At 38.9% G+C, this 61,648-nt stretch overlaps 4 protein-coding genes and 1 non-coding gene across 8 annotated transcripts; 3 read left to right on the forward strand and 2 right to left on the reverse strand.

Annotated features, from left to right (window-relative positions):
• Positions 1-3,175: 3,175 nt before the first annotated feature.
• On the forward strand, positions 3,176-16,068 carry LOC131664304 (putative aminopeptidase-2). The gene is made up of 31 exons (XM_058935277.1): positions 3,176-3,337; positions 3,425-3,723; positions 3,801-3,956; positions 4,032-4,503; positions 5,089-5,336; positions 6,131-6,471; positions 6,528-6,802; positions 6,875-7,059; positions 7,175-7,342; positions 7,416-7,568; positions 7,649-8,278; positions 8,441-8,593; positions 9,250-9,724; positions 10,096-10,334; positions 10,409-10,773; positions 10,842-11,122; positions 11,196-11,383; positions 11,462-11,635; positions 11,702-11,848; positions 11,973-12,051; positions 12,149-12,675; positions 12,753-12,911; positions 13,113-13,400; positions 13,480-13,663; positions 13,750-13,906; positions 13,990-14,255; positions 14,378-15,021; positions 15,162-15,332; positions 15,410-15,556; positions 15,633-15,711; positions 15,784-16,068. Exons 1-31 carry the CDS (start codon positions 3,176-3,178, stop codon positions 16,000-16,002), a joined length of 8,031 nt encoding a protein of 2,676 aa, XP_058791260.1. The 3' UTR covers positions 16,003-16,068.
• A 66-nt stretch (positions 16,069-16,134) lies between these two features.
• LOC131664268 (aminopeptidase N) lies at positions 16,135-38,912 on the reverse strand. Its single transcript, XM_058935230.1, has 14 exons — positions 38,032-38,912; positions 37,568-37,619; positions 22,479-22,854; positions 21,752-22,053; positions 21,523-21,684; positions 21,146-21,445; positions 20,888-21,071; positions 20,274-20,512; positions 20,008-20,191; positions 19,713-19,911; positions 19,365-19,642; positions 18,356-18,867; positions 18,196-18,277; positions 16,135-18,128 (listed from the first exon to the last, which is right to left on the reverse strand). The coding sequence occupies exons 1-14, from the start codon at positions 38,048-38,050 to the stop codon at positions 17,979-17,981; spliced, it is 3,039 nt and encodes a 1,012-aa protein (XP_058791213.1). The 5' UTR covers positions 38,051-38,912; the 3' UTR covers positions 16,135-17,978.
• On the forward strand, positions 27,254-36,134 carry LOC131664269 (organic cation transporter protein). 3 transcript variants are annotated; one of them, XM_058935231.1, is made up of 3 exons: positions 27,254-27,391; positions 32,541-32,757; positions 33,301-36,134. In XM_058935231.1, exon 3 carries the CDS (start codon positions 33,322-33,324, stop codon positions 34,933-34,935), a length of 1,614 nt encoding a protein of 537 aa, XP_058791214.1. In that variant the 5' UTR covers positions 27,254-27,391; positions 32,541-32,757; positions 33,301-33,321; the 3' UTR covers positions 34,936-36,134. The 3 variants fall into 3 exon arrangements, with proteins under 3 accessions (XP_058791214.1, XP_058791216.1, XP_058791217.1); XM_058935233.1 differs by lacking the exon at positions 27,254-27,391 and adding an exon at positions 28,991-29,772; XM_058935234.1 differs by lacking the exon at positions 27,254-27,391 and adding an exon at positions 31,167-31,275.
• Positions 38,913-39,997: 1,085 nt separating the features above from the next.
• LOC131664239 (V-type proton ATPase 116 kDa subunit a1) lies at positions 39,998-55,065 on the reverse strand. Of its 2 annotated transcripts, none has more exons than XM_058935179.1 (14): positions 54,832-55,065; positions 44,340-44,499; positions 44,073-44,252; positions 43,830-43,958; positions 43,646-43,752; positions 43,242-43,368; positions 43,003-43,179; positions 42,720-42,932; positions 42,440-42,653; positions 41,945-42,371; positions 41,753-41,880; positions 41,449-41,675; positions 40,968-41,374; positions 39,998-40,877 (listed from the first exon to the last, which is right to left on the reverse strand). In XM_058935179.1, exons 2-14 carry the CDS (start codon positions 44,454-44,456, stop codon positions 40,775-40,777), a joined length of 2,556 nt encoding a protein of 851 aa, XP_058791162.1. In that variant the 5' UTR covers positions 44,457-44,499; positions 54,832-55,065; the 3' UTR covers positions 39,998-40,774. The 2 variants fall into 2 exon arrangements, with proteins under 2 accessions (XP_058791162.1, XP_058791163.1); XM_058935180.1 differs by having other exon boundaries at positions 43,646-43,722; positions 54,832-55,064.
• Positions 49,098-49,232, forward strand: LOC131664391 (U4atac minor spliceosomal RNA). Its single transcript, XR_009301935.1, has one exon. It is a non-coding gene; the product is annotated as a U4atac minor spliceosomal RNA (small nuclear RNA).
• Positions 55,066-61,648: the final 6,583 nt, after the last annotated feature.

Below are 61,648 nucleotides of genomic sequence, written 5' to 3' on the forward strand. Positions count from 1 at the left end.
GAGCAACTGCGTTGGAATTAGAAAAAATCAATTAGTTTATTTGTAAACGATAATTTCTGAAAAAAAATAGTTAGTCAATGGTTTTTTTTTGGATTTAATGTAAAATATTGAAAAACTTTTGAGTTTTCTAATTTTTCATAAATTTTTGAACATATTACATAAATGATAAAATTGAGCGTTCCAAAGTTGAACACTGAGCTCGCAGTGTATTCTTTATCAATAATACTATTTTGTTTTAGTTGTAGACAGCGATAACCTACTATTAGTATCGTATTACACTCAAACCACCATATGTTAAGATTTTATGATTAAAAAAAATAAATTATAATGCTAAGTTTTGAGACACTGACATTCAAACATTTAAGTCAGATCTTCGAAATAATTAGTTATCAATAATTATAACACTTCGTTATCTTATGCGCGGTTCAATTTCATTTGAAATGAAAATCAGATGTGGCAAAGAATTTACGAAGGAAATCACGTAAAATATGAAAATGAAATTGTGATCGTAGACACTCCTTCTCAAAAGGTGGTATTTATATCATATATTGAAAAATAAATCGATATAATTGTTGTACTATGTAGTTAAAGTAATATCTAATGCTTATAAATCAATAGAAATTGGCTATTTCATTACTTCGCTCGAAAGAATATATATAGTTATATATATATATATATATATATATATATATATATATATATATATATATATATATATATATATATATATATATACGTATCTACTTTTAAAAATTCTAAAGAACATAACTGTTACAATAGAAGTTAACCGTTAAGCGTTTATGAGAAAAACCGTAAATAATTGTTGACCTCAATTTATTACGTACAAGAAACTTGGCAAGAGAAGAACAAATAGTTATGCGAGGAAATGTTATCGTAAAAAGGCGATCAAATATTTGCTAACAATAACCACATTTTTTATGTACAAGGCTTGAATATACACTTGTATAAGCTAATAGTATCTTTGCTTTTTTCGGCAAATATATATTCGTTGTTAAGAATTTTTATCACTTATTATTAATATGTATACTAAAGAACGCACTGTTTCTTAAAAAAAAATTTTTTAGATTATAATCAGAAATGATATTCACAAACGTAGATAGAAATCAGAAAATCAGTTTCGTAAAGCTTTTAGAAATCGTAGATACTGACATTACACAATGTTTCCTTGCATTCGTTGCGACTTTCGATGTCCAAAACCAAGGTAGTATGTCAAGGAGGATGAATAGTTTCTCGCTGAATAACAGTTAATTATCTGGAAATGAATGTTGTACGTGTAATTTTAGTACACTTGTATAAAAATAAAAATAATGAAGGTTCTTTAATATTCAGTTTAATAATTGATTATTAAAATTTTTTTCTCATATTCTTTAATTTTATTTCCATTGCAGACAAGCTACATAAAATAAAAATAATTATTCAACTGATATAGGAATAAAAGTCCTAGATATTTTTACGCACAGTTTATTCGCGCTATTGGGGTCACACCTTTACATAATTGCAAAAATAAATACAATGAGTACAATCCTTTACTAATGATAGATAATATTTTTGTATTCTATATAAACATTCTATATAAATACAAAAATGATACCTTTTATTGTTCCACAACTTTTATTAATTTTAATAATTAAGAAATGAGTATATCATTAGGAAAAAAAAGGTTTTTCTTTTTCATTTCATTTTACGTACAAGAAAATAATTCAAAATTCATCGATATTTTTAACTAAATATTAAGAAATACAAAGGTATGTCATCGTTATTTAACTCAGATTGCTTATAGCCGCTTCCATTGTTTACGAATGATTATTATTATTCATCGATAAAATTTGCTTAGGAACTTTATCACATAGATAAGCCGTTTAATATAACGGTGAAATTTATTTTCATTTCTCATATTTATAAAATGTATTAATACAAACAGATTTATTTTTAATGACAATTATAATTTTGTATAATTGTCTGTTATCAATATTATTCTTCATAAATATATTCATCCGACAAAAAAACTTCCATTCGTTTACAAAAATAAAATTTCCTCATTGTTTTTTATTATGTGTTCTGGCCAATATTCAAATTAAATATATCATTCCAACTTTACAAACCTATACATAATATAACTTAGTCACGGTAAAGGTTGAAAGCAGGTTGATTTATCAAAAAAATACTGATAAACGTCGTGTTATCAGCACTTAAAAGCACGATAAGTTAAAAACGAACACATAAGAAGAGGATGTCTAGTATGGCGAGGCTTTTAGAGAGGAAAGGACAGAAATAACGATAACGGCTATAAAGGCGTACGGATGTAGAAATATACGTGAGAGCGGTAGAGTTGCATTTTTTCGAGTGGAAATCGGTATATTGGCTAGACTGACCGATCGGCGTCAGAGTTTCTCGCTCCTCCGACAAGGGCAGAGAACTCCTCAGACAGACTTGCTAGTGGAAGCGTGATAACATAGAGACAATCCATAGCTACACAGTTTAAGTGTCGTTCGGTAACAATGAAGAACGTTTAATCTGTTTCTATTGCATTACAACACTCATGGGTAAGTGGTACTTGTATACTTTTAAATAATTTCTTTCTGAAACATCTGAAGTTATATTAATGAAATTTTTTAATTTTACTTGATTGTAATACGATCGTTGTGGCGTGATCCATTATGGTTCAAAAACTTATTTTTTTAACCCAAGTAATATTTAAATGGTTTTTATAGCCACTTTTCTCATTTGATATGTCAGTTCAAACAAATAGACTCTTTGATTTTTGTTTGTGAATAATTATATTCTCTTTCATTCCGAAATTCGCATCTAGGGCAAAAATCGCTTGTTTTGCTTTAACAGTAAACTTATTAAATTCTATATAACTTTATTATTCATACCGTTGGAAACTATTGTTCAAAAACGTTTTTTTTTAATCTAGATATTCATCATACACGGACTCATGTATTATATCCACATTGTTCAATGTTCATTTCACTATCCGTTAAGTATTTCATTTGAATTTTTTTTTTTTTTTTTCATCATAAAAATTTTCAACTTGCATGATATAAATACTTATTACTGATTTCTTTCTTTAATAATTCAAATTTCATTCTTATTCTACCTACGTTAAAATACATATATTTATTTGATTAAAATAAGAATATTTACGTGAGTGATGTCTTTTGATTTATCAGGAATATTTAGAATGGATAGCAAACCAAATATATTTTTAACCTTATACGTGCTGGCAACATTCGCATTAATAGCCAGCGCTGCAAGTCATCCAACCAGTTTTGATAATTTTCAAGAAAATGAACATAGTAATAATGCCGATTCGGTTCATCAAGATTCAAGCCAGTATCGGTTACCAAAGTCGATTAAGCCATATACTTATAATATCAAAATATTTGACATAAATTTTAAGATTTCCAAATTCAACGGTAACTGTAATATTATAGCTATGGTGGAAGAGGATGTCCAAAAAATTGTTTTAAATGCCGGTGATATTAATGTGAACGTAACTTCTATACGGGCAGATGGTGTTGAAATTGGTTTTACAAATTTCTATATAAATAATAAAACAGAGACCCTCGTAATCTCTTTAATAGAGAGTTTAAAGGCTGAGAGTTCTATCGAAATCTCATTAAGTTTCGATGGAAAATTACGTGATGACATGGTAGGTTTTTACAAAAGTTCTTATTATGACGAAAAAGGCAACCAAAGGTAAGATAGTCTGAAAATAAAAATTATTAAAATTACAATAAGAGTATAAATTAACAAATTGTCAAATATAATTTAAGATGGCTGGCTTCCACTCAATTCGAGTCAACACATGCAAGACATGCTTTTCCTTGCTTCGACGAGCCGGAATTCAAAGCTAAATTCATAATAAATATTCAAGTGCCTGAAGGTTACAGTTGCCTGAGTAATATGGATTTCCAATTTGATAACAAGACGTGAGTTTAAATAACTATGCTGCATGATATAAATAAATTTATCTAAAGTCACGAAATGTATTATTACTTTCGCAGAAATGAGTATGCATTTAAAAAAACCCCAAAAATGTCAACGTATCTCGTAGCTTTCGTGATTTCTGATTTTAAAGCTTATTCAACTAATGACGATAATGTAAAAATGTGGGCTCGACCAAATGCTATTTCACAAACCGTCTATAGCCAAAAAATTGGCGTCAAAACTCTTCAAGCATTCAGCGAATTATTTAATGTAAGTTATTGGAAGTACATGCCTAAAATGGATATGGTAGCGGTGCCAGACTTTTCAGCTGGCGCCATGGAAAATTGGGGTTTAATTACCTATCGTGAGACAGCTGGTCTTTATGACGAGAAACACTCATCTGATATAACCAAGCAAAGTGTCGCCTCAGTCATTGTTCATGAATGTACTCACATGTGGTTCGGTAATCTCGTCACACCCGAATGGTGGACTTACCTTTGGCTGAGCGAAGCTTTCGCCAGGTACTATCAGTATATGGGAACCGACATGGTATGTATCCGTGAAATGCTTTATCACAACCGCCGCGACTGCATTATTATTATGAATTATGACATTTCAACAATCACAAACCTTTTACTTATTGTTATAAATTTTGATTAAAATACAAGAACAATAAACAACATTATATTTTATTAACGTTGAACATTACACTATTTATAGGAACTATTACTTATTGACTTATTTTTCTAAACATAGTAAATATCATTACATTAATTTACGAACTTTGGAGTATTCAATAAATCTACAAACGTAAAATGAAAAACAAAAATACGTAAGAAAACATTTTTTATGTACTTTTACCCAAATATTACTACAAACTGGCAAACTCAAAATTAAGCAATTAAAAAAAATGTTTAGACTCGGATAAAAACGTGCGTTCAAAAACGAACTTTCTACACGTCGTATAAAAAAATACTATACAATACATATTCGGAAAGGATTCTTGTCTCGTGTATCTTTTCACCCTCGCTTCATTCAGGACATAAACCTCTCACACGAGACAAGAATCTACTTTCCCGCACTAGTTAGATAATGTATTATTTGCATAAATTTGAATACCTACAATTTTAATAGATAGAGAAAAACTGGAAAATGAGCGAACAATTCATAGTAGAGCAATTCCAAACAGCTATGGTTGCTGATTCTGCAGAAGATTCTAAGCCAATAACCAGACAGGACAGTGATATGATTACACCAATACAAATCGGTACTGCAGGTGGTATTATCACTTATAATAAGGGGGCAAGTATTGTACGTATGATGGAGAAAACATTTGGAACAAAGAAATTCAACGAGGCTCTTAAGGATTACATTCGAGAACGGTATGTAAAAATAACTTTATTCGATTGATAAAGTATTAAATATGAGTACCGATGTACATTAGTTATTTATGTGTCTTGGGCGAGCCAAGCGCCAGTATAGTACAGGGAAGATGTTTATAACGTGGGGTAGTATAAGACCAAGGCAGCGAGCAAAGCAAGCGTCGAGAATTTAAATCCTGCGCTGTATGAACATCTTTCGCGTAACATATTGACGCTTGAAAAATTTTATAATCTTGGCGAAGACGTATAAAGATGGCACTCAATCGACAAATGGGTGCTATACGATGCAATTGAACTCAGATTTAATAGATTTTTATTGATTTTACGTAACATAATCACAAATATTGTTACATGAATGTGTTTATATTTTATACATTTTTAAACACTTAAATTAATTTCTGGTTAATTGTAATATTATGACAAGGAGAATAAAGCAGTACAACGCAAGATCCACAAAATGTCACTGTTTCTGAAGCGGTATAGACTCGTAAAATGCAGTATGCAATTTTGGCATTTCGAACCGTACTATATCCTTTTTACTAACATGTGTGATCTGCGTGATAGGCTGTATATTAAGAACAGTTCGGCTGCCGTATAGCTGCGTTCGACTGCGTACAGCCTAATACCCATCTCTATCACTACCTCCTGGTTGTATAAAAGTCTACACAGCTCAGGAAGCAGTGAAGGGGATTTTTCTATAGTCGAAGTACTCCTTACGCATATACCACCTCTATCAACTAAGCTCGCTAATTATACTGTTTTTAATGATTGAATTATAAAATTAAAATCGACAGTCAATCAAAATCAGCCACACCTAATGATTTATGGCAAGCTCTTGAAAAACATGTCAACTATAGTGTGGCAGCAAGAATGAATACTTGGACAAAACAGGCTGGTTATCCGTATATTACAGTGACGATTGAGTCAGATAGGATAAAATTCAGACAAAATCGATTCCTTCTGAGTGAAAATAATTCTGTACAAGAGTACTTGTGGTCGGTGCCAATAACAATATCATCATCGAGCAGCCCAACTAATTCTACAGAACCAGTTTTCTGGCTATCAAAACAAGAAGACAATTATACGAGGGACAATACAAACGATGAATGGCTCATAATCAACGTGCAATCTGCGGGTATGTATGACAATAACATACAAATTTTTGAGTGTATGTATCGGTTTGTTTCACAGGCTTTTACCGTGTCAATTATGGTAATTATTGGAGCAAAATAAACAAACTTTTGACAAGTGATAATTACAACAAAATTCTTGTGGAAAATCGTGCGGCGATTGTCGATGATTTATTTAATCTCGCTAGAGCTCAGATTATCAATTATGAATTAGTTTTTGAAGGTATTGAATATCTCAAGAGAGAAAAGCAGTATTTGCCCTTTAAGTCTGCCTTCACTAATCTTGATTATTTAATGAGAGTGACTGCTGGGAGCGATGATTACGATGTTTTGAAAGTACTACTCATTTCTTTCTTCACCACTACTATTTTAGAACATCGTTGTTTATATCGTATGCATTTCTTTCAGAACTACATTATGTTTCTGATTAAGAATATTTACAATGAATTAACATTCGACGATAAACAAAATGATGATCAATTGACGATTTTACTGCGACAAGAGCTTAATACCAGGGCTTGTAATTTTGATGAATCATCGTGTATCAAAATCTCTCGGGACTACTTTGACGAGTGGAAAAATAAATTGAAGCCGTACGTCAACATCAGATATCTTTGACTTAAATATTAATTCCCACTTAATCCATAGTAAATAAAATTTTGTGTGTTTGTATAAAAACGTAATTTTTTAAATCTTTTCTCCAAACAGAGTACCAAAAAACCAACGATATGTAGTTTATTGCACTTCTATTAGACACGGAACGGACAAAGATTGGGACTTTTTGTATAACGAGTACAAAAAAACTAACGTTTCAGCTGAGGGAGTAATTATTCTGAGTGCACTTGGATGTTCCCAAGATCCTATAATACTGAAAAAGTAGAAATATAAGTAATTTATTAATAGTGTATGAAATTTTTATTGTTAATTTAAATGTCAATACAATTTTCAGATACCTTCTCGAAGCTTTATCGGGCTTTGAAACAAGCCGCATTCGTAAGCAAGACATTTCGAGTGTGTTCAGAGGCGTTTATACGGCGAGTCTGAAAAACGCCGAATTCATGATTGATTTTGCCAATGATAATTATAAGGCTCTTCATGATTAGTAAGTCTCCCTAACAATAAGTAGCTATTAATCTAACAGTAGTTGTTATCGTATTTATTAACGTGAAAAATAACTTGCAGCTACAAAAATTATGACATGGTCGGTAGTCTCATTAAAGATGCACTTGAAAGATATCCGATCAAGAAACTGTTAAGAAAAGTTGAACAAATCGTCGAAATCAATAACTCACATATAAAACCAAATGTCGAGTCTATCATGAAAAGTTTGAAATTTGTTGAACAAGAAATAAACTTGTTCAGTAAGCATTTACCTCCTGCAATTGACTTGATCAAACAATCTGACCCGTCGATTGAAAACACAGATGCTTACCGTTTACCTGGCAATGTCATCCCAAGTAGTTATGATATTTATCTTCACCCACACATCTCACCGGAGAAGAAATTTATGTTTAATGGAAAAGTTAAGATTGTTGCTAAAGTACAGAGGTCTACAAAAAATATAACTTTACACGCGGACCAACTTAGCAATTTTAACATAACATTATCAAATATCACAGACAAAAAAAATCCTATAGTTCTAAAATTCTCTAACATATTACCAAGAGAGAAGTACAATTTCATTGACATCGTTATGGAAAATCTCATTATAGCAGAAACTCCAATCTCTATTGAGATCACATATACAGGAATCCTAAATACGGAAATGCGAGGATTCTATAGAAGCTCGTACAAAACAGTAAACGGAATAAGGTAAGTTGGTTAGAATAGAGAGACAAATAAACAAAATTACTTGCGAAATATACTTTGTCAAAAATTGAAACTCGCACGTGAGAAGTCCGCTCAAGAACACAGCAATTATACTTTTTAAAACTCAGTGCAATTTCATCGGGTCTAATTTCTTCTCGTTCCTAGATGGCTAGCTGCAACGCAAATGGAGCCAACAAGCGCAAGAAGAGTTTTTCCCTGCTTTGATGAACCCGCTCTTAAGGCCACCTTCTCTATTAGTGTTCAGGCACCAAAAAATTACAGCGTCATTAGTAACACTGAACTTACAACCAAAGAAGAGTAAATAAATTCTCACTTTACATTTAGCTTTTACTTAATTTTTTTTCTTCGTATAGAGGCCATTAAAAATCGTAATAAATCATTATTTGTAGTTTGAAATCAATTAGATAGCTGAAATACACAATCGTAAAATCTCGGTCAGACCATTGTTTTGGAAGTCACCTTCGATTTTGCTTATCGATTCGATTTTTACAATAATTTTTGATAAGCCTATTCAAGTGGATGGCAATCAGATAAACTGAAAAGATACGACCGGAAATGACACATATAAGCGACCTTTAAAAGTTACGGAAAGTACAAAAGAACAATCGATAAGATAAAATTGGTAATTTTTTTTATCTCTTACGATGGTTCTATTTTGAAATACACATTTCCGTGCTATAAATTTACCAAATAAAATTGCAACTATATTTTTTCTGCGCTTGCAATCGAAGGTTGACGAACATAAATGCAAACAGTGAAACACACGTGACAGACTAATTTGTTTATTTTCTGATTTACTAATTTAATTGTTTTAATAGGTAAAATATGAATAAAAAGGCTAATCGGCCAAACTATAATTATACGAGATTGAAAATTATGTATATTTAATTAATTCGATTGAAATATTAAAAGTAGTTGAATTTTCTACATCTGATAACTGATTTATATTTTAGCGGCCTTTACAAATTTAAGACTACACCTCCAATGTCAACGTACCTTGTGGCTGTAATAGTAAGCGATTTTAAGAAAAAAAGTTTTAATGATTCACATCACAAATACAGCGTCTACGCGAATCCTTTGGTATACAATCAGATAAATTACGCATTAAAAGTGATGGTGCCAATGACACAGTGGTTCGAAAAAAAACTCGGTCATAACTATTCGCTGAGCAAAATGGACATGATTGCATTACCCGACTTCAGTTCGGGTGCAATGGAGAACTGGGGTTTACTGACCTACCGCGAGACGAATTTGCTTTCCGATCCAGTTAGAATGTCAAGTCTTGCGAACATACAGTCAATTCGCAACGTCATCGCCCATGAGATCACGCACCAATGGTTCGGCGATCTCGTTAGTCCACACTGGTGGGACTACCTTTGGCTCAACGAGGGATTCGCACGATACTTCCAATGTCATGCCTACACAGAGGTATCTGTTCTATATACACATAGCCGCATGCACGCCTTGTAGTTAATCTCGCGCTTCACGCGTCTATGAGTCTCCCGGGAATTGACGATCATACTAACGCGATTTCCACTGGTTGGCTGATTTTTGATGTTTCGCTCTAGTACGCTATGACTATTTTAGATTGTCACCTTTAGTTTTTATTTTCGCCAATGAATTATCAATCATCTTCTTTTATTTTATTTATATTATTTTTATTAACGTGAATATTATTACATTATTTATTTAAAATGAATGCTCTGATTTTTCTTTGATAAAAACATGATTATACTAATAGAGTCACGATGAAATATAATCAAATGATATTAATTTTTCTGATGAAACTTGTTTCACAGAAAGAAGCCGACTGGAAATTGGAAACGCAATTTGTAGTAGATCATCTGCAAACGTCGTTTTCTACAGATGGCAAGGCAAACACACACCCAATCACCCATAAAGTTTACAGTCCTACTGATATTAGAGCAATATTCGACAGCATATCGTACGCCAAAGCCGCTAGTATTATCAGAATGTTGGAGAAGCTAACTGGATCCAAAATATTTTACAATGCATTAAATAAATATCTCGAAGCACGGTAGGATTAAAAAATGCTATGATTTATTGATCTATTTTCGCAATCTAAAAGCAAATATTTTAATTTCTTTGCAGTAAATTTGATGCAGCTAAACCAGAAGATCTATTCAAAGCTTTCCAAACTGAAATTAACAACAGTCAAATGATGACCAAATTTAACGTAACAGAATTGATGAATAGTTGGACTCTACAATCAGGTTTCCCAGTTTTGAATGTGAATTTCGAGAATGATGAAATGGCTACGATAACCCAAACTAGATTTTATTTGAACTCAAAAAAAGAAGACAATAGTACTTGGGTGATTCCATTGTCGTGGACAACTGAAAGTAATCCTAACTTTGAAGATACAAAGAAAGTTACTTTCTTACAAGACCAAACTAATACTGTAAAGATCAAAAAATCCAAAAATGAGTGGGTCATCCTCAATTTACAGCAAATGGGTGAGTATTCAAAAACGTTACAATTTTAGAAGGTAAATTGAACACAAAAATGTATTTACGATTCTCAGGTTATTTCAGGGTAAATTATGACGAAAATATGTGGAACCTTATAATCGAGGCACTTAAATCATCAAAATACACAAAGATCCATGAAGTTAATAGAGCAAATATTGTCGACGACCTTTTGCATCTTGGTCGAGCAGGCTACATTTCTTATGACCTCGTGTTTTCTGGTTTGAGTTATCTTACAAGTGAAACTGAGTATGCACCTTGGAAGACAACTTTCACAGGCTTGACCTATCTTACTCATCGTTTTGCTGGCCATATGGATATCTACAATGTGTATAGGGTTTGTATGCCAAGCTCATTCTTTAAACATCTAATGTGCAGTTATTCTTACAAATTTTCTCTTTTAAATGCAGGACTTCTTGCTGCAACTTCTCGAGCCCATTGTCAAACGACTTACGTTTGAAGATAAATACAATGATAGATCCACTGATATTTTATTAAGACATCATGCACTTAGTTGGCTTTGTAATTTCAATCATGAAAGGTGCATCGAAAAAGCTCTTGCGAGTTTCAAAAAGGAAAAAATGTCATCCGATCTCGAGTGAGCAAACTTTCTGTGCAACGTTTTCAAAATTGAAAATTCGTTTATTGCGCTTTCATTTATTTTTGCATCATCTAGGAGTGCTGTAGAACCAAATAAACGTTCTTACGTCTACTGCACTGCCATCAAAAAGGGAACTACAGAAGACTGGAACTACCTATGGAAGAAATTCGTCAATTCGAATTATGCTATTGAAAAGATGTCAGCTCTTGGTGCTCTCGCATGTTCTCAGGATACACAACTTTTAAATATGTATTGTTAACTTATTTATTGCTTTATAATTAAGAAACTGAGTAACGAATTATGCGTATTTTCTAGATTAATGGATGAGACAATAAAACAAAATTCAGAAATAAGACTTCAAGACGCAAAGACGGTCTTCTCAAATATTGTCAATAGTGGTCTCGTTGGAGTGGAAACTGTTATGGATTATATACAAAATAACTATAAAAAAATGAAAGATTAGTACGTTTCTTTAATTATTTAAATGAATTCTATATAATACCAACAGTTTGTTTTAAAGCTTAACATGATTTACTATGACTATTTTTACGATAGATTTTTCAAATATAATTTACCATATTTATAGCTTTGGCGATGATAGTATAGCCAAATCGACTCTCACGACAATATCCAAACGAGTTTCAACGGATCAACTTTTTAAAAAGGTACTTTATCTTATAATGTCAATTTCTGTAAGCAAAAGCTTGAATAAATGTATTAATCGCACTGAAGACCTCATTATTTTAAACTTTTTGTTGTTAGTTTGAAGAACTAGTGCAAAATAGTACACTTACAATGCCTGAATTATCAAACTCTTTACAATCATCTTTGAAACGCGCCAAGGAGGAAAAAAATTGGTTCTACGAAAATACTCCCAAAATATTCAAATGGTTGGACACTAACAGTATCAAGAATCAAGAAAAGGTTGACTATCGCTTACTTACTTCTGCCAAGCCTAAGGAGTATAATATTTTCTTGAATACTTATTTCGAAGAAAATAATTTTACTTTTGATGGAGAAGTCAACATCGACATCGAACTTGACGCTCCAACATTGCGCGTTATGCTTCATTCTCATGATTTGAATATTAAAAATATTAGTGCAGCTTCGGAAACAAAAAACTATAACGTTGCATACGAATTACATCCTTCTTCGCAAAAACTTATAATATACTTTAATGAGTCGCTGAATACAGCAGTCACACTCAACATTAAATACGAGGGAGTATTACGAGATGATATGAGAGGATTTTATAGGAGTTCTTATATTGATGAAAAAAACCAAACCAAGTAAATTATCATCAGCCTAATGAATTGTTGTTAAGTAAAAATCGATGAGATCTGAAATAACCGGCTATATTTTTCAGATGGCTAGCAAGCACTCACTTCGAGCCAACGTATGCGCGTCGAGCATTCCCTTGCTTTGATGAGCCTTCCTTCAAAGCTTATTTCACTTTACAAATTTCGATTCCTAAAGGATATTATGTACTCAGTAATGTGGGTTTAGAATCGTCAGTACCAGTAATGTTAGTATTTCATCTGAAAAATAATGAAATAATAAATTACTACTAGACCGGAAAAGTGTGGGTAAGTCTATAGCATGTGAGAATTGAATACTGAGGCGAAGCCGAAATTAGCAAATACATGCTACGGACTTGGCAATACTTTTCTGACATAGATACCTAATGAACTATTTACCTGAATTTGATTTTAACCAACTGCTGTAGGGGAGGTTGGACTAAAAATATCTTCAAAAAGAGTTTAAAAATGTCACCATATCTTTTGGCGTTCATTGTCTCTGAATATGTTGAAACCAATAAATCTGGCAGAGTATCGGTATGGACACGACCGCAATTAAAAAAATATATGGAATATGCACCTCCTGTTGGTGAAGCAGCTCTTAAATTTTTGGAAAATTTCACGAAAATTGATTATCCTCTCGATAAAATGAATTTAGTATCCATTCCAGACTTCGACATGGGTGCTATGGAAAACTGGGGTCTTGTCACTTTCAGGTATGAAATGCCATACGTAAATATTACTAACAATGCATTATAAAGATAATTACAACATGTATCGCGACCTTAATTTTAGAGAGTACGGTCTTACATACAGTCAAGACTTGACACCAGCGACGTACAAACAATACGTCAACATCGTAATATCGCATGAACTAGTACACCAATGGTTTGGTAATTTGATTACCTGCGAATGGTGGGACTATACCTGGCTTAACGAGGGATTTGCCGAATACCTTGCATATCTAATCAGTAGCGTGGTAAGATTATTCAGAAAACATTAGTGGAAATTATGATTCTGGCTATATAATGTAAACTCAATTAATTTTCACTGATCCTTTTGAAGAGTGAACATGAATGGAAATTTTCGGAGCAATTCGTAATCAAAGAGCTGCACGTAGGTTTAGAATTCGACTCGGGCGAGTCTTCTCATCCCATGAATAACGACGTATCAACTCCTTCAGAGGCACAAGATGGTTTTGACAAAATTGCCTATCAAAAATGTAAGATGCTTATTTTACAATTGATGTATTCTTGAGGGTTTTTATTAATATTTTATTAATAATAAAAACCCTGATAATTGCAGCTGCCAGCGTTTTGCGGATGTTACATCATAGCTTTGGGGAAAAAGTTTTTGTCGATGCGATTCATTCTTATCTTGACGCGAGAAAGTACGATGTAGCACGACCAGAACATTTTTATAAAGCAATAGAAGATCGTATGGCCAACGAGACGAAGAAACCTGGTGATTTGTCAGTTGATATAACTACTGTTATAACTAGCTGGACTGAGCATGCGGGTTACCCAGTTGTCAATGCCAATCGTACAAAAGACAAAGTAACACTAACTCAGGTTTGTAACAATTTGAAATTACAATATTTCTATTGTTAAATTAAACTTTGTGGTGTAAATAATGTAAAAGCTATTAGACTATACTATATTTTTTAATTTATATTTTTCTTTTATCGTTGTAGGAGAGATTTCTAATATCACCTATAGATAAACTAAAAAAGAATCAAACCTACTGGGTGCCAATCACTTACACGACCGAATCCGAGCAGAATTTCATTAATACCGAACCAAAGTTATGGCTCGCCAATGAATCGAAAGAAATCACTGTACCATCGAAAGACAATTGGTTTCTTATCAATGTTCAAGAAATCGGATTTTACCGAGTAAACTACAATTTAGAAAATTGGCAGGCGCTGATTAATCTACTCAACAGCGATAACTTTAAAACAATCATCGAGATGAATCGAGCCCAAATAATCGATGATTTATTTAATCTCGCCAGAACAAATTACATCAAATACGAAGTTGCTTTTGATGCAAGTAAATACTTAGCAAGGGAAATGGAGTACTTACCTTGGTCTGCGTACTTCACTGCTACATCTTACATTAGCCAACGACTCGAAGGCAACTCGAACATAAAAGAGCTTTACAGGAAGCACGTCTTGGCTATAATTGACAACGTCTATAAAAAACTTGGATTCAAGGATGACATGGCTAAAGACAATCACCTTAAACAGCTAAACAGAGAGCTTATTACGAGTTGGGCATGCAAGTATGGCCACGAAGATTGTGTAAAAAAAGCTAAAAACTATTACAGCGAAAAAAGGTAATCAGATTAATTTAAAAACCATTTGATAAATATTCATTTTAACACGATTTTAATGTATAAATAGATAGATTAAACTTGAATTAATTAATATTTTCACATGTGGTTAACATTTATAAACTTACTATTTCAACCAATAGCACTGTTACACCAAACGTCGCAACTGCCGTTTACTGTACAGTTGTGGAGCATGGAGATAATACACTGTGGAATGATATGTGGAACAAATATGTAAATGCACTTCTGGCAACAGATTACCTCGCTATTTTGAAAGGTCTTGGTTGCTCTAAAGATGCTAATGTTCTTGAAAAGTATGTATTACCTACAAGAAATAATTAATGATTCCTTGTGAACTAGTGTATACTTAAAAAATCTTATTTTTTAATAGATATTTGGAACTTATTGTGGAGCCAAAATCAAAAATTCGTAGACAAGATGCAGCAACTGCTTTTTCGTCAGTCTATACAGCTAGTTCAATTGGATTAAATACTACCATTAAATTTTTCGTTAATAATCTTGATAAGTTATATAAATTGTACGTATAAAAAATAATTTAAAGAATATGAAAAAAATTCGTTTTTAGTATTAAGAAAATTTTATATTAATCATAGTTACGGAGACTGGCATGATGTGGGTTCACTTCTTACGAGTTTAGCTGGACGAATTTCCAGCCAGGAACACTTAAAAATCGTAAGAATTATTTGCTACGTATAAAAATTACCATTGAATATTATTAAACATATTATGTCGTCTTCATTGCAGCTTGATGAATTATCGATGGATCCAAAAGCCACAGATATCAAGACGTCAGTAACATCAGCCATTAGGGTAGCGCGGAAGAATTTCGCATGGTTGAATAACAATGAAATTTACATTAGAAATTGGCTTGAAGGAAACTACGTGAAACCGAATAGTGCGTATACTCAAGGTGCAGTTCTCACATCCATATCTATTATACAAATAATTATATTTTTTGTTTGAAAATTTAAATTTTCTATAAATTATAATAGAAATCTTTATATAAAGTATCTAAATATTATTTTTAATTCTAAGAAGGTTTGTTCAAAATAAATTAATATTTTTTATGAATCAACGTAATTTTATTAATTTCCATTGATGTTTTCACTGCCGTCATTATTACTAATATCATTCATTTACGTGTTTCAGTTTAAACCAAGAGTGTTAATAATAAGAGCCTGATTAGATCAGTATTGTACTCGCACTTACGATTGGCTTGAGAAATGTTTGACCACGCTTGTCTCGTGATGAAAAGAAATCACAAACACTGACATCTGCTTATCATTTCATATATGTTTGCTTTTACGTGATATTCGTCTATTTCCATACAAAGTGTAGCATTTATGTAATTACTTACAATTTTATGATTTTATGTTTTAATACAAACGTATTTAATCATCTCATTCTAGGATAAAAGGTGAGAATATTGTCTTTCGAATTTTGTTCAACCAACAATAAATATATCATCTCATTTTTATGTACTCGTATTACTCTGTGTGCTATACCTTCACCAACATGCTTTAAAAAAAAGCTGATACATGGAACATTAATAATAAAATATTTTTATAACTTTTAATTATATAGTCATGCTAATTTACTACTCAAAGTTTTAAGCTACAAAAGAGTTATTCTTTGAATCAGCTTCACATTTTAAAAATGTCATTCATTCTTAAACATCTTACGATATATTCATGTTACTAATTCTTTTTAATCATTTTTACGATTTGTACACCAAAGCACAGAATAATTATTTCATATTGTCTCTTTAATAGTTATTTGTTTTTAGTTTTCTTACGAATATTTACTATGAGTACATTAATGAAGATTGATGTGCACAACGACAGCAATAATGATCAATTATTAATCCGACTGCCTGATCGTAATGAGGCATGAATGAAAATAAAAATAGTTAGCAAAAATATTTTTTTATTCTGAGGTTTCAACGATTTTAAATAAATTTCAACGGCGTAATTAAGCTTCATCGCATTTTATTTTGCGTCAATATTTTCATAAAAATATTGAAAAATAAGCTTGATTACCCTATCATACTTTCTATCTATCAAATTTCAAACATTTTTTATGTAAAACTGTTTTTAATAGCAACATGATAAATTTCAAAATTAATATTATATAGTATATTATATTTACATTCAGACATTGAACTACCCCATTAAAGCACTTTTCAATTATTCTGTTAAATGAAAGTGGCATCGATATTTGCACGTACAATACTTTTTTTATGATTATAGACACCTAGTTTATTTTTTTCACGACTAATTATAATTGTACTTCTGTTATAGTGTATTCTCATAAGAAATTATACATATTTGTATGTTATATATCTTATTATCCATTCATTGAATTTATTTATCATAGAAAACATCAACAAAATAGTTATATATATAGATATATAATATCAAATATGATTGAAAGCATAGTTTTCTCGTGACTGATGACATAATAATCATCTACATTTTAAAAATGATTGAAGTTATTTTTTTATCTGCATCTGTTGCATTTCTTATGAATTTTGTGATGCACATCATTCAAAAATGTTATAAACTCTGCACATTCAACAAAAAAAGAAAATTCTGATTAAGTTGCAAATACTGTATCGTATCATTGAAAAATAATACAATTCAGTTACCTCAACTACGTGAATATTAATACACTATATATATGAAAATAATAATTTGCACGTTTTATAATGCTCGACACACGGACAATTTCTTAAAAGTTTTATAGGTTTATCTGTCTACTTCCCGCCAACAAGAACGATATATACGTGTATTCAAAGTTACATCTTAACACATTGACTGAGAATTGACAATAAGTATAATTAACTAAAGGAATCGCAATTACTCCAACATCAACAGTCAATGTCACACGGTGCAAAAACATTATTTCGCCTAGTGTCTAACAAAAATGTCATTGGCATTTTACGTGACGTTTTTGTTAAGCCAGTCTTGGATGTTCGCCAGATTACGCTCTAACCAGCGAATATTAGCTTCAGTTTGCTCAACTGCTTGCTCGATGGCTCTCGTAGCGCTACCGAGTTCCTCTTTGTGCTCATTGGCAAACTCCAACAACTGTAAACAATAAAGAGAACGTTAATGATTTTTTTTAATACAAGGTTTTATCGTTATAAATACTCACGTCTTTAAGCTCGTACTTAGTGTTGATACGCTTGGTCGATGACTTGACAATGCTAGTGATAGATATTAGCGAGGTTCCAAAACTAAAATGGCGAAATATAATGTCAAGTAAATTTTTTTCTACAAACAATTTAAAAAAGTACATTGAGAAGAGCACTCACTAGTTTTTTAATTGGTCCCACTTATTGCGGAAGAAGTTAAAAGCCAGGGGTTGGCCGATGATGTTGCTCGAGACCGTGGCGAAAACCCTGGGAACATCCTGCTTCCTGATACCTGATTTTTCCATGAGCGCCCAGTCAAGATATCTGCTAAGCAGCCAAGTTTCTCTGGTACATCCGAGAGCACTAAGCAGCAAATCTTTCTCGGAGCCAACGTTGCTCTCGAGATAACGCTGCCAGGTGAACTCCCATTCAGCTGGACCACCAACACGGATGGCGGTACAATAAACCACGCTCTTGAGATTCGGTGAGATCGGATTATTGAGGTTCGGTTGAGACTCATTTCGCCAAGCGGCGAAATGGCCAACCGCGTTTCGCACGCAATCTTCGTGGCCGAACAAGCAAGCCCACGTTAACACATCGATACGTGTGAGTACTGTCAACTGAGGATCGTCCAGTCTGTCCTTGAAGCCGACTTTTTGATACACGTTGTCCAACAGTTTTAACACGTACACCTGACAACGTTATACAAGTTTTATTTGAATTTCTTCACGCATTGTGCTAAAAGTAATGCACTATTTATACAATTTCCTTGTTAAAGGCACATTGAAATTGAAAAAACGTGTGATTGTGACTTCATATTTCACTGTGCAGTGAAGCTTTGAATAAATAATCGCATTGTAACCAAATTATTTAACAAGTGTCGGAAAAAAAATCACGTTACGTATGACTCAATCACCATGAAAATAATTTTCTGCGAAATGACAGTCAAAACTGACTCATACAATTTACTCGACACAATCGTCCGCGTCACAAACAGATTAGACTGTTCGCGTCGAGGCGTCGTGTCGACTTGTCGACGTGCCCATCACATTTCCCCATTAAGGCTTATGACGTGACAATTGTCTGTGATGATCGAGCGACAAAGCTTCCAAGCTCCTGCGCTCTTTCAATTCGAAAGCCATAAAAAGCGCTGATTGACCGACACGAACGTATATATGTAGATTATTACCCTGAACTTGTCGTAGCCCTGGAATTTGACGAGCATATTGTCAAGGAAATTCATGGCGGTGAGGGCAGCCTTCCATGGTAAGTATTCGCTTTCTTGTTCGAGATACGAGGTCACGTCCAAAGCCGTGGCATAATCCAAGCGGCCGGCGCGTGCTAAATTCAATGCGTCGTCGATTAGCTGAGCCCGATTTATCGTTGAAATATCGGCGCTGTTTGGACCCTTCAATTGCTGCGTTATCAACTTCCAGTTCTTTTGATCGTAGTTGACACGGTAGTACCCTGCGTTCACGAAATTATCAAGTCAGCATTCATTTAAAAATATCAGTATCTTTACGAGGAAAATAAATACCCGTTTCCATAACATTGAAAATAAGCCAATCTCGTGGCGTGGCACCAAGCTTTTTCATTTGCACGGATTTTTCAGCCTTCATCCACACGGCAGGTTTAGTAGAATTGAAGTCGCGCTTATTAGCCACAGTGTAAGTTAAGGGTATCCACCAGATCGGCTCTTTGTCCTCGTTGCTCTGATTTCGCAGCATGAATCGCTCCTGTTGAATATTCATAGGAAAATGTATAACGAGAGAATTCGCTATTGCCACATACGGGCGTCAATAGAAATCGACTGATTAAATTCATGGTGCTACCTGAGTTACAAGCGCGGCGTCATTGTCATAATCGCGCGTGACTGTGACAACAGGGAAGCCCGTTTGTAGGGTCCAAGTATCCATGATTTGTTTGATTGTCACGTCCTGGCCGAGAACCTTGTCCTCGTGCGCCTGTTTCGTCAACGCGTCCCACAGATCGTCTTGCTCGGCGCTGTGATACGCTCTGCAATATTTTTTTATCCGTATAATAGAATTTCTTCTCTGCTTTTGTAGCATTTTCAGGAAGAAGAAGAAGAAGCATTTACTTTCCGTTGAGGTAGTTGGTCAGACCGCGCTTGAAGGTATTCGTCGTAAGGAAGTGGTCCATCATTCGGATAACCGAGGCGCCTTTGGCATACGAGATACGATCGAAAATCTCATTGATCTCGTCCGGATGGCCGACCTCCACAGAAATTGGATGCGATGATTCCAGGGCGTCCAAACCAAAAACGTTTTGTAATTCGTGCACTACGAATTGCTCTAGTGCTTTCCATGTTGGCTCCACCTACGACATTTACAATCTCTAATTTCAGTCCTTTTTATCACCTTCGCATTCCTCTACTCACTGTTAATAAAAAAAAAAACGCTCTCGGTTATTTCAGCAATAATTTGAAAACATTTACTTTTTATTGACTGTTTTGCCCGTGACTCAGCGAAGTTATTATTCGTTAAACGAAAACATTCCAAGCGCGTGTTATTTATTATCATTCGAAAACTCGACAAACTGTCTTATCTAGTTTTTATTTACTCAAAGAGGAAAGTTTTCCGTCTTTCTCAGCAACATTTCGCATGGTAATATGGCAAAAGAAAATTGTTAAAATTAATATTTCTCAATAGAATTCTTATCGAGAAAGCTTGGCGTATAATAGAAATAACTCACCGCATTAATTCCGATATTTTCGACATAGCTGGCAAAGCCCTCGTTAAGCCACAGATCAGTCCACCAGCTTGGGGTCACTAAATTTCCAAACCACTGATGCGCAAGCTCGTGAGACACGACAGTCGCCACTCGCTGCTTGTTGTTGCTCGTTGAAACACCCTCCTGGTATAACATCGCAGTCTCCCTGTACGTGACAAGAAAATATACCACGTGGAAGGTTTTATTTTTTTCTTCGCTAAAAATAACCAACTGCTATACCTGTAGGTGATGAGACCCCAATTTTCCATAGCGCCAGCTGAAAAGTCAGGCAAAGCAACCATGTCGATTTTCGGAAGCGGAAACTTTATCTGGAAGAACTCCTCGAAGTAGTTGAGTATCTGTGGTCCGATGCGCAAACTGTATTCCGCTTGCTGAATGGCCTCTTTACGCGCCCAAACTTTTACGTTACCCTGCGCTGAGCTCGCGTCCTCAAAGTCCGACACTATAAACGCCACGAGGTAAGTCGACATCGGAACTGAACGCTCGAAGTGATCCCACACGTACGTTGGTAAACCTTCTCTGATGATTTCAATTACACAGAGGCTCGAGTGATTAAGGTGGCCGAATATTCGTGCAAAGTATCGATGCAAACTCACACTGGTTCCAGTTGCCGTTGTTCCTTCGGCATATTAGAGATGGCAGTCATGTTATTCGGACGAGCAATGCTGATTTGGAATCTGGCTTTGAGCGCGGGCTCGTCGAAACAAGGAAAAGCTCGTCGGGCGTCCGTTGGCTGGAACTGCGTTGTGGCGATCCATCTATAGAGATTTCACGTAAGCGTCAATCGTTTATCTCTCCGAGGTCTCAAAGTTCACGCAGGCATACCTCGTCTGATTGTTCGCCACGTAGGAACTTCGGTAGAAACCTTGCAGGTAGTCGTTCAATTTACCGACGAATTTGATGTACAATAAATATTGTTGGCCCGCTTTCAAGGTATCGCTCGTGTTAATAACGTGGAATTGACGAGTCGTGTCGTTCGACTGACGCTGTACTCTTACCACCTTGGCTTTGCCTTCCGATGGACCAGGGTACTCGCGTATAATCGTTGAATCCTCATCGATCGTCATGTCCACTGCGTGAAGCATGATTTTTCTCGTATCTTCGGTTACGTTCATAACGATTTTCACCTTCCGAGAAAAAGAGATAAAGCAGGTTTGTAATGTGACACCAATCACGGCTTCTATCTTGCTATTCATTACGCATTTGATGCTTGATCTTACAAATTGGAATCAAATGAAATGCACGAATGAAAATACCTTAATATTTGTACATTTTCTTATCAGAAGAATATTCTAATGAACAGTTGCGGTCAAATGTCGTATTTTTCCACTTATATTAGCATTTTTTCGAAATTGATTTTTATTATTGCATTAGAATGATAAAAAACGACTTTTAATTTTTAGATATCTTTCGAGAACTACGGTTCTAACTTATTTAAAACAAGATTATTTTTCCGCGAGCAATAAGCTTTTGCATGACATAAGTTATTTTGAGAATTCAAAAACAAGCCGGAATTGGAACCTGAGTAAACTAAAATCCAACAATGACTTACCTCTCCATTGAACGTGAAATTGCCAGGCCAAATAAACGGCACGAGTCGGATCTCGTAGCTATCTGGCAATACGGACTTAGGCAGCCTAACATCCAATTTGTCACTCTTGCTTTTTGCTTTAAAGTTACGCCCGGAACGGAACATCGCCGTGACATCATCGCCGACGCGGAACTGCGTATCATTCTGATCGACGCAGGGTGCAAAATGGTAGACGAGCAATCCTGTAAGGACAAGTGCGCCGAGGAAGCAAAGCGCGAGGCCGAGGCCACCGCAGCGCGTTATGGTACAGCCACGTTTGCGACCGAAACTGGTGGTGCGATCGTCGATGCCCATCGTGCCCATTTCTTTCATCATTCTCTCGTCCTCCTCGCGATATCTGCAAACAATTGCCGCGGGTGAAAGTTAGCAAGTGACCCAATGAATATGCATAATTATTAATTAGCCTCGCGTATGTCATCCTCGTCACCTGCCGACGGCACCTGTAGGTGTGTGTACGAATTGGATGGAGACATCGATTGCTCGTCTCAAGGCAACTAAGCAGCGACGATCGGAGTATTAGAGCATTTTACGCTGTTTGTTTTATTGCTATTTGAGTCGAAATGTTGGCATTTAGCGAAATATTCCTTTCAATGAGTTTTTGAAAGCCAATTTGTAATATACATCGAAGTAGTAAAAAACAAATCTTCGAGCTCAAGGATGTAGCGCTGTGATGATTACTCTGTCGTTTGGAAATGCCACAAGAACATAAAATTCGAAAAGGATATAACAAAAGCGCGCGTAACCATCGACGTTACATTACTTTCTACGTGGAAGTAAGAACTAGTTTTGAGGAAGCAAAGCCGTTTGACAACTTTCCGGCCACTAACAGTGAACACACACAAACACACGCGCGTACGTTTTGTAGATGTGAACTAGGTAAAAAGCGCGCGGATTTAACGAGATCCCGATTGGTTTGTAACTCCAAAATTGGATGATCCGTAACTTTCGCTACGAGTTGTCACTTCTATAAACGCGAATACACTAGAGCGAAACTCGATACTTCACTTGACATTTTATATGCATATTAAAAACGTGAAAACTTCTACTTATGTATTCCAATCGTGTCAACTAAGCAAGCAGAAGGTCACGGAATATTTATTTCCTTTTTATTTTTCAATGGGAAATAGACCTGGTAAAAAGGTCTATTGATAGTTTAAATGAATGTGGTGTTTACGTGCGAAGGTACAATAACATAGGATGTGAGTACTTAGAATGGAATTAGAATGGGTTACTGAAATGACACTCCCTCCGTACGAATTACACGCGAATTTACACGACTGCTCTTGAATAATTTTATTGTACATTATCTTTTGGTGATGTGCAGAGTGCAGCAGTAATCGATAAGACGGGAAAGTTGAAAATATTCGAAATTAGCTCAACGTTTAATTAATTTAGCAAATGGGTCTCGCACATGACTATGTAAAATCAGCTATATCCGAGCGTTGTTTATATTATTAACAATTCCATCGAAATTCGAAGCATTTGTAATTAAACTTGATGGGTTACCGAAGAATTATTCAAATTTATGAATCTTTTGACTGCACATTTTTTTAAGGGATATAATAAAAAAACAGTTTCACAACTCGAACGAAGCAGCGAGAATAATAAAGGAAAATCCAAATTAAAAGTAAATAGAACAAACCAATGTTTACAATGCGAGGCCAGTTCGAACACAAAATCCACAGGCAGGCGTAGACTGAGACACCTTGTCGGTATGCGAGAGTCAACTGACAATCCTTTCAGTCGGTACTCCGCTGATAGCCTCGCTACTCTCTCACAGCGCTCCTCTCTCTCTCTCTCACTCTCTCTCTCTCTCTCTCTCTCTCTCTCTCTCTCTCACTCTCTCTCTCTCTCTCTCTCTCTCTCTCTCTCTCTCTCTCTCCCTCGCTCGCTCACAGCTCAGCCATTGCGCGCATACCTGCGAGAGATCGCTCATCCCTACCCACAGGATTGATTGTCACATTAACCTTTTCCAACCGCTCGCAGAGGTAAACGCACTCGCGCGCAGGAGACGATCGTTACGTAATTTTGGCTTCTCACTTCTTCTCGCGCGCGTGGGAAAGAGATTATTATTCAAACGTGTTTCAAGGCAGTGCGTTACGATGTTCACGCGGTGTCGAGCGGAGGGAAAGAGAAAAAGTTCACCGATGAATATCGATGCGCGCGCTGCGCCGCGTTGGAATAGAAACGCCTGTACTCTGTCAAGAGCAGCGCGCACCGATTTCGACCGAAGGTCGATCGCGGCGCAAGGAGCCAAAGCGCCGTCCATCAAGTTCATTGCCTTGCAGCGCAACCGTTCCCTTCAACGCTTTCGCGCGCGAATTATTTCCGCGAAAAGAACGGGGAGGGATGGTCGTTCGCTTTGCGGACGCTGCCTCCGCGATTTTTAAAATTGCGCGAGCGGCCCGCGGCCGCCCTCCTTTTCCTTCACCTCGAGGGTGTTACATGCAAACGCGCAAATTGCCGATCGTGTGCGTGCATGATAAACACGCCCGGGCGTGAGCTTATAATCCGCTTTGCTACGCTTAATCCCGTTTTGCGAATGCAAATTGCTTGCCTAGTTATTAGCCTATGTACGCGTCGCGCACGTATGTTAACGTGCACTCGCGACGAGATATACGCGCATATTTTGGAAAAGTAGCCCGGAAATTATCAGACGATTGTAGTTGACTGAGCGAAATTGATGATCGCACCCATGTTAAACGTACCTTCGTGAACATTTGAACGCATAGTGGAATACTTTATGAAACGATTGGTCAACCGGTTAAGTAAACAAAAATACAGCGTCGCGTTCAGCGCCTATATATAAAGCAACGATTTACTTATTTAGCTGAGCGAAAAATAAATAAAAAGATTTACAGTCTAACTCGCCACAGTTAAAACGCAGCAGCGTAAAATGACTAACAGACTTAACCAGCTATCTTAGGAAAATTTATGGCGTGTTTTAACACTGCTCCTACTTCGGCTTCCCTATTACGTTATCTGTAAGCCTCATCTCTCTCTCTCTCTCTCTCTCTCTCTCTCTCTCTCTCTCTCTCTCTTCTGCTGATGCCGGCTTCTATTTTAATCAATCAATTTTAAAATGTATCTCATTTGTAATTTTACGATACGTAACTGTTCATTTGTCCATCGGAACAGCTATCTACACCTGATGTCACATCTTTTTGAATTCACAAAAATAACTTTAACTTAGTACACATACGCGAAAAGTATACAAGTATCGTATTATTATAAATTTAAAACTATAATAATTAAACTAAGACTATGCAAATTCTTGAGCTTCCTATAAGTTACAGTAAAGAATTCTCAAGTACCTCTCTAGACTAAAGGGCAAAGGCACATATTCGGAGCGATTTGCCAGTTATTAAAGCGTATTAATTAAGGCACCTTCATTAAAATCAGGATAAATGCTTACCCCACGCGCCATGAATGTTTTTTCGAGAGGAAGGCACATGCACGTTTACCCTAGACATGACCGAAGCTAATTAAGACTAATTTAGGACAAGGCAAGTCTTATCATGCCCTAATTTATCCTTTATATTTTTCTTTTTCTCATAATTTATCGTTCTTTCGTGTATCTAAATTGCCGAGAAAGATTTTTTTGGCGAAAATATCATGGAGGTAATGTTTGGCGTGTGGCTTTTTTACGTTCAATCGGATAAAATACAACGAGGCTAGAATTTCTTTTTTATTTCGGTGTGTAAATTCCAACGCGCGCGCAATAAAATTCCAGCAATATTTTTTTTTCCATTCACGACGCTCCCTATACACTTTTGTCGTTACTGTTGAGCAATAAAATAACAATGCGAATCGTTACGTGAGCTTTCAAATCAAACTATACAGTTACGACATGTCAAATCCTCGCGTGCTATTTGGATGACAATGCGAATAAAATGCGTACACACTTGTGCGACCGACGTTTAGAATTCCACACGCGGTTTTTCCACTGTTATTGTTGTATATCGTGGTGGTATGCATTTCTTGAAATGGTAAACGACTTCACCAGGATAGAAATAACTTACGATGAGTCGCAGCTGTCTAGTCGCGTCTCGTGAATATACGTTCGCGTTTGTTTTTTTTACGCGAGAATTATTAGCTTTGACAAGGGTGTGCGAATAAATTCAAGAGATACGTATCACACTGTATTTGTTTTGCAAAGCGATAAGCTTATCGCCAAAAGTTTCATCATACATCCACAGAAAACGACCCAAAGACTTTCACAATAAAAGTCAAATTGATGGAGCGCAAATTTCAAATTTTTCAGTGACTCTGGCCTTTCCTATTGAATTTTATGTAAAAATTCGTTAGTATAGTTTACTTAGTTGCATCAACGGTTTTTCCAATTTCATTTTTCTCTTTAACTTTTTTTCAAAGTGAATTCCTGAATTCAATTTCACTTCATAAAAATATAAAACATTTAACGCTCCGTTATTTCCTTTCAACGGCAAACGCTATTCCACTCGTCGGCGCGAGATCCAAAATGTACAGCGAGCGATGGAAACAGCTCTGTTACATTGGCCGAGGAAAGCTGAAATGCAGAGAAAAAAGATCACCGGCAAGTAAGCAACAACCTCCGTTATCGACCGCACAGCAAAGGCGCTGCTGGAATGTTGAAAAGCTCTGAGCGGCACAAAACAGATGTCGTCCGCGCAAGCGAGATGCGCGCGTGTATGCGGCCCGAGTAAGACAGGCAATCCACTTAAGCATATTGGATCAGAGACCGACAGAGCAGCGGGCGAAGGCAATGAAGACTGACGGAGCTTGGCGCCGAATCAGTCGTTTCGCGCTCTCGCCTCCTCTGCCGTTAATAATTCACTCATCGACACACAGCTCGTCATGAAAGCTCCTGCACCACCGACGCCGACCATCGTCAAGTAACTTCATTGTAACGTAGACGCCTGCGTAGTCTCTTTTTCGTGCTAACCCCTAGGCAAAAGCTTGTATTTTCCTAATCAGGACGAGTAGATACCTTGACATGTTTTCCTGTCGTCTGCTCCGTAGTTACGAGTGTATACTTCAATGTCTTCTATAATCAGGCACAAAGTATACGCTCGTAAATTTAATTTAAGTTTGCGCTGACTTAGTCGTAGAATGAACTACAGAGCGCTGTCGTAGCGATATAAAAGAATTCGCGTATCAGTTCTACTCCGATTTCGACTCGTGACAGATTATTCACCCGCGATAAGGTTAATCGTTGCGTGGACGCTCGCAAAGCAGAAGCTCAGTGGCTTCATCCAGTTTTTACTCGAGAGTAAGGCTCGCGTCTCTCGACTTTCGACAGATCGATTATAAAGCAATTTGCGAGGAGAGGCCAAGGTAAGAGCGTAATATATCGATTGCTCCAGAAGCTACGGACGCGCGCTACGTAATGGGCTTTACGAAGATGATCTCGTTAAAAGTCGCTGCGACCGAATGCCCGCGGTGCGTGGGTAGCTCTCGCTGCCTTAGCTGCTTTTCCCGAGCGATATCGGCCCGACACATTTTCCCCGCGCTTAATGAGCCGCAAGCGTGTGCAAGTCCAATCGCGTGCGGCCGAGGGCTGTTTCGCGTTGCACTTTGCGCATTGTTCGCAGCGCACGATCCAGTTTGCCGCGCGTTCGTACCTAACTGATTCGCCGTAACGTTTCGATAATCTTACTTTCCATTCGGCGATTTTATGGTAACACTGCAAATCGTTAACACAGACGTTGATGACTTTGGTAATTACGTTAATGACTTCCGACACGGTATTAACGTAACGCCGTCTTTTCAAATGTTTTCATTGACACCATCATCTTTTCGTCCGATCTTTTTCTCGTGACGAAACAAAAGTGATAATTTTTTTTAATTTTAAAGTTCTTCTCCTTTACGTAAATTAATCCTCCAAAAATGTTAATACTTCATCGTTATCTCAATTCTTCAGCGTTTCGTACATTCCGTGAAATCTTCAGGTTCGCGATACAGATCGCAATTGATATTCCGATTTTCGCGGCATTGGAACGCACGGAGGGAAAAAAAAGTGCGCCGGTAAAGATATACAGCCTTAACTGAAGTGAAAGACGCGTACAGTCGCTAGATAAGATAGTGTTCGGTATTTTACTCTATGTTATTAAAAATAAATAAGATGTTTAAAGAAGAGAAAATGTGAAAAGGTGTGTGCAATAAATAAACGATCGCTTCCGATTAAATAACACAACTGCGGCTTTAATGAAATAATATAAGATAAATAAGTAGCACTTATCCGGCATAAAAATCCCAGTCATAAGTGGAGAAAAGCCGTTTAAGTACTACTCTTGTAATAATTTATAATAGATAGAGAGAAAGAGCTAAGACGCGGGATGCTGTTAGAGGCTCGCTGAGCCTGTACATACATGTACGTGGTAAATGGCCATTTAAAAAAAACTCTCGCTTACCCGTGGACATCAACTCTGGTATGCTAGGAAGGAAGATGCAGTCCCAAACACACACATACACGGACGCGTCACAGCCTCGACATTTCAGGTACACTAAACTGCGGCAACGCCTAGGTCGCCCTCTGCTGACGTAATCAGCCCCGTTACTATAATGCCACTGGTTCGCAAACATCTCGACTCCTGGACAGGGTGCGCAACCACACTCAATCGCACAATACAGGTGCAGAAGAGGCAAAGTGCTTGTCTAGCTTGGCGTTCCGACTTTGGCAATTGTTTGATTAATACGGCCTGATGATCGGTGCAAAAGTGTGCCATTGCTGTACTATTTTCGAAACTCGTAGATAACGATTGCCAAGAGCGAGTTTCCGATACTTTTCATTGTCGCATTTTCTGACGAGGCTGTCAAAAGTAATACTGCTAAAACCCAAGCTAGTGAGCTCGCTCTTCCTCTGCATAACGCTGTATTATTTTACACTGGTTGGCAAGGCCTTCGGAAAGGTAAAGACGTTCGCCGAATATCGCTCGAAACGGCAGCAGCAGCTTACAAACGCAAGTTCAATGTCCCAGTAGTATAATTCTCTTGCCTCTTTGCCCGTGCGAATGCACACAAAGTTGAAGAGTCGAGAGGGAGAGAGAGAGGGAGAGTCGAGTGTGATGTGGCGGCAGCAGCAGCGCTCTATGACTCTTTTTCTCTTTTTTTGCAAAAATGAAACGGGAACGCCGTGTGCGACTTCGGTCGCGTCTTTCGGGGCGCCACCGGAGCAGTGCAGTCTGAGAATCGGTGCGCGCACGTGCTCTCCGATACGCTACATCCCCGATCTCGGCTGATCTCTCTACGCCACTCGCTTCGTTGGCCGATCTCCGTGAGTTGTTGCATCTGGATATTAGTTCTCCTAGCATTTTGCGAGCGCGCCTGACGACTCCCGAAATACGTGAGGGCTAAATAAAAATCAATACCACGCGCTGCAGCTCGCCGCTTAAACCAGTCTCTCTCTCTCTCTTTCTGCGAGAGGAGGAAACGGCGCGAGCACAACCTACAAATTAAAAATAGGATTTTCAACGAAGTCTGCGCGCATTTGTAGATATACGTACGACTGTCGATTGATAAGCCACTGAACGAACATTTTTTTTGTTACGCCAGAAACACGGGCACGTACATTGGCATAGATAGTGTGTTCGACGAAGCGCGTGCAAAGCTAAATTTTCTGATATCGCAGATGTGTGATCGAAGGTAAAGCGCATAAAAATAGTAAAGCTCGCAACTCGCTGGTACAATTCGACTTGGCGGACGGATGCGTTTTTGCAAGTGAGAGAGCGAGAGAGATGCGCGCGACAGATAAATACGTGTAAGGAAAGACGATGCGCGCGGCGTGGGCGAGTCCTGAGGGTCAAACGCACGATAAGCGCGACGTCTATTTCTTGGCACCCAAGTACGCGCGCGGATACAGACGACAATACGAAAATTGACGATGTTAACGTCCAGCAATTAGTGGGTTTCCTGGGTGCATCTGCGGCAATTGCTCGTGCAGTACAGTTGGCGAAAACGATATTTTCTTTTGCCAGTTCCATTCTTGAGTCAATTTTCTAAGCGTTAGTCTTTTGTGAATTCGGTAAAAGTCATTTTCCGTGGAAAACAAACCGAACAAAATCTTATTTCAGTTTTTAGCGAAATACACTAAAACAAAACTTGCTATTTAATTTCACGCACGTTTATAACAAAATTAAATAATCTTATAAATAGTTTCTTCAAATCTGATTGTTCCGACTGAAATGAATGCCAACTCAGCAATTTTCGCTAATACGGAGTATTTAACTTATATACACGTATTCAATACTCGACTTATTATCATCATATTTTTAAATATTCGTTGATTATATGATCTTATTAGTATTCATTTTTTTCATGCAATAAGAGAAACAGTGATTTTAGAAGAGCTGGTCCTCGATAGATTTGCCCACAATATATATTTTTAAACGCTTGAGCTTGGAATATCTGCGTGAAAGAATGCATTAAGAAAAAAAACCCGTATAATACATTGTATACTAAGTTTCTTGTCGTTGACAAGCAGACTTTCACTAGCTATAAAAGCTGAAGCGTAATACAGTGTGTCGAGCGAGCAAAAAAGTCCATTGCAAATGATCCATCATCATCCTTGGACAATCGAGAGAAAAAAAATAGGCCGAAGTGCAGCAATGCGTTAATTGCGCGCGCGCAATTACACTCTGTGTGCCTTGGCTCAATTTCGCCGAGTGGTCAGTACGCGTCCAGAGATGAAAAGTGTCAGAGCTACGGTAGCTCAATTCTCTATCCAATAAGCTATCGGTCAGGAAGTTCCGCAAGCGTGGCAACACTTCGACGTGATATCGTGAGAGACAAATATGTTATTGCTATCGCTCGAGGCTGTTAATATACCCGAAGCGCTTTTTTCTTCAGCGCGATAGATTTCACTGTGCTCCACAGAACATTCGCGATTATTTATAACACTTTTCTTTTCTTTACTTCAGCGTACTTCTAAAATAACGTTCGTTTCTCACACTCTACCTTGACGCTAAATCCATGCGTAAAATGCTAATTATCACTTACCAAGTACAAATGCTCATTTCTTAAATCAATTCTATTCGCGAAGCCAGTTTGACGTCGATTTGAATAACGCTTCAATTTTATGGTTGCATACATTACATTGACAATAGAGAATCATCTCTCTGTCCTCGACCTTCGAAATGTAATAATGAAATGATGATTTTATAATTGACGTGTATCGATAGTCGAAGTTGTGAGGCACGATAATTTCAATATAATGTACTCGTCAGCGAAAACAGTGCCAGGTAGATAAGTAGTGATACAGTTTGAGAGTCGACCTAATGTATTAGTTAGCTAAGAATAATCGGACTTGGTAAAATTATGCACCATTATACGTGACTTCTCTGGCCTTCCGGGCGCGCTAAACAATACCCGCGCGATCGAGGATATTGTTATTGCTTTTCTTTTTCTTCCGTTAATTTTTTGCAATAAATAAAAGCTTACATAATGGATCTTAACGAATTTGGAACGCACCTCCGATACTTACGCATTGTGCACGAGTGCGTTAGTTCATTGTTAAGTAACCGCAGAGCTTTAAGCATTTTACGCAATAAGTTGATAAAACAGCACAGCCAGTTACAAAACGAATTCAATGATAACGAGGTGCTCGTCGACTACTGATTTCTCTCCCTGTCTCCCTCTCTCTCTCTCTCTCTCTTATACATGAATCTCGATAGGTGCTCAGAATCGTATGTGGCATTTGTTGCACAAGCAATCATCACTTGTTCGACGAAATTTTTCAAACGTATTTATTTTTAATTTTTATTTATCTGATGGCTTATCGTCTTTCTCTTATTCGCGTACAGGATGAATTAATGGCCTTCGCGGATATAAAATGATCACAGCGCAAAATTACGAAACATCCGTTTTGAAAGAAAACTGAATTTTGAATGAAAAAAAAAAAAAAAAAAAATACTATCTGCCGTTCGAACAAAGAGATGCAGTGTCAAATGAACGTCTGTAGGTAGTGTGAGAAACGAAAGCAAAGGCACACGTGAGTGGTTAACCTTCGAGAAAAGCAGAAAACAAACTTTGCTAACTCGTTCGTAGGTGATGATGATGGCAAGGCGCGCCAGCAGCAGTCGAAGCAGCGCATAGCCGCCAAAAAATCCAATCGGCCACTACACTGACCATCATCGTTTGAGAACGGACAGCTAGCAGTATACGCAGTCGACGAAGAAGCTCCCGCGAGAACGGACGCATCGGACTGTTTTTGTCGCTTTTTTTCCATTTTAAGCTTCATTGTCAAAGGCTTCTCTATTACGTGGTGAGTCACAAGTTTGGATTTACTCTTGTATCCGCGATCGGTGTTCTTTTATTTTCTATTTTGTTTTTTTTTCTTTTTCATTTTGAAGGTTTCGCACGCGACCGGATTACGCGTATTAAAAACTGAACAATCCGCGAGTGTATATCTGAACATCGAGTGCGCACTCGGATTTTTTCCTTTGTTTTACATGCGCATGCAGAAACCAAATCATTCAAGTAAGCTAACAGAAATAGACAGCTTCCGTTGTTAATTTTAGAATGAACAAAAACAAACATATTCTCTCAATTCCAAAATACTTTGAGAGTTGCATTTTCGCGGTTTCTTATGGAAACTTCCTGGTACGCGACAACTCGTAGCACGTTAACGATCTGCGAGTGTCAAAAAGATATTTTACAAATACTGTCAGAACTTCACGCCAATAAATTAGAATCATCGAGAAAACGAGGTTGCGCGGTGTCGTATAGCACAAAAACATATGATATCGTAGCGAAAAATCCATCAAAAAGCTATCATTCAAACTAATGTTTTGACGAAATCTTCCAGATATCGATAAATCGTAACACGATGTCGAACGTGGACAACGATCTGGAAGAGGTGATGTCTCACCTCGGTGAATTTGGACGATATCAAGGCTGGCAATTCGGTCTGCACGTGATCGGCGCGTTGACCGCTGGTCTACATATGCTCACATTGGTGACCGTCGCCGCTGTACCGGATCATCAGTGCGAGATACCGGAAGAATTTTCGAACTCAACCTTGACGGTCGATAGCTGCTCGTTCACCGACTTGAATAACGTATCGCATAGCTGCGATAAGTGGTCCTACGACCCTACTTACTTTCCAAGTTCGAGAGCCATCGAGTGGAACATGGTGTGTACTCGAAGATGGATGGGTGCCATTGCACAATCAGCATACATGTTCGGCGTGTTCGCTGGAGCGGTGACTCTGGGCAGCATGGCCGATAAATACGGCCGCAAGATCATCTTCTACGTGTCGTCGGTGGCGCAGCTGATCCTCGGAGTTTCGGTAGCCTTTATCCCGGAGTACTACACTTTCCTGATCGTCAGATTCTTGTACGGAATATTCGGCTCGGCTGGTGCCTACATAACTGGTTTCGTTCTGACTATGGAGCTGGTCGGCGCGTCCCGACGAACCGTCTGCGGATTGATGTTCCAGCTGGCCTTTGCCGTTGGTTTCATGCTGGTAGCCGCGTGGGGCTCGGTGATTCACGATCGCTTCTGGCTACAAATCGTCTACGGACTGCACAGTGCTGCTCTGCTCGGTCACTGGTGGCTCATGGACGAATCGCCGAGGTGGCTGTGGGCACAAGGTCGAGTAGGCGAAGCCCTGGTAATCGTGCAGAAAGCACTGAAGATGAACCGCAGCAAAGTGCGTCTCGAGGTAGAGAAGTACACCACCAAAGTCAAGACGATTACATCCGAGGAGGACGAAGCCTCTCACGACGCGACGGATCTGCTGAAGACGCCGAACTTGCGTATGAAAACGCTGAACGTGTGCCTTAACTGGTTCGCCAACTCAATCGTCTACTACGGGCTGTCATTGAACACCGGTAATCTCGTGGGCAACCCGTACCTTATGATGTTCCTGAGCGGTCTGGTCGAGGTACCAAGCTACATCTTCGTGTGCGTCGTGATGGATCGCACTGGTAGGCGCAGTCTCATCAGTACCCTCATGCTCATCGGCGGTATCTGTTGCATCGGCGCGACGGCTCTTCCCAAGGACGTTGCCGGTGGCGCTACCACCATCGTCTCTATCGTTCTCTTTGGCAAAGCCTGCATCGCCGGATCTTTCGCCATCATCTACAATTACACTGCCGAACTATTCCCGACCGTTCTGCGGAACACCGCGCTCGGCGTGGGTTCCATGTGCGCTCGTCTAAGTGGCGCCCTCACCCCGATGATCATGCTGTTGGACTCCTTCAATCCCAAGGTGCCTGCCACAGTCTTCGGTTTTATAGCGCTGCTGGCTGGTTTCTTAGCGCTGTACCTGCCTGAAACGCTAAATCAGCCCATGCCCGAGACGCTCGAGGATGGCGAAAACTTCGGCAAAGGCGACACTGCCTTTGCGTCGTGCTTCAACCGTAGAGTCAGGGATAAGAGACCTTACGAAGTGGCTATGCAGAAGGTCGGCGACGACAAAGGATTTCAAAAGTGTTGACAAACTGCCTTCTCTGTACACGCCTGTAAGAAGAGATCTTGCTGGGCATGATGACGTTAGAAAGGATCAAGCTCGACGGGCGTACATACACTTTGTAGATGTACATACCTGTGTTACGTGTCACTTGTCTGATATAATTATACTTGTTTTCTAACCGAGCGACCTAGGCAAAATAAATAATGCAACGGACGTCGGTTAAAGAACTTAATTGTAAGTTAGCGACGATTAAATTGCGTGCTCGCGAGTTGTATTCGTGTATTTTCCGCACAGCACGGCACCGCGCGTGCACCACGGTGCCAGGGAAAAAGTGTTGCTGTTGCCAGTTGATCAATGATCGCTGATTACTGGAGAGCGCGCGCCAGTCTACGTACGCGTAACGGATATAAATCAAAATAATGATTGAAAGGCTATGATAGTCGCTCTAATGGATTACTCTAGATGACTCAGCGCGCGCTGCTCTTTGCTCCTCGGAACCGTCGTGTGCACGCTCATCTTCTTTTTTCCTTTACCGCGCGAAGGTGGCCGCTGTTGCAATGTAAAGGAAATTAATTAAACTTTTTATTTGCACGCGCCGAGGACCTGTAGAACGCGAAAGTTACGATTGCCGATGGGAATGTGTTTTTGCTGTGGCGCATCTTCCGTTCGATTTCGCACGTAATTTTAATAATATTTAATCGAAAGGAGATGTGCGTATTCGCAAACGTTGCGAGAGCCGAACAATTTTGAAGTGTCCAAAAATAAGTTCGGTCCGTTGTATGCGTATGGTCAACGATGTGTTATTTTCAGCGAGAACTGTCTCTCTCTCTCTCTCCGAGAGTTCTCTGCTCAGATTGTGCGTGGAAAATTATGTAAGCACTCTAGGTCATTCATTTTCAGATACACTTATAAGGATAATTAGATTAGAAAAATGCCAATCTTTTACACAGATTCTCTCATCTCTACGAGTCAAACCAATTGAAAGTCGTATCACTGTGCCTCTATACACAGTATACCTTTTTTAATAATGCAGAGTGCTAAATTATGAAAGTTTTCCTATCGATATAGTAAAAGATAAAAGTGCTCCTCTTATTGTGAAAGTTTAATACATAAATGTGCACTGTGGATAGCAAAAGAAGGATTCAAGGAATAGCTGTTGAAGCAATTTTTAGATACGTATTATAGAAAAAATTATTTTTATAAAAGTATTTTGAATAAAAGTAAGATGAATTATTTTTTGCACATGTCAAGCTTCACTCGAGACCCGTAAATAGCTTTATATATATTCTGCACAACTTGAGAGAGTAACTCTCTCTCTCTCTCTCGTGCGTAACTGCATATTGGCGGCTGGCGATCGTGGACTTGATTTTCCGCATGAAAACCCTTCCAGCCCGCCCTCTCCTTGTCCATTTCATCGCTATTGGCTAATGGAAAAAGTTGCGGGAGTCACACGACAAACTTCGCTATGAGCGCGCAACCGTTTGAGAGGCTTTTCCCTCGATCTGTTGTGCGGAAGCAAAACAAAAGATGAATTTGCCAGGACGAGACGCGCGCGACCACTTGATTAATAGTTTGACGGCGCCCAAAGTTCGTATGCCCAGTTTTAATGAATCCGTCAGTGTAAAATGAAAAGGGCGCGCGAAAAAGCTTTCTGACGAGAGATTTACAGCCGACAGTGGATAGATCAGAGAGCCTGCATTATCAACGGGAGGTACCACGAGTATTCTCTTATTTTTATTTTTGCATGATATGATTCGATCATAGATAAAAGTTATGCCCGGTTGCTGGAAAAAAGTGAAACGACGAAGCTAATTGACTTATCAGACACATATGTTTAAGGCTATCTGGCTAAAGCTGCTTAATTTTAATCTTACGCCCATTCTTGATAATTTAGCAAAGTTGTTTTGACAAATTCTAGAAATGCTTGCTCCAGTTTCAAGGTGCCAGATGCAAACCGAATCTCAGAGCATTGAAGAATGATAAGAAGATATTACAAATTAAAAAATGATTTTTCTTAACGCTCCCGAGCTCAAATGATAAAACTCTTATTATCGGTCGCAAGTCAAACATACACAAGGTAAAACTAGCGTTAATGCGAAAGTACACACACGAACAGACGAGGAGTTGAGAGGAAGAGCAAAGAAAAATAAAAGAAAAGAAATACATTTTACTCAGATAAGCGAAACCGATAGCCGTTGCTCTTCGCGCGGCAAGAAAGGAGCAATGCACGATGAAAAAAGTCACGGAAGTACGTAATAAATACCGATGACTATAAAACAACGAATAAAAAAATAAAGGCAAAACAATCCTCGAGTAAGTGAGATAGCGGCGTAGTGGGCGGGGGAGGGACGGGAGAGAGAGGAATTCGGGTTCTCACTCGACGCAGTGATATGATAAATCCTCGGTATGCTCGTGTAACTGCGCGTAACGAGACTTTTATGAGGTGAACCGGCGCTTTAAGCCACGTGTGTCTGTATGTAGCGCGTAACTTTTTCATTTCGCAATTCGCGGTGTGCGGTGAGCTCAGAGTGTGTTCGAAGGCTCTTTTGACGCTTTCGGTATGCACAGCCTGCACGAACGATGTACATTGTACGCGCGCGTTGGGCCGACGATATGCCTTGCGGTTTTTCCTTTGGGATATTGTATATGTGTATACCTGTTCGATATGGTGACTTCGTTGAATGTTTTTATGCGGTGACGGTATCTCACTACAAAAAAAAAAAATAAATAAAAAATAACGTAATGAATAAAGTAAGAGATATTTAGTTCTGTGACGTTTTCGAATGCGATTGTTTGGGAGAATCGAAAATGCATGTTACGTGGACAAGCTAAAATCGAAAGTTTTCTTTCACGTTTTTCTAGTCAGAGTGAGCGTCAGCCACTTCCGTTGAATAATCTTACGGCACGAAATTGAAATAGGCGGAGCTTCGTGAACCGTTTACAGCTGTCACAATATCAAAATCACGTTGAAGTTCCAAGGAGACGTGAAAAAAAACTGCAATCTATACGAAATGACGAGTAAAAGCGAGTAACATACGCAAGCCATTGGGCAACGAGGAAAGTTCGGCAGAAGGTGGTAAACGAATGAGATCGACGATGGTAGTAAAAGCAAAAGCTTACCTGATGCTGTTCCAGCCATATGAGGCTCGACGCTTGACGGTTGTTGGCGCGTGTTGTCCTGGCCTGCTGTTGCTGCGACAGGCGCGAGACTACTGCCGCGGGAAGAGAGAAAGAGAGAGAGAGAGAGAGAGAGAAAGAGGAGGTGCTCGCAGTCTCTCCTCTCTCTCTCTTGGTGCCGGCTTTGGACAAACGTTGCGCGCGCAAGCTTGAATTCGCCGCGCAAACTCCCCTTCCTTCCTCCTCTTCTTCGTTCTTCCTTAGGGGCTTTTTGTCTAGTCGAGGCAGTTACTTCCTGCTGTACGAGCTCACTGGATTTAGCTTGCACGCAGGCTGCACATATGCAACGCGCGTTGCAAGCGCGATCGTTCTCATTTGTAACGCTCGAGCGATCTTAATGCGACGATTCAGCAGATTCAGCTCGACGAGCTGCATCGGACCTCTTAATGACGGATTCGTCGCTTCGTTCGTTTGGCCTCTTTTGTTGTCGTTCGGAAGATTCCGCCAGAGCCGCGGGCACGGTACGCGAGCGCGGCGCACACGCGCAAACTGGTTTTGCGAAGGGAACGACCTCTTTACGTTTTCTCTCGAACGCGCCGCGTCGCCAATCTCATTATAACCGGCGAGCGCTCTCTCTCTCTCCGCGATCGTTCTTGCCTTCCTTGCGAGCTGCATGCCAACGTCGCTCTTTCGCTCAAGGTACGGCGAGGCGTCGCGCCGCGTTCGCATTCTTCGACGTCGATCGTCACTTCCGACTCGGCCGCAATCGCGGATCGGTCTGCGAGCGACGGCCTGACAATCAAACGGCAATCTATCAATCGAGCACATAAATGCTACGTAAAGCGATCGGAATACGCTTTCGGTTGTGTCGGACAGATGTGCGTACGCAAGCGCGTATCGGGCTCGCGCGCAGCATAGATGCCAAATTGAGCAGAGGCGCGTAAAAGCGGAAACGGGCTTCGATGCTAGATTGGGCGGAATATCGATTAATGCGCGCCGGCGATTTAACGCCAGACGGACAAATTTTACGGTGCATATTTTCGCGCGCTCTCTATCCACGAGCTTTGCGGCACTAATTGCTCCATTTTTCACTTCAATTCCGTTTGCTGCTCCCGACCGAAAAATTGATACTCTCCTTTTCAGTCTTACAAGCATAAACTCACGCACTTTTGCTACGCAGTAAGAACTTTATATAGTATTTCTTCTTATATTTATTCAAATCAATTTCACATTTCACTGCGCGTGTCAGTGCAACAGATACAGATGCTGCGCGTGCAAAGCGCAATCCTAAATGCGCTTGAAAGGAAGAGAGAGAAAGAGAGATACAGTCAGCCAGATAAATGACCGCGAGCAAAATTTTATCGGGAGACATCGAATCGTTTGGGTACAGTAAAACTTGATTGGTTTCTCGGTCACTCGGAGTTGAGTAACCGCTCAGCAATTAAAATTAACGGTAAGCTTTTGCTTTACAATCTGATAAATTAAACGCAAACATGATTAATTTCATTGCGAAACAAAGAAAAATTATTTAGTTTTGACACTTTCATTGTTCTGCTTATCGCGTATAATAAAGACAAATCCAATTAAGAAAAAAAATGTCGACTTTTCGTAAAATAATGATCGAATGGTATACTAAAATCGTGTGTGGTGCATTTGATTTGCGTGCGCACGGCCTCATTCGTGACTACCAAGATTTTCATCGCGATGGAGGTCGATATAGTTTAAGATCTACTGACGATTCCGAGTATTTAGCTAAATCGCGGTGCTAAATCGCACTTAGTTAATTGATCACAGAAACGTTCACGTTTTGTGCGCCCACGAACTATGACGAATAAACACCACACATGGAAACTTTTGGGGGCGGGGTGATCAATCATTTTTCCGCTTGAAATTACAAACTTAAAAAATGTTTGCTGTGCTATCACAAATATGCATTCCGAAAATAAAGCTAGAGATTTAAGATTTTTTATTCAAATAGATGTTCTTTATTGTCCATTTCTTTTATAATGTACTGAAAAAAAAAATTTGGTCCTTCATCTTTGGTCATTCTTTCATCGAAGCATCATATATCGCAAGCATGGAATATAAGAATATACATTATAAGAAAATACGTGGTCTAGTATAATTTCATTTCTCAATCGATAGTGCATTCAATGAAGTGTACACAACAAGTTCTTGTTTTATACGCACTTATCTTATAAAAAAATGGCCAACAAACATTCAGCTCATTTCTTGAAACTTGTACGTTAATAATATAAAAATACAATTCTGCAATATTATACATTTACGTAGACTGTCCTCGCACAGTTAACATTTCACATACGTAGTTACACATTGACGACAATTATAGTTTTTACGAAAAAAAATTCTGCGAAAAATCTCCATAAACGCGTCAATCTTACAAGTCAAATAACATTTGTAAAAGTCGTAAAAATCAAATAATATCAGCTAAGTAAATTATCTAGATATATTTGTGCTTGACAATCATTGTAATTACGATTTTCTATGAAACGATAAAGCTACCGGTGAATAATTCTCAGCATGAAAAGTCAAGAATATTATACAGAACACTGATCGGAGGAGTTGAAAAAAAGCAGTCAGTCTCAAGTCAAATAAGCACACACGTGTTGCGCGTACGTCCGTCGAATGCACAAAGACCTTTCGCGAATGAAATATTGAAGTCTCGTCTATGAGCGTAACGACGACGAGAAGACGCGAGTTTGTTCTTTTTATTTATTCTCTTTTTTTATTCCTGCTCTACTGTATCTTCTGTATCAAGAATATTCTTCAGACAGAACGGTTGGAAAGCATATCCTTGGCCAACGTAAAACTTGCTCATGAATTCAACCCTTCAAATAGAATTGATCAAACCAATTGAGTTTATTAATAGGTCTTTGACAAAAAATAAAAGGTGTACCAATCATTGAACAATATCTTACCAGTGAAGGCGAAGTGTGTGAAGGAAAGCTGACAATCCTTCCATCATAACAAGTATAGCTAGCGTAAAGAATGCCCATGCGCCAAAAATGAAAAAGAGGACCACAGCCTTGACGTACTCGCCATCATTGGCGCCCAATCCGAAGTGTAACACCATAGTCCACAAAACCTCGGACAATTGGGCATGAGCAAGAGACAAGGCCCAAAGACGCAAATATGAGGCAGTGTGTGATATTGTCGACAGCACGTACTCAATTGTGTGGATCACTTGATGGATCATGACTTCGCCAAACGCATCGTCGTGGCTGTCGTGGCCACCGTCGTTACTATTCGCTGCTGCTACGCTTTGGCTTGTTGCGCCATTACTAGTTTGTAACTCGATGTCTTGGGAACCGGCTGATCCATTTGTCTACAAATTTTTTTTGGAAATCACTTATAGTTTTAGAAAGCATTTTAATTGCCCGTATTGTATTGATCACTCACATAAACCTTTCCTTTATTGCTTTTTTTAATGCAAAGTATGTAGAGCGGTTTTCCAAGTAGCATTATTGGTATACATGCTAATGCAACGAATACGAAAATTTTTTGCATTAATTCCTGATGATTAAATATATTTGAACGACATCCTTTAAGTGCTTTGTTCTCTTGAAAGATCATCATATTGATGAAGATTACCAGGATAGATGGAGCGCAACTTTCACTCCAAACCCCTTTAAAGTGAACAAATATGTAAATATTCGTAAAATTCTAATAATATTTCTAAAAAATGAAAAAAATGATAACTCACCTTCATTCATTCTACTATACAGTATCCATTTTGTGAACATCAGTGTCACCAAATACGCAAATAAGAGCACCAAGAAGATTAATTGGGGTAGAAACTCGAGAAAAAAGCTAGCATATTTTTTGAAATGACTGAAAAAAATTAGGCCATTTCTGAATTAACTATTCCTTCGAAAATTGAAATACCAAAACTTACAATATATTGACAACGTTCATACAAACTCCAAATATCATATGCACAACTCCAAATATGATGGAAAGTTTCATTTTGTAAGAGTTGAGGAATATAATTTTGTTATCAGCGAACATCCAAATTGGATCCATGCCAATTGGGTAAGGATCGCCTCTGTAATAGCTTTTAGGATCAAGTATAATCTTATGAGTTTGTATATCTTTGAATGTTATATCCTTCGGAACAATCCAAGATGAAGGGATGTAGGCCCTTATGGATTTGGAAAATACGTCATTGTAAATGATTCCCGTATATATGGAAAACATGCCCATGAGCAAAATGATGTAGCGACCACCAAAGAAAATATTCCATATTTCGTTGTTCGACTTTTGCGCTTGCAATTTCTTCTCCCAGATAACCATATAGGCACCGAACAACAGTATTATGAGGCCTACCGTAGTATACATATTGTTTGAAATATCTATGTTCACGTAAGAATATCAAGAGATCTTTTCTTACCGTGACCAGCATCACCAAACATAATAGCAAACAAAAATGGGAAGGTCACAATGGTGTAGAGCGCTGGATTAGCTTCGCGATAAGAAGCAATACCATAGGCATCGATGAGATTTTGAAAACCTCTTGTGAACTTATTTGTTCGATTAAAAGTAGGAGGATCCTCATCGGTGTGAATCACGTTAAGGAACGAAGGAATGGAGTTACCGCAAAGACGCTGAAGTAACAAAAAAATTTTCAACGTGTTTTTTGTAATTGAATCACAAATATTTACTAGACTTACCGATCCTTCAGTCAAGCAATGTTGCACAACAGTGAGATCAGACATGGGAACCCAACACTCTCCGATAAGACACTTTTTCGATACATCCATGTTGAACAAATTCATTGTGTGGTAAATTGCTTTCATCTTTCGCACCATAATAGTCCAGTTTGGCAACTCCTTGGCAACGCTATGAAGTACGCGTTGACGGTGATCATGAGTTTGATTCAATACCTAAGAGATATTCCGTTGAAAATAAATCATGTATATACTATGTTAAAATTGAATTTTCCGAAACGCTTACTAAATTGAGATCCTCAAGTCGAGTCCTCACTCCTTTGAGCATTTCCATACGCTCAGAGTGACTGTTAGGACAAGGATATAAGGAGGCGTGGAATCCACTGCAAACTTTTTTGATACGACTTTTTAATTGTTCACCTTGGAAAAAGGCTACAAAGGCAGTTTTGAAGATTTCGTTTCCCTGTAAAAACATCCCTAGGTGATAATGTTCGTTTTTTTGGTAAATTAAAATTTTCGACATACCGTGTTCGGATCCTCAAGCGGTTTTTCCAAACTTGCCTGACGCAGGAAGACATTACCACGCGAAATACGCCATAACATACGTTCGAATGCTGGCATACGCTCGCGATTGATCACTCCAGCAACGAATCTGGAAATGAAGGAAGACCAAACTTACGAGATTGCTTCAAAAGCTTACTGTTTCCCTCTGAAATCCAGTCCAATCGTTGTCCTCTGGCTGATCTCGCAATTGAGCCTTTCCTCCAGTTTATTGATGCATATTCCTTTTCTACTCTCTGTCTATTCAACTATTTGATTTTTATAATCACATAGAAATTATAAAAATCATTTATTTTCATGTATAAAAACCAAAAAGCATTATAGACAGAGAGCTGCAGTATTCTGCTCGTCACAGAACGGCAACTTACTCAAGACGTCCACGCTGACTGGTATTCTGCATCTCCTCGTTGATAAGAGCACGAGTGATCGAGTCGTTGGCCTCTTCCTGTTGATACAGAAGGAACGAACCTTGATTCTTCGACAAAACGTGAGCACCGATTATACGATGGTGATTCACTCGTATTTACAAGTTGCCGAAATACAATTAACTACCTCCGTAAAGAACACCTGGGTTTTCTCCAGTACATGGCGCAACTCCATTAGTTCCAAATAATTGCTCTTCAGGTTTACCGCATTTTGACTCAACTCCAGGATGTCGTGCTCTGTCTTCTCTATTCTCGCCTGTATTCATTGAAATTTTAGTAATGTGAAAAAAGCAATACGAAAAAGCCCCGAAAATACGTGTATGTGAGGGGAATAAACTTAATTCCAATCAATAATTGAAAGTTCGATTACCTCGAGATCAATAATTTCGCGAGGATTAGGTGCTCGAGGCAACTCGCTAAGGTTATCCTCGATAGGCACATTGTCCTTTTTCACTTCGGCTTCGATGTACCTAAGTTTTCTTTCCATTTCATCGCAACGACGCACCTCGTTAACGAACTTCCGTTGGAAGTAATTGACATCGCCGTTGAGCTGTGAAAAAAGATTATATTTCAAGATTGACATTGGCCATATGAGACGGCTGAGCAGAAAAAAATAAATCGACGCGCAGATACTTACGTCGCGAAATTGAACGGTGCCGGTCTCGCCAAGCTCTGAGACCGAGAGATAAGCTGCTTCTGGCTGAATGAACAGCTGGCACAAGGCCATCTCTTCGCTTCTGAACATCGCCCCCATCTTCGTCGAGGGCGTTCAGCGCTTTTTTTTTCACTTGCTACCCCTGCAATTCACAATTGTTTGCTTGAATTTTTCACATTTTCAGTCGTATATTCTTTGCGCTGTTTGCCGATCGAATTGAAACGGGCTTTTTGATTTATGAGCGATCTGATTGTAGTGTTGACTTTGAAAGTCTTCTCCGTATTTCTTTTTTCATAGAACTGCGTGTATAATTTATTTGAAGAAAAACTTCATATTTCTGGATCGATCAATAGACTTATGAATTCAATAAAAAGGTATAAATAAGTGAGAATGAGCTTCGATTGAAAAATGTTGTTGAAAAAATTAACTTTCCGCTGCAACAATTGAATATTCTGAGAACCAGTAATATTTCATCACCTGACGTTTTTTAACCAGCCATGTGATCTGCTACAATGAAAAAAAAAGAAAGAAAAGAATGTTTTTTTCAAGTCATGCCACAAATCATCTAATCGGATAAACTACGGTCATTGAATCTGTCACGCACTGCTTATTCGCGAGTGCACGCATGTGACTCTTTTCCTGTCGCTACTCTATTTATTCTATTATTAATTTTAATCACAAACTATTTTTGGCTATTCTATATTAATACTACTGTGTGGAGTTTGAATGCACAAAGAAGTAATTTAAAGTTAGCTAATAAAGTAAAGAATAGAAATCTGATTATAATTCAATGTTATTATTATCGAATCATCTTTTGTCGCAAACTTCATCATATTCATGCGTTAAATAAGTTTATTACCGTTTCAAGGATTCGTCATTATTTAAAAATTAACGGCGCTTTACAAGATAACGACCGTGTAGTTCTGTCGACCGACATTCTGTATCTTGTTCGGTATAATCTTATCTACGGTGGTCTAAAAAAGTTTATTAACATTCCTGCATTGATTTTTTCTACCTTTTCTCAATTTTTTGTATGTTTTATTAATGTCACGGTGACGCTGTTCAACAAAATTTGAATTAAATCCGAATGGAACTTTTCAGAAAAGCAAAAGAACAACGGCAATTGATTGAAGCAAAAAAATGCCCCGCGAGTTTATATAAATTACTTCGTATCAAAAACAAGCAATGAATAATGAACGATAATCATATAACAGTGTAAAAATCGATCTACAAAGTGGAGAAAGCGCGAGTAATTGTGATTTCACTACTTACAAAAATGATACCTCGATCAACTGTAACAACGAAGAGGCCAGTTTATAAAACAACGACAGATAACAAAAATAACATTTTCGTTGTCTATTTTGTCAACGGATGAGTGAAAAACTTGGCAACGGAAAATTAACACAAATATAACAGGTCGCACATTTACATTTACCTCCTTGACTTATTAATCAAGATGGCGCTGATTATTACATAAATTGTTCTCTTAACTCTGTGTGCTGCCTTATCTTTCACACGCGATCAAGCGAGATAAAGTAGCAACTTGAAATACTTAGTTGAAGAAGCAAATTAATTGAAATGTACAATAATCATGACGAAACATTGCGCAGTCGTTTAAATTTTTCCAAATGGACAAAAATTTCTTGACTGTCGAGCGAAAGAATTAAAAAACCAATCAGCTTGGAGAGTAGGAAAAAATTTATAATTCGCTTAGTCAATAAAAAATCACGAGCACTTTTACCTTATCAACTCCAAAAGTAAAAGACAGAAGAAAAAAAGGAAGGAGAAAATAACTTCTACATATACGTATATATAGAACCGCGTACAACAACTGAAGCATACCTTGGGTTAGGCTTTAGCCGGCTCACGTGCTAACCACGCGCTTCTAACAATGAGCGAATGTCTATATAAGAAAAGCTCGGGAGAGCGTGTAGGGCATCGACTCGTGTCATTCAAAGTTCATCCTTTTTGGTTCACTTACCCGAGCGGCCGCCTCTAATAAGGGTTGATTCTTTTTTCTCGATATATATATATATATATATATATATATATATATATATATATATATATATATATATGTGTGTGTGTGTATACGCAAGCCAGCTAACTTCCATTAAAATCTCGCTCGCGTGCTCTTTTCTGACGCTATTGTTTTATCGAAAAAGCATCGTGCATTAGTTGAATATTTACCGAGTTTAATTATTCTTGTCTTTAAATAGTTAAAGCACACGGGGTTTCCGCGATAAGCCAATGCTGAAAATCTTTCGTTAAAACTTACGTACAACAATATTTCCTTCTTTGTTTATTCAAATGTCCTGTTTAGAAAAAGCACAGACAATGTGACGCACAGTATCCCATTGGTTTTTACGCAGCAGTAAACGAAGCAATCACGTCGAAAAAAAGCAAAGTAAGTTCACACATAGAAACCGTGAAAGAATAGTGAAAAACTCGCAGCACTCGGCACGTTCACGGGTTCGCAACTGCCGTGTGCTCACGAACTGTATTGTACCTGGTCTGGTAAGGGGGGCATAACGAGAAAAAAAACGGTAGAGCAATCTGCGTCGGAGACGTCAAGTAGATAAGAGATTCCCCTACCCTTTTTTGGGTGTACAAAGCGCGCGCAAGTCTTATCTTTCTCTCTTGATGGCTTGTCCACAGTCGACACGTGAAATAGTGAGAGAGGGGTGGGGGATAAGAGAGAGAGAGAGAGAGAGAGAGAGAGAGAGAGAGAGAGAGAGAGAGAGAGAGCCCGACTATGACTATTTCTCTAGATCGCTCGCTGTACTATATACACAACTTTTCTATAGGTGTCGTACCTGTAATAAATTTTCTTGTTTACAAAGCTCAATCAATCAGTGCGTGTACGTGCCACCGCGATGAGTACAACTAGTGGGAAAAAAGAGATACGATTTTTTTTCACTTGGACTTCCGGGACGAGAGGCATTGTAAATTCGATGCATGAAAAACAGCAACCTACAGCTCGATGAGTCAAGATTTGAGATGCTAGATAAACAACACATTAAGGATGCGGGTGGGGGCACCACGTGAAAATACGAGTATATCTTTACGTAATTGTTATTTGCTGTCGGAAAAGTTATGTGCGTACTGTCTATGTGTCGACGGCATTCGTAAAATTTGTGTATGAATACTGCTTTTTGAAATTGAAAATGGAAAACCGCGTATAGAGCTGTTGGTTTTTCTCATCGTGTCTTTCAATGTTGCATTCACAGAAGTCGTTTTCTTGTATTGGAAAAAACTGACATAAGTCCTAGTCCCTGACACAAAGTATACGTGTGAAAAAAAATAGACGAAATGATTCATACGCCAGAGAGTAAATCGCCAAATGACATGTAACGACGCAACGACCGAGGTATAGGCAAATAATTGAACTTCCTGCGAAAAAATAACACAGGCATATTTGCTGTTTATTATCTGACGTTTCATCACATCGTAATCTCGTTCACGTTTGCTTTACAATACTGACCTCCTAACATCCTTTGATGCAACCTTCCTCATAATGCTCGTGGTGCACAGATACAAATCAATGGTTTCACCCGTTGTGTATTTTTCAATACTTCCGAATAACTAACGACAAAGAATTTAAATGCAACAAGAATAACATGAAAATTAGAATTTCATTAGAAGCACCACTTAGAACAACAGAAAAATGCGATTTTCAGTTTCTTATTTTAAGTAAACATTGCCAGCCGATGGTCTTACGCAAGTAGCTTATCCTTATCCCCAGTGCCATCGAGCCAACTGTATTATGCAAACACGAAAATTATTATTACCCATTTTAAACGTTTACGGCTGACTCGACAACGCATGATCACTGTTCTGCGGGTTCGAGCGCGAATATGCTCATAACCTTCGTGCTTCTTAACTTAAAACACATTTTCCTTGATTAACGTCACAGCGACTTATCAGTCTGTATGAAATATTGAGCATGTCGCGGAGAATTTTTCTCGAGGTAACTTGAGTTTTCGACATTCGAAAGTGGTATGCCTTCTATCAGGTTAGCACGTTCAAGCCAGTCTTCTAAAAATACACCGACAAATGATTAATGCAACGTTCTCCATTCGTTAATTACTTGCTAAATAAAACTATTTACCGCGATGTCGTTTCCACTATTTTTCTATGGCAAATTTTCTAGCTACACAAAATTAACTAGGAATGATTTGTAACATCAAAACCATAGCGCGATCATCAGAAAATATGTGTCCAGAAATTTCAGAAAACGTGAGCTGAGCATGATGGCAATCGCACGCGTCCGAGTTACGGTCATACGGTCATTTATCATAGCATCCATCAAAGTCCACTCGGAAAAGCTGCTATTGTCGTTGGCATTTGGGCGCGGAAACGTGAGTGGTATTCGAAATAAAACAAGAAAGAGAGGTTCGCGCATCGCCGTATTTCTCTCCAGTAAAAACTACATTTCATAATGCTAATTTACCCAGCGATAAATGTGCGCTAGATTATTTTCCATAGTCTGTGATTGGAGAAAAAGCGTCATAACTGAAATGACGATCCCGCACGATCGATGGCACACGGGAGTGCAGTAGAAAAAAGAAAAGAAGTAGTAAATAAACGTCAGCGTCTGAGTCATGGTCCTTATTCTCGCACGTAAGGGCCCTTCGACGGTAAAGCCGCTTCGCGAAGCGACCACCAGATGTCGCAATTTCACTCGCATACGAGTTAACTCAGTTCTAGCATATAGCCGAGCACCTCGACATCGCTCTTTACATCCTTGTCTAGTGGGAGCATAGTATTCAATGAGCGTTTAGCGAGGGTACTGATGCTGACACCATTTGACATTAAATCAATCCGCATCATCGAGACAGAATTATATCTCGTATGGATGCAATTTTTGGGGAACCCCTTTACTTTACAAGGGGTTGATTTATGATGTTTGGTATGATCAAATGGAAAAAAAATGTCATATCGTTGGGTGAGATTTTTTAATATTCTCATTATTTTCGTAATATTTATTTTTCAAACAATTGTACTGTACTCAGGATTTTCGAGCGCGATTATTAAATATTTAACTTGTACTTAGAGCCAAGCCTGTCCATCTAACATCGAGCGTGACTACTTATCCACTTAAACTTATAGTTAGGCTAACATAACGATCAATGACCGTGCGGCACAACGTGTCCGCGCGCACGTGTGTGCATTGGAGCCGAGCGAGCGATCGATAAAGTAAGTACCTGCCGTCGACAGGGAAAGAGCGCGCATAGCGAATAAAAGGAAGACTTGTGGTGTAATATGTCGCACGAAAGCCTGGACTACTTTGTTATTTTCATTGCTGTTGCTGGAATTCTCGGCAGTTAGTGGCGAGTCGGAATACCTATAAATGTTTATTCGCGCGTTCGTCGCTAAGCAGCTCGCCGCTGTTACGCGAACACTCATGAATTTATTACACCCATTTTGACAGTAGAATACGTATAGAAGCGCGCTTCCGCCATCGGATGAATGACATTGAAGTGGAAATATCCGCGATGCGTCTTACACGTACTCTTTATAATTGCAATACGTCCCTCGTCACGTGCAACGGAGAGAATGGACACGGAGGGTAATGTGGGTCAGCGGTCTAGTTACTAATTTGCGGCTTCCGCGAGCGTCCTTGCCTCTACGTGTATTTTCGCATTCGCCTGCAGCTTCAACTCCCTTTAGCGTTGCGGCTGAAACGCGCAGTCGCGCGATTTAGAAATGCATTTTCCATTCCCTTTTTTGTTTTTGACGCGGGCGTGGTGCACATGGTTGAGCGGATTGCCCTCTTATTTTCAATCAACGCCGCGCGTTACGAGAGCCGGAGGAATGGAATAACAAACTTTGAATTCTTTCGCGCTCCGCGGCAAACAAACCCACGGCCAATTTTAGTGGCGCACGCGAGAGATAAACCGTTTAATACGATCCGAGGATACGTAACCACCGAATTCGCGCGGAGTTTGCGCGATTAATTGGCCTTTGCGCAACAATGACGAATCGATCGAGCGGTGTGTTTTAAAATCGATCGACGTGACGGGAAAAAGAAAACGCCCCGCCTTTAATTCACAAAGCAGTCATAAATATGCAAAGGACATTCTCTAAATATTTATCGATCTATTTTACGAAAAGAGTGAAAAGAGGCTAGCCACTCCGCATATCCCTGCCCCCTTCTATGTAGCTCAATAATCACAAGTACACACACGCGCGCGTACTTACATGGAAAGAAGGCTTGTCCTTCATCCAGTTGCGACTCACCTGCAGACAGGGAATGAGTAACTGATCGATCGTTGAGCTGACACACAGCCTGCGCGAAAAATCATGAGAGCGCCTTTAGGCTTCGTTAAAATTAACGGGGCGCAAACGAACGATCCGCTAGGTCTTTTCTTCTTCGCGTATATACAGATATCGTGTGTTATTAGGTAATACACACGAGGGTGATATACCGAGGGCGAAAAAGCTGTAGCTTTTCTTATTCGTGCTACGAGTGCGCGCGACCCGGAAATTGAAGGCCAATAAAAGAGCCAGTGAGTTTACCGTGGCTCGGATAAATCGAGGGTGTGGGACCTTATTCTTCGTTTTCCGAAAATATTTTTTTTTTTGTCCTGTCACGCCGAGTGGTGCTCGGGTTATTCCTCACTGATTCTTTCTTTGTTTTTGATTATGTGCGTGTACTCTGCCACTAAGACTCTTTTATCATCGATAAATTTCTCAGCCGGCTCCTTCCAAATCTAACGCCACTCGTAATGAATGTAGCGCGAGAAAAAATTATTTGGAAAGCAATAGTTTAGCGCGTGATTGTTTTCTCGATAAGGCTCGGTCAAGAATTCATTGCCCAATTCGATAAGAAAAATCAACGAAGAGGCGCTGCCAATCGTCTGGCTGTACACAAGTGATCTACGTATTTAAAATTCACGAAATTCATAACGGCGAGACAAATCGACGAGGCGTGTCGTCAATTACGAAAGTCAAGGCAAAGCTTTATCGTACTCCGGCACCAGTGAATAAAACATCACGCGCTCGCTACTGCCTAAACAGAGAATCGGCTTCGATGGGGACCTTCATTGGCAATTAACGACTTAATGACTCTAATGTCCAAATGTCCATCGGCATAATCTTATCTCAATCTTGCACGCGCGCGCGTGAGTGTGATAGTGTGTGTGTGTGTGTATGCGTGTGCGTGTGCGAACTACGAAGCGCACGCGTCAAAAAAAGCTTTCCTCTCACTTGTTTGTGATGTCACGCGTATCTTCCAAAGTCTTTTTCTGTGTCAAAAAAACAGAAAAACAATAAGCTCGTGATGATATTGTAACTGCGAACAGATAAAAAAACGCCCGGTGCTGATTAAGCTAATCAAGAAATATCTTTAGCTCGTTTGATCGACAAAAAAAAACGAAAAAAAAGAAAAAGGAGAAGCAGCTTTGCCAGTTCGTTCAGGTATATAATTTCATCGGACGCGCGCACTTTTCTCGTTTAATGCTGAATCATTGCCGCTGCCACGATAGAGTTATAATAGCAAAATTTTCTTAACGCGACGTTTTTACGTTGGCAAACGGATGAGGAAAGCTCGTCTCGTTTGACACAGGCTCTTTAGTGTGACGATCTCGGAAGTGCGAGCGAGGCTCAGATTTCAGGCCTGTCTAGCGCGAAACGAAAAAGAAAAAAAAGGGAGAAAAAAAGAGCGCAGCGCACGCGCGAGATCACGATACACGATTTATAAGCGAATCACAAATAGAATTCACTCCCTCGATTTAAATTCGAAAAGTATCACGGTGAGCTATTTTCGCACTTCCGGCGCTCGTACCGCCGTGGACGCGATAATGCGCGCACATTCTTCGCCCGTCCCTGCGCACGTCGATGTGTGTGCATAAATTGAAAATCCTTTCGACCGCACGCGGATCATGTGTAGCTAAACTTCCAATTGAAAGCTTGGCGGTTGTGCAGCTCGCGGACGCGCGCAATGACGAATCTAGGCAAATCGTGGTCGCCCGTTCATCTAGTTATTCAATCCAATTACGCTGGCAATGTCCATGCCGACGAGTCGAATGGCATACATCACACATGCGCCAATTCAAATGGAAAAGTTTTGCCTCGTCAAACTATATTAGCTTTGATTAAACTTGCTTCGAGTACTTGAACGCGCTACCGTTTTTATCGAGTGAATTCAGTCGAAACAAAACGATAAATTTTAAAATAATAACAGAGCCTAATTATTCTCACAGGAAACGAGACTTTCTAAATAGGTTTAACCGATACGACGCTCAGAAAGTCAACGAAATTAAATCTCGCTCGCGCGTTCACGTAACCAAATATTTAATCGTGCAAAACAACTATACACACTGTCGCGTTGCAATCAAAGGGTGATCAAATATCCTCTCAGCGTGTTTAGTCCACACGGCTCAATCGTATATCGCTTACCGGCTCTTTCCGATTTAATAAGCTCGCGATCGGCGTGAGATAAGCACGTCCGCGCGGCCGCTCTCGCCACCGTCGTGACAGAATTGAAAAGAGCGCGGCAATTATCAACCGACGTCCCGGACTAGCGATTCACCACAGGTCGCGCAACGCTCGTTGTTATTGGCCCGATATCTTTGAGGAGGGAACCGCAACGCGCTCGGCCCGCAGCGCAAGCGACAAAACATGCGTGTAATTAAGTTACACTAGATGCTTGTCGTGCTCGAGCCAATTAAAACCCTGATAGCTGATCCTTGTGCTCGAGTATATCGTTTAACCGCGCGGCCAGTCGATAACAGATGTATGCTAAGAGCGACTTTACCCAGATTCCTGGGCTCAGGATAGTTGCGAGCGCGGTGCATCATGGAGCACGTGGCTTGCGCTGTTAGCGCAATTGCAGCACGTGACCCGTCGCAGCCGGAGCTCAGTGGGTCAACTCAGTGCCGACGACCGGTTCGTTCGTTAGCTAGCTTTGTAGCTTTACGCGACAATAACTACTAAGAGGCCCTCGTACTCCGGCAGAATTCGTCGAAATTGCATTACATCTGCATTTACGCGTCAGCTGCGGTTAGTTCGCGGCGCGGTTTCCCTCTGGTTTTTTTACCGAAGGGTAGGATATAGATTATAGGAGGGATCGCTCGCATGACGAATGGTGCGTTCGTATCTCTTTGTCGAAATATGTAACTTACGATATTACTCATATCTATTTTGTTACTATTAAATGTTAACTTGTAGAACAAATCAATCGTCTTTCTTAACAATAACCACTTTTAACCATATTAGTTGAAGTTACATTATTACGTTATTACCAGCTAACTCTCTTTAATCATTACTTGCCTCTATCTTGTCGTACACGCAATTATCGAAACAACTTTCTTGATAATTATTCGACTTTGTGCAGTGTAATAGATCGATCGTGACCCTCTCATAAATAAACTAGCTATTTTTGAAATGGAAAGCAAAAACTCTGCTCCGACATAGTTTCGCTCATAGCCAAAAGCTCGTAAAGCTTGCTCTCGCGCATTAGTCGCAATTCGAATTAACGATAATTCCTCTTGGCGCTATAAACTTCTCTTTTTGAAAACAATAATTCGACTGCGCGCAATCGTAAAATGTGTTTCAAAACACACGCGCGCGCACGCGGCGAGAGTTTTTATTCGCACTTTATGCACTCCTATGAAAACGAAGCCGCAGAGAGCAATTGACTGCGAGAGAAGAAAGAAAGAGAAAAAGAGCGCAGTCGCGAGCCAATTGCATGCTTTGACGCGCGTGGTTTCTCTCTCTCTCTCTCTCTTTCTCTCTTTCAACCTATTTCCAGCTCGAAAATAGAATCCCGCCTAGTTGGTGCGGGCGCGACAATGCTTCGTTGTCGACGATGACGTATAAACGATTTTGCGTTCCGATCGCATTCCACAAATTTCCATGGGCGCTCCAGTTTACTCTCTCCCTTTTTCCTTGCTGCCGGCGCGCGCTCTCATCGTTACCCGGTAAATAGAGCTCTCCATTAGCGTCCGTCGCGTAATTTTTTTTAACGAATTATGTAACGCTGCGCACGCTCGCTTTCGCTCGTTGATCGCTTTTACTTTTTTCGACGCGACACTCGCGCTGGAAAAATAAAAAAAGAGAGGTATTTTCCTCTTTCTTTCTCTCTCTCTCTCTCTCTCTGTCACGGGTTCTCAATTAGTTCGTCACGAATTGCCAGCAATAACCGCGCTGTTACGAGAGCGCGGCAATGACGAATGCTAATCCTGAAGTCCGAGCATCAAGCTCATGGGTACATGAAAAACTCAGCATAGACGAAGACCGATAGAGAGAAAGAAGGAGAGGACGTATGTATTTTTACGAGTCACGGCGAGACAGAAAAAAACTTCTAATCTCGGCTGATAAAATAATCACCGCTTGAATGAGCGTTCGTACACGCTGCCACTTCATTCAATCGTCAAAATTTGCTTTTTCACATTCAAAGGGAGTCAAAAACTCACGCTACGAGTTGTACGTTCTTTTTTTTCTGTAGAAAGTAGCAAGCAACACTCACCGATCGAAAGAAGCCGCACGCGAAGCTACAGGGTGGATAAGAAAAAAAAGAAACGGCCGAGCGGTATGTAATAATTCACTGAGGTATCACCATGGCCACCACCACTAAACCACCACTGCGGCGACACACACTGCTCTATCCACCGGCGTGCGTAGCAAGGCACTACTGCGCGGCTGCGGCGGCGGCGGCGTCGACGGCGGGCAGCGACGCGAGTGAAACCGTCGCGCGGACGACTGTAAACACGCTCGAGCTACAACAGCTGATCGCCTTGGCGGCACGGCATCCCCTCTTCCTCGACTTACAGTCCGTTAGCCGGTGGTCTTGCGTATATCTGCGCAACAAACCGAGTGGGCGCACTCTATTAAAGACTGTGCTCGAGTTTCTCTCTCTCTCTCTCTCTCTCTCTCTCTCTCTCTCTCTCTCTCTCTCTCTCTCTCTCTCTCTCTCTCTCTCTCTCTCTCTCTCTCTCTCTCTCTCTCTCTCTCTTCCTCTCGTCCACGTGTATTTTAACATTTTTGTCAATGACGTCGGCTTCTAACCTTTTGTAACGGCAGTAATTCACGCGAGCTCCCTTTCTAGGGAGGGGGGGGGGAGATGATATCTTTCCCTCTTTATTTGTCGCCCCGTGTGCAAGGCAAAACTAAATTTACGCTCCTATCCCAGCGGATCGATATCGACAATTAGCTGCCACGTGTTCCATATTAACTGGCTACGTATTTTTATTACGAGGGCAAATTTTTTCTTTTCGCCGAATGACGAAGGGAGAAAAAAGCAGTTACTTTTTTGCTGACAAAATGGAAAGGTTATTGATTGATTGAGTACTTTTTGTGCGTTGATAAATGCCATAATTTCATTAGACGAGCAACTACTCTTTCAATTTAACAAGTTTTTCGATTACCATAATCCACGTGTCTGAGACATCGGTTGTGATCGTAACTTCCGCTAAACCGTCATAAATGTTTGAATTACTTAATAATCCGCCAAATTTCAAGCAACTTTTATCTGGATTACACTACTCGTGACAAAATAAAAGAAAAAAACAGAACTAAGGTGTTTTTCACCGTCAACTTACTCAAATTCCTGAGGCCTATCGTTGTAAAGCAATTAATCAAAGTGCAAAAAGGCATAGCGCACCAACTTTTATTTATTATTAAAATCTTTGTGTTTTCCCGACTGCAGCAACCAGGTCAATGAATCAGAAGCAATTTGAATCCGCTAATTAATAATGAAAAAATCATTAGTGATTGTTTTCAATCTTATTTATTAAAATATTAAAGTTGACAATCTTACAGGCACATTACTTATTATGCTACAGGATTTATACAATGTATTCACATTGGAGACGATCTAATCTAATCATCCAGCAGTTTCGGCAAACACATAAATTACATTTAACTGTTAAAAATAATAACTCGCCTCATTGACTCATTGACTTTAGAAAGATGTCGGCGGTGTATGAAAGTTGGATACTTTTATGTCATTGGTTGAAGTGTACCGAGCAAGTTGAACGATAGCTTTAGTGTAATCAGTTTTATGTTTATCTGGGGTATATATTATATTTGTTTCCGTAGACTGTAATTATTCCAACATGTCTGATCGGATGCTATCCATGTCACCTGTCATCAGAGTAGGCAGGTACGAGTACTTTTTGAATTGTCCCGACAAAACGCTAATCACTTTGTCATCTCAATAATCCAGCCATTAATTTGTTCCGCCGTCCACTGCCACTGTAAAGCTCATTATTTGCAATAATATCAACATTATGTCATCTTTAAACGAATGTTTCGCTGAATTGATTCACCTTTCTCCCATGAAGGCGGCACATTGTTGTGATGCAACGATAACGGATCATTTAATACTATAGTGGCAAATTCATACTCTGTCGAGTAATTGAAGATCGCAATAGGATCCCAAATCGTCTCGATAGACATAATATCGCGAAACATTATATAATACTATTTTATTGAGTCTATCTGAATTATAATACAAATGAATATTAAAAAAGTAATTTTTAGGAGGTTAGATTGGAATTATTCTGGAACTATTGAAACATTTTTTATAAAAACTAAAGGAACTTTATGCATTGATAATCTCATAATTATTAATAAAATGCGTAACAAAAAAAATAAACGGTGTTACCTTCGATTACTGCTGCATTTATATACGGATAAAAATACATATTCCACGTATAAACTGGTGTATCGGAAAATAACTACTACGAGCTTCCCAGTGCGCAAGCGCTATAAACATTGCAGATTTATCTACTTTGCTGAGCTTTTCAAAAATATACTCTTGACTTTGACAAATTGGAGAATTATAGGAAATTTTTGCGTAACTTCGACGGCGGAAATTAAAAAAACAATCGATTATTTAGAATTTGTCAGCACGTTAGAATGGAAAAATCGTAAATTAAATTATAGCAAAAACCAAAATATAAAATTTTTATAAATGAAAGAATATTGATCAAACCTTTTTCAAAAGTATCCCGTTAATTGTAATAATTGAACAAGTTCAAATAATTATCTTTGAATTTGATACAAAGATATCGCTAGCTCACTCTTTCGGCAAAAGCCTAAATCATTGAAGCAAAGTATTGTACCGTTCAATGGCAACTGTAGGACCAGTTAGCAGTTATAGCAAGGTGTCCAGGTAACTATTCCATATTTTATAGTCTACATACTACAAAGCTGTAATCATTCTTGATATCAAACTACTACATGACGTAATCATCTTAATACTTAAAAATAGCATAAAAATGTACAAGTAGTAAAAATCAATATTGGTCAGCCACTAATTTCCAATAAGTAATAATTTGTTGGAATTGCCAAATATACGTTTCCAAATTAATTTTTTTGATCAAACAATATTTTTGGAATACAACAAAAAAAAACTAGCGTGTTGAACTAAAATTAATTTCACGAGGATAACATGCGTTAATAACATCGATATAAATTACGTATATAACATCACGCGAACGAGGGTTTTTTGCTCATAATGCTTTTTATATTCTGCGTAAACAGCAGAGTGAATGTCAATCAGAGATTCTTCGTACCCTATGCAGGATTTATTGCTGAAGGATGCTTATGATCAATATAATCCCTCATTTGAATAATAGTATATCAAAATGAAGTATTTATGTACTTCATCTAACAATAAAAAAAAGTCACTTCTGTGAGTAAATATTTTAGTCGGACACTCATTTTTTTAATGCTAGTAAAATATTTCTTACTTTCTTTAACTTCCTATAAGCTCGAATTGTAGAAGGTAATTGAAAAAAGTTTTCCACGAGAAAATGTCAATTTCCGCAGAACATTCTATAGACATAAATTTATAGTGACTCTTCACTTGACAGACTTGGTTTTGTGTCATATTTAAATTTATGGAGATCAACCATTGGCTTAATAAATTATCTATGAAAAAGATCATCAGTATCCTATGAATCCAAATTAAGATACAATCCAAATAAAAAAAAATTAAACTTTGTTATTTGGACTCATAACATATTTAGTCTTTAATAAAATTTATAGAAAGCTATGTACTCTAACAAATTCGCTTTGCTTTAATACATTCCATCAATAACTCAAGATACTGTTACTCGAAAGCTTCAACATCTTTACGTATAAGGAAATGTAGTTGGTAAGTGCTAGAAGAAAACCACCTTGAAAGCTTAGATGCGCAACATTAGAGTAAGGTGAAAATTCAAAAGCGCCAAATCGCAATCACGACAAAATCCCTTAACTAATCCCTCGAGTGTGCGACGTATGTATCGTTACACTTGTGCGCTGAATGCCTTTAATGCTCGACGTGACATCAGCCGATTGGCCCCTTACCACAGCCCTGTAGTTTAGACATAGCATCGTATTTGGCAGCTGCTGCTCTGGAAACGGAGGGGCCTCCGAGGGACTGCCGAATCACTGCAGTGTCGCGCCCCGGATGTCCGGCCTCTTCCACCTCCTCCCCTTCCTTATGCTCTCTCTGTCTCTCTCGCTCTCGGAAACCTATTTCGATGACCTATGACACTTTGGCTTTCTCGCGATTTTCCCCATCGCTTGAAATCGTGTCTCTTAAAATTCTCTGCGGCTTTGTACCTTTATTTTTCTTCCCCTCTCTCTTTTTTTCGTTACGCGTACGTCTGTGTACGGAGTTTTCACGATAAATTCGAAATCGATATGCAACGCTCGTGTCTACGTTTTTCAATTGAGAAAACGATGGGGCATTTGCTCTCGTAGCGGTGGTAGTTATGCGGAAATGCTTTTCAGAAGAAAATTAGGTTAGAGATTTTTTTTTCTTTTTTGACGCAGAAAATCGAAGGATAACGGTTAAACTTTTTTTCTAGACAATTGAAATTCAAGAGCTGAACAAAAGGAATTTTTTATGAATCTGTACATATCTATTATTCGCAGATGCCGCTTTTATGATTTTTTTTAATTGCTTTTGATTCATTGTGCTGGTATACTTCGATATTTTCGATCGAATCAGTTCCAATGAAATTATACTTCAACAGAAGGGTCCCCTATTTAATTTATACAATAAATAAAGTGTATCGTTTACGCGCAGCCGTCAGCAATATAACCGAACAGAAGAAACTATTGGGTCCCACGGCAATAGCATTTTGACTTTGAGTATCTTAATATTCGTTCGTGGAGCAGAGCCCGCAGAGGACCTCCATCGCTACCTTCGAGAAGTAATGCCATAAAGCTAAATGTGCATTTCTTCAATGCGATTACCTTTTGTGAGACGGAAGGTCGACGAGCGTATTATCGATACGGAGCGAGGCAGCTGCATTTAGGCAGCTGCAAGTTGGCATGCAAAAGCGCGGCTTTTTTTTGCCCGCACTCGCGGCGGCATGTGCCGCGTCCGAGCCGATTATCGTATTTACATTTTTATTGAAAAATTCCGCGCAATCCCTCCCGCTTCCTTTTTTTTACGTCCGGAGAAGAAGAGCTTTCTTGTTTTTTTTTTATCGCGACAGTGCGAAAAACTTGTACATTATCGAGCAACAGAAATGACAAGTTTACTCAGGCACACCTTCATGGAAGAAGACGCGTATAGCCGCAAGGCTTTTAGAACTTTCTCGCACGCGGGGGAGTGGATTTTGCGCTCGGGCTCCTTTCATACTTCATTTTCACGCTTTGACGAGTTGCCAGGGCGTCAAGACGACAAACTTCCGATTTATTTTTTTTTGTTCATTTATTTATTTTTCGAAGGCGCAGAAAGATAAAATTTACCAACGCTCGCGCGCGCATTGTGTCCCGCGGCTGCGTTCTGAAGGCGGAGAATGAAGAAACTTTGATTAGCACATAATTTAATCGGCAAATGCAGAACATCTGAGCTGATTCGTATGCTGGAGAGAATAAACAGGCAAGCTAGCTCTGGAGTACGTGTGTGCGCGTGGGATGATGTAGCATGCGGGCGTTCTTTTGAAAGTGAAACATGATGCATACGCATCGCAAATGCAAAGCTTTCCGTCTTCATTAAGATTCAAATGGAAACATGGCAGAAACTCGATATAAAGAACATCGATGTAACGTAGAATATGCGCGGCATATAACAGAGAAAACTGTCAATCTCCCGGGAAAACTTTTTTTGTGCTGGAAGCTTTTTTACAATAGCGGAGTTCGTTTTATTTCTCGTCGTAGATGCGTGACAAATTGAAATGCAATACTGTAACATCAAAGTATTTTAATTGAAGATTACAAACGCAGGGTAGTTTGATCAGAAAAACCGTGTCAATGAGACCGGATGACAGATTATAACGACGCCTGGAAGGAAAAAGTAGGAAAAAAAACGTAACATTAGCATTATATATCGTGGCTATTGGGGGTGGGTCTGTCGAAGCGTAAGAAAAATCGAGGTTTCACTCAGAAATGCATTGTCGCTATAGAAAGAGGGAGAAAGAGAGAGAGAGAGAGAGAGAAAGCGCTCGCCAAGTGGAAAAAAGTGATGAGAGTCGAGGCACAAGAGGGCTATCGAGAGCTTGAGCGGTTGGCGGCCGAAGCCAAGTGAGGCGACGAGGCTTAAAGTGCAGTGTCGGTAATGCTGATCCAAGGGGGATTACTGGTCGCATGCCAAGACTCTACTCCAAAGTCGCTCCCCCACTACCCTTTGTCTTTCTCTGTCTCGCCCTCGACCACTAATAAAGCTCGTTCGGCCAATTTCATCGTCGTCGCGGCTACCGCTATACTTTTCGCGCCAGACACCACGGAATGTGTGTCGCGAGCGCTATTTTCAATTATATTGTCGAGTACCGCGCGCTACGATAACGAGTCAATTCCAGTCTCCTTTCTTTTTTTTACTGCCTAGAGTTTGCTTCTGCAGAGGCGAAAGTATTCGCGCACGGATGGTCATTGCGGCTTGTACTGCCATTGACACCTATTGTGCACAGCGACAAGACTTCGAGAGGAACTTTGTAAGTTGGTTGGAGAACGCTATGATTTTCGAAAAGTAATGAAAGCCGAAATAAAAAAGATTCCCTCGGATGCCAATAGGGCGAGCCGAGGGCTCTTGAATGAGAATCGATTCGGAAGAACTGTAAAATAAAAATAGCACATACTTATCGAGTTGTACACAGTCATCGTGAGATTACCAGGGTATTACAGTCCCATTCGTTCCAATTTATGATTGTCAATTTTATTACTATTTCTAAGCTTACCATGAGTCTAATCTTGAAAGCGAAGTTGAAAGAAAAATTCAACACGACGTTTTTTCCAGGCTTTCCAAGATAAATTATTCCTGATACGGGATGAAACGTGCCGCCCAATAACGTCGTTTCCAATGCGTGATGGCAGCGTTATCGTAAATTCGGAGACGAAAACGG

This window comes from Phymastichus coffea, unplaced genomic scaffold (genome assembly GCF_024137745.1).
Source record: "Phymastichus coffea isolate CEN01 unplaced genomic scaffold, Cenicafe_Pcof_1.1 PCOF00043, whole genome shotgun sequence".
In the NCBI taxonomy this organism is placed as follows: domain Eukaryota; kingdom Metazoa; phylum Arthropoda; class Insecta; order Hymenoptera; family Eulophidae; genus Phymastichus; species Phymastichus coffea.

What these genes read in the sequence shown, in the direction of transcription:
- LOC131664304 (XM_058935277.1), top strand. Translation starts at nt 3,176, where the DNA reads ATGTCTTTTGATTTATCAGGAATATTTAGAATGGATAGCAAACCAAAT. An exon ending in AGTATATGGGAACCGACATG is followed by an intron (nt 4,504 to 5,088) that starts GTATGTATCCGT and finishes CAATTTTAATAG; the next exon opens with ATAGAGAAAAACTGGAAAAT. An exon ending in ATGATTACGATGTTTTGAAA is followed by an intron (nt 6,803 to 6,874) that starts GTACTACTCATT and finishes CATTTCTTTCAG; the next exon opens with AACTACATTATGTTTCTGAT.
- LOC131664268 (XM_058935230.1), bottom strand. An exon ending in TGGGGTCTCATCACCTACAG is followed by an intron (nt 21,072 to 21,145) that starts GTATAGCAGTTG and finishes TGTCACGTACAG; the next exon opens with GGAGACTGCGATGTTATACC. An exon ending in ACCAACTACCTCAACGGAAA is followed by an intron (nt 20,192 to 20,273) that starts GTAAATGCTTCT and finishes AAAATATTGCAG; the next exon opens with AGCGTATCACAGCGCCGAGC.
- LOC131664269 (XM_058935231.1), top strand. Translation starts at nt 33,322, where the DNA reads ATGTCGAACGTGGACAACGATCTGGAAGAGGTGATGTCTCACCTCGGT.
- LOC131664239 (XM_058935179.1), bottom strand. Translation starts at nt 44,456, where the DNA reads ATGGGGGCGATGTTCAGAAGCGAAGAGATGGCCTTGTGCCAGCTGTTC. An exon ending in GCACCGTTCAATTTCGCGAC is followed by an intron (nt 44,253 to 44,339) that starts GTAAGTATCTGC and finishes CTTTTTTCACAG; the next exon opens with CTCAACGGCGATGTCAATTA. An exon ending in CGCTTGAGGATCCGAACACG is followed by an intron (nt 43,180 to 43,241) that starts GTATGTCGAAAA and finishes ATGTTTTTACAG; the next exon opens with GGAAACGAAATCTTCAAAAC.